At 46.0% G+C, this 72,089-nt stretch overlaps 3 protein-coding genes across 3 annotated transcripts; all 3 read left to right on the top strand.

Annotated features, from left to right (window-relative positions):
• Positions 1-5,974: 5,974 nt before the first annotated feature.
• Positions 5,975-25,121, top strand: LOC138259558 (uncharacterized). Its single transcript, XM_069207381.1, has 3 exons — positions 5,975-5,991; positions 20,846-23,448; positions 24,544-25,121. Exons 1-3 carry the CDS (start codon positions 5,975-5,977, stop codon positions 25,119-25,121), a joined length of 3,198 nt encoding a protein of 1,065 aa, XP_069063482.1.
• Positions 25,122-25,198: 77 nt separating this feature from the next.
• On the top strand, positions 25,199-26,032 carry LOC138259557 (uncharacterized). Its single transcript, XM_069207380.1, has one exon. It carries the CDS (start codon positions 25,199-25,201, stop codon positions 26,030-26,032), a length of 834 nt encoding a protein of 277 aa, XP_069063481.1.
• Positions 26,033-37,758: 11,726 nt separating this feature from the next.
• On the top strand, positions 37,759-40,632 carry LOC138259555 (mucin-22-like). The gene has a single exon (XM_069207379.1). It carries the CDS (start codon positions 37,759-37,761, stop codon positions 40,630-40,632), a length of 2,874 nt encoding a protein of 957 aa, XP_069063480.1.
• Positions 40,633-72,089: the final 31,457 nt, after the last annotated feature.

Below are 72,089 nucleotides of genomic sequence, written 5' to 3'. Positions count from 1 at the left end.
CTGGACCTCGTGCCAGAGTGCCCCGTTGTCCTTCAAGCGACCCTGACCACAACCTGCATCTGGACCAGAGAGGCATCTTTGCGTACAGCCCTTGGATTAACAACTCGCCCTGCACCCTGCTGCCTTGCGCCTTGCAACGAGGAACCAGCTGTGTCCAAGGGTCCCTCACCCCTTGCTACCTTGACACCACAAGGGGACCCCAAGGCATCACCTTTAAACCTGCCCCTGAGGACCTTTTCCAAGTGGTTCCTTGCAGTGGCTGTGCATCAGCTCCAAGAGTCTTTCCAATGCTGCTGCCGCTGGAACCGGGAGCCACCCGAACTTCTCCTGCTGGCACAGCATGCCCACCGACGACTGTGACTAACTTGCCAAAGCTGAACTTGGTAAAGCAACTGTATGATTTTATATGCATTTTTAAGTGACTGCCTATTGATTCCTATAGTGCATAATTATGCACAAAAAGACTCCATTTATTAAAACTTGAAAAATTCATAACTTAAAAAGTACTTATTCAATTTTGATAAAGTTGGTTTTAATAATTATATAAAAATCGGAAGTATTTTTATAAATTGGTCTCGAGTTATTCCTTTGAGTGTGTGAGTCGCATGATTGATACTGTGAGTACAACAAATGCTTTGCACTTTTCCAAGATTAGCCTAACTGCTCACCCAAGCTACTTAAAAAATTATTGCATTAGGTGATCTAGTTTTTGCCCCTGGAAACGAGCGTGTGGTTGCCTAGACCCCCTACACAGTGTGTCTATTTTGTACACTACATAGAGGGCCAGCCTCCTACACCTTTGTCCTCATTTAATAATCTTTGCCTAATTCAGTTTTGAATGGACACACTTATAGCTCTTAAATCATTGACCTTCCACTGTTCCTACCCAAATATATTTAATCACATTTTCACCTGCTCAGATTCTTTATTTAAACACTTAATATACCCAATTCACACAATAAACGTAATCAGACTCATATTCTTTTTAAAGAGTGACTGCGGTGAATGTGGCTATACATTTTCTAAGCTGAGTTTTGGCAATTGAGAGTGTTCCAAGAACTTAGTGACTGTTTATGGGGTGGGGTGGGTGGGGGACAATTCATTTTTTAGAAAATATGGCATTTTGAAGGCCAATGATGTGAAGCATATATACTTTCCTCAGTCCGATGGTTTGGTGGAGCGTGTCAATCACATTTTGAATGAGGGTGCTCAGTTAGCAATCTCTGCTGGTAAGGATGTTCATGACTATGTAAGGCAGCAGATCTACAGTGGCTACAACACTCCACATTCCACTGCAGGTGAAACACTCTTTGGTTTAGTAAAGTGAGGCTAGCACCAGAGTGGTTATTTGAAAAGACTGGTGTTATCGGTTGTCATTCCAGTAATGATGAAGTTAGGGATAATGTTCTTGACAAACAAGAAAAAGCGAAGAGCTATTTTGACAATAGGAATAGTGTCAAGGATGTTAATGTGGAAGAAGGTGTTTGGGTACTAATTAACAGGAAAGATAGGAAGGAAAGAAACTACTTTGATAGACACATTCAACTTGTGGATTCCATGAGGGATTTGGTGTTGCTGAGTGTTGACAGGTGGAGGTCTCAGAGGGATTTAAGTGTTGGGTCTATATTGGCTTTTTGTCACTATGCTTCATCTATATGTTTATTGTATTTCTTTTACTCCTTTTGTCCGCACACTGCCTTTCTTTCCAGCTCTAAGCTTGATACTTTGAGCCTGGAATCTGTAACATTGATTGTGCCTTGATGGTGTCTTTGTTCAAAGGATTAAATCCCAATCAGTGTTTTCCTTGTTGGAGTGGTGCCTTGAATTCAGCTAGCACATTGAAGTTATATCAATCTTTTGAAATTAATTAAGCCATTCAATACATTTTCTATCCGCTCCCGATACATCGAAAAATTGGAAATACGAAAAGTGATTTATACATGTCCCTGCCTTGTCCAGAGTACATTCAGCTGTTTACTCCTGTAATCTTACTTCTGTAGAAATGGAAATCCTGGACAATTAAGTAATTTAGAATCTAGTTACACAGATATTATCTGAAACATGTTGCATCCAAAAAGACTCATCAGTCGTTTATGTTGCATCCAAAAAGACTCATCAGACCACAAACCTCAGCTGCGCATGTGCATACGAGCATGAATCCAGTTACAACATCAGCTTTATTTTCATGCAGCCCAGAAGATGTAATAAAGAAGTAAAGGTTTAGCATATGTTACAGAGCAAGTTTTCTTAATAAAATTGACATACTAAGATATAAATTATTCAACATCATGTGCTACTCGCATAGTGTGGAAAAGTTATGTTCTTTGCTTGTAGCATTGTTCTTCCTGAGATGAGATAATATGTACTAGTTGAAAAATGGGCTTCAGTGCTCAATGTTGATGCCTTGTAACCTGTAAAAATTGTTTTCAACTGTGGATACTGGTGACCAGAAGCGAGAGAAGATGAAGCAATCCTGGGTGCAGAGAACGAAAAGAGATGCTTCTGGAGCGTAAATCAAAGTTTATTGGCTGCGCACTAAACCACCCCATAATCTTGTGCAATAGAAGTTTAGATAGTTACTTTCTAGGATACCAATATAACAATGTTTAGGTGATGTAAGTTCAGTTCCTAGCAGCCTTCAGATTCTTTCTTTCTCAACTAGTGAAGTGTTGTGTCCTTAGCTGTCTGCCTCTGTCAGTTCAGAGACACTAAGGCCAAACATTACTGAGCTGTTCCCCATTCATGTCATTGCCCAATAAAGAAGACCAGAAGATGCTCCAATGATGAAGACGTCGCTGCTTGCTGATCCAGTAAGGAGCGGTATAACCAAATGTGCATTTGTCTTTTTTGCAGGTTTTTCTGTTTTCTCTCTTTAGAAAACCAAACTGCTTTTCGGTTAGCACCATAGTCAGATGTTTTCCAAATTAATGTTTGTCTTCTTTTCCTTCTGCATGAAGCCTAAACGTGTTTATCGAATTAGAGTGATAGTCAGGGATGCCACAATGTAAATTTGACTGTTAAATAAATTTGATTCAGCTGAGATAGCTAAGGGGGCCGGGGATGCGGGAGCACCGCCAACAGGCTGGCGGTGCCCCACAGGGCATTGTGACCGCGGCGGTTTGGCCGCGGTCAGACAAGGAAAACCGGCGGTCTCCCGGCGGTTTTCCGCTGCCCTGGGAATCCCCCATGGCGGCGCAGCTTGCTGCGCCGCCATGGGGATTCCGACCCCCTCACCGCCATCCTGTTCCTGGCGGTTCCGACCGCCAGGAACAGGATGGCGGTGAGGGGTGTCGTGGGGCCCCTGGGGGCCCCTGCAGTGCCCATGCCAATGGCATGGGCACTGCAGGGGCCCCCGTAAGAGGGCCCCACTTTGTATTTCAGTGTCTGCTTTGCAGACACTGAAATACGCGACGGGTGCCACTGCACCCGTCGCACATACCCACTCCGCCGGCTCCATTCGGAGCCGGCTTCCTCGTGGGGAGGGGTTTCCCGCTGGGCTGGTGGGCGGCCCTCTGGCGGTCGCCCGCCAGCCCAGCGGGAAAGCCAGAATGGCCTCCGCGGTCTTTCTACCACGGAGCGGCCATTTGGCGGCTCCCTCCAGGCGGGCGGCTCCCGCCGCCCGCCGGGCTCAGAATGAGCCCCTAACTGTATTATGTTTCAGTTTTACATCTGTTATTGTTGTTATTTTGCATTGTGGTTCCTGAGTGTTTGATGATAACTGCTTTAGCTAGATTGAGATTTTTCAGACGTTTCAGTCAGCCACTGTTGTTTCTGTAGATGTAGATTTATCACTTGATCTTGCGCTTGATATACGTGAACTTAGCATTGTTAATCTAAAGGGCAATAACTGTTTGAACTTTACTAAACTGATGTGGTGATTCATGACCACATTGGGCATGCTGCGTATAAATGACTGACTCCAAACTAAATGTTGACGTTATTGATTTTAAATTGTTTAATGTTGACTGTTAGGAAGTTCTCCTACTCCTGTCTGGGCCCAAAGGTCAAAGTCCACCTCTAAGGATAATAGATGATTTACCCTATACGTGACACCTTATAAATAATAATAAAAAGAATATAAGGCTGGTCACGCCCACACACCCAGGACCGTGAAGCACCTTTTCAACCTGAATTCACTGCAGATATAACCTAGTGCTTGTGAATTATTGACCTTAGTGAAACTACTAAATGCAGTGTAGTACTTGGTGAAGAACAGCGCTTAGTTAACTGGTTTACGCCTAAATACAATGTAGTGCTTGAAAACTATAGTGTCAATTACTTCTAAATAAAATGCAGTGCTTACAAATTATAGCGCTTAGTGAAATTGAATAACATCTAGATAAAATGTAGTGCTTTGTGAATGATGGGAACTAGTGAACTGGATCAGTTGTAAATACTATGATGTATGTTCTCATGTGGTGTTGTTCCCTGGGAGTACTGTAGCTGTCTGAATGGAGTGAGTAGTTCCTCTGAGTACTGCATGCATGTTAATCTGTTCAATCAGTGTGTGTTCCTTGTGGTGTCAGACAACTTTGTGTTGTGTTGTACAGCTTTTGGCTCAGTTAATGCACTTTGGGGCATATTTACAAGAAAGTGGTGCAATAAAGATGATGTGCCACTTTACTTGCACCCCCCTACCGGCACCCTGGTTGCACCGTATTTACAATACGGCGCACCATGGCGGTCGTTAGCACACTAGTGCCAAGATTTTTGACGCTATTGTGGCGCTTTGCCGCACTAGCATCACAAATGTTGACGCCAGAACAGCAAAGCACAAGGAGGCTCATTGAATAGAATCGGTGCGCCATTTTAACGTCCGCTCTGAGCAGACATTAAAAATTAAGCTCAGAATGGAGCAATGAAATGTGGTAAATTTCACTGCGCCATTTTTTCTGGCCTCCCTGCGCCGGACCGCCCCCTTGCACACATTCCTGACGCAGGCATAATGTGGCGCAAGGGGTTGCAATGCAAGCATTGTGCCACTTTCTAAATGTGGCAGAAAAGCCAGCTTAGTGCCGCCTTAGAATCAAACAAATGACGCAATGGCGGCACTAAGGTGGTGCGAGGGGCTTGTACATTTGCCCGTAAGTCTGTATCTTTGGACCTTGGACACACGATTGTGATAATACGAAAGTAGTCGTGAGAGTCCTTGGGCTCAGAAAGAGGTGAGTCAAATCCGGTGGTAACACAAAATGATGGGTCCCCTGTAGAATGTGAGGAGGGACCACTGAGTCTCACATGTCTCACAGATATTCACTGGCCTTGGGCTGAATGAGCTCCCACTAAAGGGCTGTGGCCACCCTGAAGGGTAGCATCCCTCCCCCTCCCCCACCGTGCCCCAGGGGCTACAGGGGCCTGTGTTATACTCATGGACAAGTGTGGCACTGAGTACTCACATCAGTCTATTGAGGACTTGGAACATTACAGACAATTGTCCCTCCTGCTCGTCGAGGATTCCAGGTGAGTTGTGGGGATTATAAATTGCCCCTATACAGGATACACTGTATCTATGGGGGTTCTGTGCACCGGTGGGGTGTGTGTGCGCACATGGAGAAATGCAATTAGATTTGTCGATTAAAGTGACCTGATGCCGTCTTGGCACTTACCAGTGATTAGCTGCACCCTCTTGGGGCCCAGAGTAAACTTCTTCCCCAGCAGAAGTCCCAATTCTGGAGACCGGAAGTGCGGCCTGAAGCCTGCAGGGAAGGCACAGGACCTGGCATGGGGCACAGGGCCTGGCCAATCCAAAGCCGCCCAGCCCAGGTCTCCTCGCTCCGGCCCCTTCTTCGCCATTTCCTGCCTCTGGGTCCTCTCCTCTCTGGCCTTCCACTAACTCTTGACTACTGGTGGCTCATTAGTCCGTATGACTTGCACCGTATGCGCTTACTTCTTTTCCTCCAGGGGGCCTGGTGTCCCCACAGACAGGAAGAGAGACACCAGGCTCGGTTTCAAAGTTGTGGTTTTCGGTCGGTGAATGGCTGATGTCAGCAGGTACGTCAACAGCTTCGCACAACCTACATATACATGGATTTAGGATCCTCTGTGTCTTGTGGCTCGTGTGTGCTGTGCCACACATTGGGATGAACCAGCACACCACCCTGCTGGCATGCAGTGCCCCAACTGTTATTAAAAGTCCATACCACCCGACTGGCATGCAGTGCCCCAACTGATATTAAATGCCCATGCCACCCTGCTGACATGCAGTGCCCCAACTGTTATTAAAAGTCCATACCACCCTACTGGCATGTAGTGCCCCAACTGTTATTAAATGCCCATGCCACCCTGCTGACATGCAGTGCCCCAACTGTTATTAAAAGTCCATACCAGCCTGCTGGCATGCAGTGCCCCAACTGTTATTAAAAGTCAATACCACCCTGCTTGCATGAAGTGCCCCAACTGTTATTAAAAGTCCATGCCACCCTGCTGGCATGCAGCGCCCTAACTTATTAAATGTCCATGCCACCCTGCTGACACGGAGTGCCCTAACTGTTATTAAAAGCCCATGCCACCCTGCTGGCACGCAGTGCCTTAACTGTTATTTAAAGACCATATCTCCCTGCTGTCATACAGTGCCTTAACTGTTATTAAAAGTCCATGCTTCCCTGCTGACACGGAGCGCCCTAACTGTTATTAAAGTCCGTTCCACCATTCTGGCACGCAGTGCTCTAACTGTTATTAAACATCCATGCCACCCTGCTGGCATGCAGTGCCCCAACTGTTATTAAAAGCCCATGCCACCCTGCTGACATGCAGTGCCCCAACTGTTATTAAACGTCCATGCCATCCTGCTGGCATGCAGTGCCCCAACTTTTATTAAAAGCCCATGCCACCCTGCTAACATGCAGTGCCCCAACTGTTATTAAGTGCCCATGCCACCCTGCTGACATGCAGTGCCCGAACTGTTATTAAAAGCCCATAACATCCTGCTGGCATGCAGTGCCCTAACTGTATGTTAAATGCCCATGCCACCCTGCTGGCACAGAGTGCCCTAACTGGTATTAAATGTCCATGCCACCGTGCCGGCATACAGGGCCCTAACTGTTATTAAATGCCCATGCCACCCTGTCGGCATACAGGGCCCTAACTATTATTATGGCATGCACTGTTATTAAATGCCCATGCCACCCTGCTGACACGGAGTGCCCTAACTGTTATTAAAAGTCCACGCCACCCTGCCGGCATGCAGTGCCCTAACTGTTATTAAATGTCCATGCCACCCTGCTGACACGGAGTGCCCTCACTGTTATTAAAAGTTTATGCCACCCTGCCGGCATACAGTGCCCTAACTGTTATTAAATGTCCATGCCACCCTGCTGACACAGAGCGCCCTATCTGTTTTTATATGTCCATGCCACTCTGCTGGCATGCAGTGCCTTAACTGTTATTAAAAACCCACCCCACCCTGCTTGCACACAGTGCCATAACTGTTATTACACGTCCATGCCACCCTGCCAAAACACAGTGCCTTAACTGTTATTTAAAGTCCATGCCACCCTGCTGGCACGCAGCACTCTGGTATTTAAAGTCTATACCACCCTGCTGGCAGGCAGTGACCTAATAGCTATTAAAAGTCCATGCCACTCTGCCGGCACGCAGTCCCCTAACATTTATTAAAAGTCCATGCCACCCTGCTGGCAGGCAGTGCTCTAACTTTTATTAAATGCACATGCCACACTGCAGGAATACAGTGCCCTAATTGGTATTAAAAGTCCATGCCACCCTGCTGGCCCGCAGTGCCCTAACTGTTATATAAAGTCCATTCCACCCTGCTGGCATGCAGTGCCCTAACAGTTATTAAAAGTCCATGCCATCCTGCCGGCATGCAGTGCCCTAACTGGTATTAAAAGCCCATGACACCCTGCCGGCACGCAGTCCCCTAACATTTATTAAAAGTCCATGCCACCCTGCTGGCAGGCAGTGCTCTAACTTTTATTAAATGCACATGCCACACTGCAGGAATACAGTGCCCTAATTGGTATTAAAAGTCCATGCCACCCTGCTGGCCCGCAGTGCCCTAACTGTTATATAAAGTCCATTCCACCCTGCTGGCATGCAGTGCCCTAACAGTTATTAACAGTCCATGCCATCCTGCCGGCATGCAGTGCCCTAACTGGTATTAAAAGCCCATGACACCCTGATGGCACACAGTGCCCTAACAGTTATTAAAAGTACATGCCACCCTGGAGGCATGCAGTGCCTTAACTGTTTTTAAAGCCCATGCCACCCTGTCGGCACACATTGCCCAAACTGCTATTTAAAATTCATACCACCCTGCCAGCATGCAGTGCCCTAACTGTTTTTAAATGCCCATGCCACCCTGCTGACACGCAGTGCCCTAACTGTTATTTGAAGTCCATGCTACTTTGCCAGCCTGCAGTGCCTTAACTGTTATTAAATGACCATGCCACTCTGCTGAAACGCAGTGCCTTAACTATTATTAAAAGTCCATGCCACCCTGCGGGCATGCAGTGCCCCAACTGTTATTAAATGCCCATGCCACCCTGCTGACATGCAGTGCCCCAACTGTTATTAAAAGTCCATACCAGCCTGCTGGCATGCAGTGCCCCAACTGTTATTAAAAGTCCATACCACCCTGCTTGCATGAAGTGCCCAACTGTTATTAAAAGTCCATGCCACCCTGCTGGCATGCAGTGCCCTAACTTATTAAATGTCCATGCCACCCTGCTGACACGGAGTGCCCTAACTGTTATTAAAAGCCCATGCCACCCTGCTGGCACGCAGTGCCTTAACTGTTATTTAAAGACCATATCTCTCTGCTGGCATACAGTGCCTTAACTGTTATTAAAAGTCCATGCTTCCCTGCTGACACGGAGCGCCCTAACTGTTATTAAAGTCCGTTCCACCATTCTGGCACGCAGTGCCCTAACTGTTATTAAACATCCATGCCACCCTGCTGGCATGCAGTGCCCCAACTGTTATTAAAAGCCCATGCCACCCTGCTGACATGCAGTGCCCCAACTGTTATTAAACGTCCATGCCATCCTGCTGGCATGCAGTGCCCCAACTTTTATTAAAAGCCCATGCCACCCTGCTAACATGCAGTGCCCCAACTGTTATTAAGTGCCCATGCCACCCTGCTGACATGCAGTGCCCGAACTGTTATTAAAAGCCCATGCCATCCTGCTGGCATGCAGTGCCCTAACTGTATGTTAAATGCCCATGCCACCCTGCTGGCACAGAGTGCCCTAACTGGTATTAAATGTCCATGCCACCGTGCCGGCATACAGGGCCCTAACTGGTATTAAATGCCCATGCCACCCTGCCGGCATACAGGGCCCTAACTATTATTATGGCATGCACTGTTATTAAATGCCCATGCCACCCTGCTGACACGGAGTGCCCTAACTGTTATTAAAAGTCCACGCCACCCTGCCGGCATGCAGTGCCCTAACTGTTATTAAATGTCCATGCCACCCTGCTGACACGGAGTGCCCTCACTGTTATTAAAAGTTTATGCCACCCTGCCGGCATACAGTGCCCTAACTGTTATTAAATGTCCATGCCACCCTGCTGACACAGAGCGCCCTATCTGTTTTTATATGTCCATGCCACCCTGCTGACATGCAGTGCCTTAACTGTTATTAAAAACCCACCCCACCCTGCTTGCACACAGTGCCATAACTGTTATTACACGTCCATGCCACCCTGCCAAAACACAGTGCCTTAACTGTTATTTAAAGTCCATGCCACCCTGCTGGCACGCAGCACTCTGGTATTTAAAGTCTATACCACCCTGCTGGCAGGCAGTGACCTAATAGCTATTAAAAGTCCATGCCACTCTGCCGGCACGCAGTCCCCTAACATTTATTAAAAGTCCATGCCACCCTGCTGGCAGGCAGTGCTCTAACTTTTATTAAATGCACATGCCACACTGCAGGAATACAGTGCCCTAATTGGTATTAAAAGTCCATGCCACCCTGCTGGCCCGCAGTGTCCTAACTGTTATATAAAGTCCATTCCACCCTGCTGGCATGCAGTGCCCTAACAGTTATTAAAAGTCCATGCCATCCTGCCGGCATGCAGTGCCCTAACTGGTATTAAAAGCCCATGACACCCTGCTGGCACACAGTGCCCTAACAGTTATTAAAAGTACATGCCACCCTGGAGGCATGCAGTGCCTTAACTGTTTTTAAAGCCCATGCCACCCTGTCGGCACACATTGCCCAAACTTCTATTTAAAATTCATACCACCCTGCCAGCATGCAGTGCCCTAACTGTTTTTAAATGCCCATGCCACCCTGCTGACACGCAGTGCCCTAACTGTTATTTGAAGTCCATGCCACCCTGCCAGCATGCAGTGCCCTATCTGTTATTTGAAGTCCATGCTACTTTGCCAGCCTGCAGTGCCTTAACTGTTATTAAATGACCATGCCACTCTGCTGAAACGCAGTGCCTTAACTATTATTAAAAGTCCATGCCACCGTGCGGGCATGCAGTACTCTAACTGTTACGTAGTGCTGGCATGCAATGCCCTAATTGTATTACAAGCCCATGACACCGTGCTTGCATGCAGTGCTCTAACTGTTATTAAATGACCATGCCACACTGTTGGCATGCAGTGCCCTAACTGGTATTAAAAGCCCACACCACCCTGCTGGCATGCAATGCTCTAACTAGTATTAAATACCCATGCCAACCTGCTGGCATGCAGTGCCCTAACTGTTATTCAAAGTCCATGCAACCCTGCTAGCATGCATTCCCTAACTGTTATTAAAAGTCCATACCACCCTGCTATACCAGCAGGGTGGTATAGCACAGTGCCCCGTGATTAAAAACCCATACCACACTACTGGCACGCAGTGCCCTTACTGGTTTTAAAAGCCCATGCCATCCTGCTGACAAGCAGTGCCCTAGCTGTTATTAAATGTCCATGCCACACTGCTTGCCATGCAGTGCTCCGTTATTAAAAGTCCATGCCCCCCTGCTGGAATGCAGTGCCCTGTTATTAATTGCCCATGCCACACTGCTGGCATGAAGTGCTCTGTTATTAAAAGTACATGCCAACCTGCTAGCACACAGTGCCCTAAGTGATATTAAAATCCTATGCCATCCTGTTGGCATGCAGTGCCCTCATTGTTATTAAATGCCCATGCCACGCTGCTGGATGCAGTGCCCTGTTATTAAATGCCCATGCCACACTACTGGCATGAAGTGCTCTATTATTAAAAGTACATGCCAACCTGCTAGCACACAGTGCCCTAAGTGTTAATAAAATCCCATGCTATCCTGTTGGCATGCAGTGCCCTAATTGTTATTAAATGCCCATGCCACGCTGCTGGATGCAGTGCCCTGTTATTAAATGCCCATGCCACACTGCTGGCATGAAGTGCTCTGTTATTAAAAGTACATGCCAACCCGCTAGCACACAGTGCCCTAAGTGTTAAAATCCCATGCCATCCTGTTGTCATACAGTGCCCTAATTGTTATTAAATGCCCATGCCACGCTGCTGGAAACAGTGCCCTGTTATTAAAAGCTCGTGCCTTCATCCTGAAGGGATGGGGTCTTCACCATACATTCTGTCTCTAGGTACCATCGTGGTACTGAATAACCCTACTTTATGAGGCCATCCTCGGTGCTTAGTGAAAGCGATAAATGTCACACCCTGCTCACGTCTTGCATTACTACCTGTGAGTACCTGATAAAAATACTAAGGGAGGATCAGACAAGTATTGGCTAAAACTGAAAACTGCTGTTTTTGGACCATGAATGTATGTTTCATTCAAAGTGTACGCTGCTCATATTGCGGAATCACGTGTACTCATCCTCAAAGGAATGCCTGGTTTAACAGCAAAATATGTGTATTTTCAAGTTGCTGTTTGGATTCAAATGACTGCGTTTTCTAAGTATATTTAAAGCCCACATCTCGTTGATCATTCTGAGTTCGCGCGGCTGATCCTTGATCTCGGGTCCTCGGTAGAGTTGGCTCCATTCAGTAAGTTGTTTACAGACGTTTCAAGATCTGAAACACATCTGGAGGTAAGAGTAAACACGCGCACTCTGCCGTCTCCAGCGCCTTCTTCCACGAGGAACCATGGTGGTTACAACGGTTTTGCAAACTAAGCTTGCATCCATTCGCTTGGGGATTTGTTCATTCATTCCTTCTGGCAAGCAGTTCAGGCTGCTATATTGCTTCTGCTCTGTAGGGGGCGCTATTGCACTGAAAACCTCTCACATCCTTTTTGCCACAGATGGTCATAGTGAGTTCGTCCTGCCAGCTCACGCTTGTTGGAAATGTTTATCAGACGTGAGCAGTAGTGGGTGTGAAGTTTTTGCTTTCAGCAATGTCCCCTTGTTCTCTGGGAAGTCAGCAACGCAGAAGTGGGCACAAGTGCGCCATTGCCAGCTATCTTGTCCTGCAAATTGCCTGAATATATAATATGTATTTTTAATATTCTGATGGTCACTAGTATCAGAGACAGGATATCAGTTTATTGCTTGTGCACTCAGAGAGCGCTAGATTGTTTAGTGACCCTGAGAGTGACAATAAAGGTCATTTACAACGCAAACTATTGCTCCAGCGCCTCGTTAGAGGCAGGAAGCGCTATATTCATACAATTAGAATACAACTGGATGAAAGGGAACCCCCAGCCCTCTCTCAGGTTGTCAGGGGTGCGGATATTTCCCCCCCCTGAATATACTGTTTAGTTTATGAGAAGTGTACTTCAGAGCTGCCAAGTTTCCCAGTTCCATGTGGGATGTACTGCTCCGGTCCGGGTGACGTCAGATTCTGTCCGCTGGTGGAACTCTGAAGGATGTAGCTCTGCAGAGTTCCGTGGAGTGAAACTCTGCGAGTTCCGCCCGGCTGGTCCTATCCCATTACCTTTTATTTCTGGTAGAGACTTCACAGATTTGGCACCTTTCGAATATTCCCCAGGTATTACACTGGACCCAGAAACTTTTGAGCGGTACCTCTGCGCGACGCTATGTAGCGCCTCACGCCATTCCACTCCTGCAATTACATGTGGGGCCGATATAGGTGCCGCTCACGCACGCTGAGGTCACATCCATCAGATGAGGATTCTGAGCTACCTCTCGTCTCTTTCAAGGCTAACTTGCCTCCAACTACACAATGTGCAAGAGACATGTTACCTCCCAAGATGACAGGGTTCAAACCTTGCAAGGATGTTGCAAACAAATGTCTGTGATGGATCCTCATGTGTGCCTGTGGTGCCTTTGTCTGAGTCGTGACTCTAAGGACAGCAGTGACTGTCCCAAGGCCATATGCGACCACAAGGCAAAACTATCATTGCCAAGCATCGGAAGATGGCACTTCAAGACAGTCCAAGATCAAGGGTGGGCCTCGGTCCCCTTCCCAGTCCACAAGTTAGCCTCCCAATCTTCAGGTAATTTGAAAAAAAAACCTTAGAAAGGCCAAGCGGGGCTCTGCCCCTTCTTGACACTCTCGTACACCTGAGAAGGGATGAGGGCCCGGCTCTCCATCTTGCTCCTGGGTCCTGACATCGGCTGATGTCAGAACCCATGTCAGATCTTGTTTTGGTACAAACAGAGTGTCCTGGGCCATCTGTGACACTGAGGCAGATCAGAGAGTTCTGTGATGCACAGCTCAACTTCCTAATATCCCTTCTAACTCTCTGTGGGTCCCGTGGAGAAGAGAGGCCCTCCACCTTGGATACCACTGGAGGTTCACCCTTGGACTAGTTGAAATAACATTGGGTCTTTTCTGATGGCCATACAGACTCCACCTCTGGCTCGAAGACCAGCACTGGTACCGGAGTGTCGGCACTGACCCTGACTCCATTGACGCAGAGGACAAGGTGCCCATTGTGCTCTCTGACTCCAACTTGATTCCACTCTGATGTTGCCTGAGGTTGGGCCCGGTTTCTGTGGAGCCACAACCTCCCCATCTGACCTGCTTAGCCTCCCACCTCTGCCAGGCTGGTGTCATACACTGCAGTCCTTTTTTGGGATTGACTTCAATAATGACTACAATGCAGGTGATAAAACTGGCCAGACTCACCAGCAAGAAAACTGATCTGATGAGCTCCAGAATGCCAGTGTTAAACCTCCAGGTCTCCAGTGGTCTTCACACACCTCCTGATTCCGACCTCATCTCACCTCCAAGTCCTGCCCCCAAGGAAAATGCCTCCTTTGCGATAGTCAAGCTGAGGGAAGCCAAAGTTTTTAACCTCCTGCTCTCCTTCTTAGAGGCCAAAACTAATGTCCTGAGAGAAGCATCCTGTGTGGGCAAACCACTACTGAGGTCCTGCTTCAATGAGGCTCTCACCAACACCCTCTCAGGGGCTCAGGCCAAGCTTTGCTCTGGACTGCCAGTGACTCATCAAATTGCAAGAAGAAACCGAGCTGCGCAAGGTGACGCTGCCCTTTTCCCTCAGCGCTCTTCTCCTGGGAGCTTTAGTGATGCAAACTTCCACCAGTCGAACAAATCCCAACACGTTCCCAACTACTCACTCAGATGGAGCGTCCAACAGACTGGAGACCTTCGAGAAGAAGGCATTTTCTTCCACTGACTTGGCCCTCCGGTCTGTTAATGCCAGTTGCCTTCTGGGCCCCCACTCCCACACTCTTAGGTTGCTCAAATCCTCCCAGATGTATCCGTAAGACCTTTGCCCTGTTTACCTCAAGCCATACAGAGTCACTGTGATGCCCTCCACTTTACAGTGCGCTATGGCCTGGATACCATCAGGTGAGAAATTGGCTCTAGTGTTGCTATTTGTTGCGATGCCTGGTTGTGGTCAACAGGCTTTTCAGTGGTTGTCCAGTCATCCCTTATGGACATGCCCTTTGACAGGACTTTTTGGGGACAGAGTAGATTACGCCCTTCAGAGAGAACACGGCTAAAATGCACTCCTCGGGCCTGTCTGCTCAGCCACAGCAGCTGCATCAGTTCTTCTCTGCTTTTTGCATCCTTGGCAGATGAGCCCCACCCAGACAGCCTTTTCAGCCTCAGAAAGGTGCCCAACCCTTTTGTAGTTGAGCCTGTGGAATCCACTGTATCCACCTTCAAGGACAACACACCAGTCAGCCCACTGCCACTTCCCTCCTCCCAGGTCCCCACCTGCCAGACCCTTTCAGCATGCCCTTAGGGGAGCACAGCCACCAGGATGGAGGCAGGATTCAATGATGTCTACAGATGTGCTCTTGTGAAGACCTTCAAGCAGCATCCAGTTGCCTCCTTAATCCTCTTTAATGACGACGCATGATGACAAATGCATGTAGGAGGTTGGCCTGGTATGTAGTGGGTACCTTGGGTACTTACACCTTACACCAGGTCCAGTTATCCCTTGTTAGTGAATGTAGTAGTGTTCTAGCAGCTTAGGCTGATAGAGGTAGCTATAGCAGAGCAGCTTAGGCTGAACTAGGAGACATGCAAAGCTCATGCAATACCACTTATAGTTACACAGTACTTATGCACAAGTAAAGACAATACTCAGTGTTACCAAAAATAAAGGTATTTATTTGGGTGACACAGTACCAAAAATATCTTAGAGACAATATTGCTTCTGGAGGTAAGTATTACACACAATATATACACTAGACACCAAAATTAGACAAGTAAATAGTCATAGAACAATGCAAACAGTAGGAGATCCTATAGAATGCAATGAGAGAAAATAGGTCTAGGGGCAACACAAACCATATACTAACAAAGTGGGATGTGAATCTCAAATTCACCCTAGACAAGTGTAGTGTGTTCAGAATCGCTGGGAGAGTAAGAATACAGTAAAGGTAAGTAAATAACCCCACCACAGAGCCCAGATAAGCAGGAGTAAAGTACTGCAAGTTTCCTTATGACACACTACGACTCGTTGTTTGGGATTTTGCAACAGCCAACCAAGTCTGCAAAAAACAACCACTGGATTATTGGACCTGAAGACCTGCAAAGGAAGGGGACCAAGTCCAGAAGTCGAAAGAAGTTCCAGGACAGACAGGAGTCCCTGCCAACCCAGAAGAGGGTGCAAAAGAAGAGTCCCTGGTTAATCGAAGACTGCAGAAATGCACCCTAGGAAGATGCCAGCGGGTTCCTGCATGATGCAAAAGATGTCCCACGGCGTGAAGATAGTTGCAGATGAGATTTCGTATTGGAAGGCATCAACAAGCCTTGGCTACGGCAAAAGTGCATTTTTCCTCAAAATGGCACTGGATGGACCCAGTAGGGGCCTGGGGGGTCTCAACGCTGTGTGAGGAGGAAGAGGGGGCTCTCAGCACTTCAGAGAGCCCTTAGGATGCCAGCCAGCACCCCCAGAAGCCACAGGCTCTAGGTTCAAAGGAGGTGCAAAACGCAGTTGATGCAGCACAACAAAAGAAGGTCCCACGCCGCTGGAGAACAACTCAGCGAGTTGAGCATCGCAGGGTGGAGTGCTAGGGAGCTGGGTCTGGCTGTGCATGAAGGAATTTTGCATAGGGTGCACAGAGGCCTCAGAAGGTGAAGAAGACACAATACACAGGGGTACCATTGTTCTCGGGAAGGCAAGGTCTTACCTCCTCCAAATTGTGTCAGAAGGAACTTAGGACAGGCTATGTCGATGATGTCCACCCTCTGTGTCCTTAGGCGCACGCTCGTCGCTGTGAGAGGAGTCCCAGGGTACCGGTCATCACCTTGGAAGGTGCCTGCTTGGAGCATGAGAGTGATTCCATCACTTCATGGGAGATTTCATCGGTCCTTCTGGTGCAGTATGAAGACAGGGAGTCCCCAGAGCATGCACACCATGGAAACTGTTGCAGTTGCTGACTTGGAGCTGAGGTTGGTGAAGAAAAGGGTCTCTTGTAGACACTTTGTTGCAGTTACAGCGTTTCTTGGAGCAGGCTGCGGTTGATCTGAGGTCAGAGGATGCTGAAGTTGTTGCAGAGGATTCCTGAAGGAAACTTGCAAGCATAATCTGAAGAGAACCCACAGGAGAGACCCTAAATAGCCCTGAGAGGGGGATTGGCTATCTTATCAGGTATGGACCTATCAGGAGGGGTCTCTGACGTCACCTGCTGGCACTGGCCACTAAGAGCCCTCCAGAGTGCCCCCACACCTTGCAAAGCAAGATGGCTGAAGTCTGGGACACACTGGAGGAGCACTAGGCACCACCCCTGGGGTGGTGATGGACAGGGGAGTGGTCACTCCCCTTTCCTTTGTGCAGTTTCCCACCAGAGCAGGGGAGAAAGGGTCCCTGAATCGGTGTGGACTGGTTTATGCAAGGAGGGCACCATCTGTGCCCTTCAAAGCATTCCCAGAGGCTGGGGTAGGTACTCCTCCCCAGCCTGTAACACCTATTTACAAAGGGAGAGGTTGTAACACCCTGCTCTCAGAGGAAATGCTTTGTTCTGCCTTCCTGGGACTGGGATGCCCAGACTCCAGGGCAGAACCCTGTCTGTGAGGTGGCAGCAGCTGTAGCTGCAGTGCAAGCCTCAGAGAGCTGGTTTGGCAGTACTGGGGAACCATGGTGGAGCCCCCAGGATGCATGGAATTGGCTCCCCAATCCCATATTTGGAATGGGGGGACAATTCCATGATCTTAGAAATGTTACATGGCCATATTCGGAGTTACCATTGTGAAGCTACATATAGGTATTGACCTATATGTATTGCACACGTGTAATGGTGTCCACGTACCCACAAAGTCCGGGGAAATGGCCCTGAACTATGTGGGGGCACCTTTGCTAGTGCGAGGGTACCCTCACACTTAGCAACTTTGCACCTAACCTTCAGCAAGTGAAGGTTAGACATGTAGGTGACTTATAAGTTACTTAAGTGCAGTGAAAATGGCTGTGAAATAACGTGTGTTATTTCACTCAGACCCAATGACATTGGTCAAACCTGGAAGAGACACCCCGGGCCCAATGACATTGGTCATTCCTGCAAGAGACTCCCCGGGCCTAATGACATTGGTCACACCTGCAAGAGACTCCTCAGGCCCAATGACATTGGTCAAACCTGGAAGAGACACCCCGGGCCCAATGACATTGGTCACACCTGGAAGAGACTCTCCGGGCCCAATGACATTGGTCACACCTGCAAGAGACTCCTCGGGCCCAATGCATTGGTCATACCTGTAAGAGACTCCCCGGGCCCAATGACATTGGTCACACCTGGAAGAGACACCCTGGGTACAATGCAGGTCTCCTGATCTCCAGAGTTGTACATAACTGCATGACCATGCTGGGATGTGAAACACTTGTGCCGAGGTCTGTGCAGCCCTCTGCCCTGGATGTGCTGAAGGGAAAATTTCACTGGGGTAGAGGGAAGAGATTAGAAAGGTGGAGTGCGTAGTGCTTATGGAGGAGGAAATGATACAGTTAAAGATGGAGAACATAAAAAAGCACAATTTGCTGCCAGTGTCCAGTCAATGACCCATCCAACATCAGTACATCTTACAATACTGCATCTTACATCATCCCCTATAAATCCCCACTTCTTACATCACCACATCTTACATCATCCTATTTTACATCTCTACATCTTACATCATCCTATTTTACATCACCACATCTTACATCATCCTATTTTCAATCTCTACATCTTACAAAGCCCCACCTTACACCATCACCTCTTAGATTACCACATTTTACATCATCCTATTTTACATCTCTACATCTTACAAAGCGCCACCTTACATCATCACCTCTTAGATTACCACATCTTACATCACCGCATTTTACATCAGCACATCTAACATGATCGCAACTTACATCACTGCATCTTCCACTGCAGCATCTTACATCATCACATTTTACCTCCCCATTTCCTCTATCAGCACATCTAACATCATCGCATCTTATATCACCACATCTTCCATCACCCTATCTTACATCATTGTGTCTTACATCACTGCATCTTTCATCGCCCCATCTTACATCATTGTGTCTTACATCACTGCATCTTCCACTGCAGCATCTTACATCCTCACATTTTACATCATTTAATCTAACATCACCACATCTTGCATCTTTTATATTACAGACTGCACCTTCTACGTCCACATCTCAAATCCCCACATTGTACAACACTACATTATACGCTGCCATATCTCACATCGCCACATCCCACATCACCTCATCTAATGTCACCTCATCTTAAATCGCTGCATCTTACAGCACCGCATCTTACATTCCCATATCTCACATTCCACATCAATCATCTACCCATCTAATGTCGCCTCCTCTTACATTGGTGCATCCTACAGCACAGCATCTTACATCAACGCATCTTACATCACCACATGTAACTTCACCAGATCTTACTTCCCCACATCTTATAACTCCACATCTTACATCACCGCATCTTACATCAACACATGTAACTTCACCAGATCTTACTTCCCCACATCTAACAACCCCACATCTTACATCAACTCATCTTACATCACCACATTTAACTTCACCAGATCTTACTTCCCCACATCTAACAAAGCCACATCTTACATCACCGCATCTTACATCAACACATGTAACTTCACTAGATCTTACTTCCCCACATCTAACAACGCCACATCTTACATCGCTGCATCTTACATCAACACATGTAACTTCACCAGATCTTACTTTACCACATCTACACATCTTACAGTGTCACATCTCATCACCTCATCTTATATCACCACATCTTACATCCCCATTTCCTCTATCAGCACATCTAACATCATCGCATCTTATATCACCACATCTTACATCACCCCATCTTACATCATTGTGTCTTACATGACTGCATCTTACATCACCAGATGTTACACAGCCACATCTAACATCACCGCATCTTGCATCACCACAGCTTACATTGCCCAATCCCACATCACCACATCTTACATCGACACATCTAACATCACTGCATCTTGCATCACCACATCTTACATTGCCCCATCCCACATCACCACATCTTACACCGCCACTTCTAACATCACCACATCTTACATCACCACATCTTACAATGAAACATCTAACATCACCACATCTTACATCACTTCATCTTACATCGCCACATCTTACATCACTTTGTCTTACATCACCACATCACACATCAACTCATCTAACACATCTTACAATGCCATATCTAACATCACCAAATCTTAATACATCACATCTTACAATGCCACATCTAACATCACCAAATCTTAATACATCAAATCTTACAATGCCACATCTGACATCATCGCATCTCATATCACCACACATCTTACACTGCCCCATCTTATACCACCTGCATTTTACATCACCCCATCTTACATCACAGTGTCTTACATCACTGCATCTTTCATCGCCCCATCCTGCATCACCACTGCATCTTACATTGTACATCTAACATCACCACATCTTACAGCATCAAATCTTACAGTGTCACATCTCACATCACCTCATCTTATATCACCACATCTTACATCCCCATTTCCTCCATCAGCACATCTAACATCATCGCATCTTATATCACCTCATCTTACATCAGTCCATCTTATATCACTGTGTCTTACATCACTGCATCTTTCATCGCCCCATCTTACATCGCCAGATCTTACACCACCACATCTAGCATCATTGCATTTTACATCACCACATCTTACATTGCCCCATCCCATATCACCACATCTTACACCGCTACTTCTAACATCACTGCATCTTACCTCACCACATCTTACAACGAAACATCTAACATCACCACATCTTACATCACTTCATCTTACATCGCCACATCTTACATCCCCATTTCCTCCATCAGCACATCTAACATCACCGCATCTTACATCACCACATCTTACAACTAAACATCTAACATCACCACATCTTACAACTAAACATCTAACATCACCACATCTTACATCACTTCATCTTACATCGCCACATCTTACATTCCCATTTCCTCCATCAGCACATCTAACATCACCGCACCTTACATCACTTCATCTTACATCACCACATCTTACATCACCACATCTTACATCACTGAATCTTACACCGCCACTTCTAACTTCACCACATCTCACCTCACCACATCTTTCATCACCGCATCTCATATCACTGTGTCTTACATCACTGCATCTTTCATCGCCCCATCTTACATCGCCAGATCTTACACCACCACATCTAACATCACCGCATCTTACATCACCGCATCTTACATTGCCCCATCCCACATCACCACATCTTACACCGCTACTTCTAACATCACTGCGTCTTACCTCACGACATCTTACAACCAAACATCTAACATCACCACATCTTACATCACTTCATCTTACATCGCCACATCTTACATCCCCATTTCATCCATCAGCACATCTAACATCACCGCATCTTACATCACTTCATCTTACATGACCACATCTTACATCACTGCATCTTACATCACTGCATCTTACAACGCCACTTCTAACATCACCGCATCTCACCTCACCACATCTTACTCCGAAACATCTAACATCATGGCATCTTACATCACTTCATCCTACATCGCCACATCTTACATCACTGCATATTACATCACCAAATCTTTCCTTGCACAATCTTGCACCCCCACATCTCACATCACCACATCTTACATCATCAAATCTAACATTGCCACATCTTACATTGCAATCTCTTACATCACTACATCTTACATCACTGCATCTTACATCGTCACATCTAACATCACCACATCTTTCATTGCACAATCTAGCATCCCCACATCTCAGATCACCACATCTTACATCACTGCATATTACATCACCACATCTTTCATTGCACAACCTTGCACCCCCACATCTCAGATCACCACATCTTACATCCTCAAATCTAACATTGCCACATCTTACATTGCTGCATCTTACATTGCAATCTCTTACATCACTACATCTTGCATCACTGCATCTTACAACGTCACATCTAACATCACCACATCTTACAACATCGCATCTTACAATGCCACATCACCTCATCTTATATTGCATCTAACATCATTACGTCTTACATCACTGCACCTAATATTGCCACATGGAACTTCACTAGATCTTACTTCCCCACATCTACACATCTTACAGTGTCACATCTCACATCACCTCATCTTATATCACCACATTTTACACCCATTTCCTCCACCAGCACATCTAACATCATCGCATCTTATATCACCACATCTTACATCACCCTATCTTACATCACTGTGTCTTACATCACTGCATCTTTCATCATCCCATCTTATATCGCCCCATCTTACATCGCCAGATTCAACATCACTGCATCTTACATCACCACATCTTACATTGCCCCATCCCACATCTTACCTCACCACATCTTACACTGACACTTCTATTATCACCCCATCTTACCTCACCACATCCTACAATGAAACATCTAACATCACTGCATCTTACATCACTTCATCTTACATCACCGCATCGTACATCACTTCATCTTACATCACCCCATCTTACCTCACCCCATCTTACACCGCCACTTCTAACATCACCGCATCTTACCTCACCACATCTTACAACGAAACATCTAACATCACTGCATCTTACATCACTTCATCTTACATTGCCACATCTTACATCACTGAATCTTACCTCACCACATCTTACACCGCCGCTTCTAACATCACTGCATCTTACATCACCGCATCTTACCTCGCCACATCTTATCTCACCACATCTTACATCGCCACATCTAACATCACCGCATCTTTCATCACCCCATCTTATATCGCCCCATCTTACATCGCCAGATTCAACATCACTGCATCTTACATCACCACATCTTACATTGCCCCATCCCACATCACCACATCTTACCTCACCACATCTTACACTGACACTTCTATTATCACCCCATCTTACCTCACCACATCTTACAATGAAACATCTAACATCACTGCATCTTACATCAATTCATCTTACATCACCGCATCATACATCACTTCATCTTACATCACCCCATCTTACCTCACCCCATCTTACACCGCCACTTCTAACATCACCGCATCTTACCTCACCACATCTTACACGGACACTTCCAATATCACTGCATCTTACCTCACCACATCTTACACCGCCACTTCTAACATCACCGCATCTTACCTCACCACATCTTACAATGAAACATCTAACATCACTGCATCTTACATCACTTCATCTTACATTGCCACATCTTACATCACTGAATCTTACCTCACCACATCTTACACCGCCACTTCTAACATCACTGCATCTTACATCACCGCATCTTACCTCGCCACATCTTATCTCACCACATCTTACATCGCCACATCTAACATCACTGCATCTTACATTTCCCCATCCCACATCACCACATCTTACACTGACACATCTAACATCACTGCATCTTACATCACCACATCTTACATCCCCATTTCCTTCATCAGCACATCTAACATCATCGCATCTTATATCACCACATATTCCATCACCCCATCTTACATCATTGTGTCTTACATCACTGCATCTTTCATCGCCCTATCTTACATCGCCAGATGTTACACAGCCACATCTAACATCACCGCATCTTGCATCACCACAGCTTACATTGCCCCATCCCACATGACCACATCTTACACCGACACACCGACACATCTAACATCACTGCATTTTACATTACCACATCTTACACCGCCACTTCTAACATCACTGCATCTTACCTCGCCACATCTTACAACAAAACATCTAACATCACCGCATCTTACCTCACTTCATCTTACATCGCCACACCTTACATCCCCATTTCCTCCAACAGCACATCTAACATCACCTCATCTTACATCACTTCATCTTACATCGCCACATCTTACATCACTGCATCTTACATCACCACATCTTACACCGACCCTTCTAACATCACTGCATCTTACCTCACCATATCTTACACCACCACTTCTAACATCACTGCATCTTACCTCACCACATCTTACACCGAAACATCTAACATTCCTGTATCTTACATCACTTCATCTTACATCGCCACATCTTATATCACTGCATCGTACATCATAACATCTTACACCGACACTTCTAACATCACCGCATACCACATCTTACACCACCACTTCTAACATCACTGCATCTTACCTCACCACATCTTACAACGAAACATCTAACATCACTGCATCTTACATCACTTCATCTTACATTGCCACATCTTACATCACTGAATCTTACCTCACCACATCTTACACCGCCACTTCTAACATCACTGCATCTTACATCACCGCATCTTACCTCGCCACATCTTATCTCACCACATCTTACATCGCCACATCTAACATCACTGCATCTTACATTGACCCATCCCACATCACCACATCTTACACCGACACATCTAACATCACTGCATCTTACATCACCACATCTTACATCAACACTTCTAACATCACAGCATCTTACCTCACCACATCTTACATCCCCATTTCCTCCATCAGCACATCTAACATCATCGCATCTTATATCACCACATCGTCCATCACCCCATCTTACATAATTGTGTCTTAGATCACTGCATCTTTCATCGCCCCATCTTAAATCGCCAGATGTTACACAGCCACATCTAACATCACCGCATCTTGCATCACCACAGCTTACATTGCCCCATCCCACATGACCACATCTTACACCGACACATCTAACATCACTGCATTTTACATCACCACATCTTACATCACCACTTCTAACATCACTGCATCTTACCTCGCCACATCTTACAACGAAACATCTAACATCACCGCACCTTACCTCACTTCATCTTACATTGCCACATCCTACATCCCCATTTCCTCCAACAGCACATCTAACATCACCACATCTTACATCACTTCATCTTACATCGCCACATCTTACATCACTGCATCTTACATCACCACATCTTACACTGAAACATCTAACATCACCGCATCTTACATCACTTCATCTTACATCGCCACATCTTACATCACTGCATCTTACATCATCACATCTTACACCGACACTTCTAACATCACCGCATCTTACCTCACCACATCTTACACCACCACTTCTAACATCACTGCATCTTACCTCACCACATCTTACACTGAAACATCTAATAACACCGCATCCTACATCACTTCATTCATCTTACATCGTTGCATCTTACATCACCGCATCTTACATCACCACATCTTACACCGACACTTCTAACATCACTGCATCTTACCTCACCACATCTTACACCACCACTTCTAACATCACTGCATCTTACCTCACCACATCTTACAATGAAACATCTAACAACACCGCATCTTACATCACTTCATACATCTTACATCGTCACATCTTACACTGAAACATCTTACATCACTGCATCTTACATCACCACATCTTACACCGACACTTCTAACATCACTGCATCTTACCTCACCACATCTTACCTCACCACATCTTACACCGAAACATCTAACATCACCACATCTTACATCACCACATCTTACACCGACACTTCTAACATCACTGCATCTTACCTCACCACATCTTACACCACCACTTCTAACATCACTGCATCTTACCTTACCACATCTTACAATGAAACATCTAACATCACCGCATCTTACATCACTTCATCTTACACCACCACTTCTAACATCACTGCATCTTACCTCACCACATCTTACAACAAAACATCTAACATCACCGCATCTTACATCACTTCATCTTACATCGCCACATCTTACATGATTTCATATAACATCGCCACATCTTACATCACTGCATCTTACATCACCACATCTTACGCCGCCACTTCTAACATCACCGCATCTTACCTCACCACATCTTACACTGAAACATCTAACATCACCACATCTTACATCACTTCATTTTACATCACTGCATCTTACCTCACCACATCTTACATCACCGCATCTTACACTGCCACTTCTAACATCACCGCATCTTACCTCACCACATCTTACAACGAAACATCTTACATCACTGCATCTTACATCACCACATCTTACACCGACACTTCTAACATCACCGCATCTTACCTCACCACATCTTACACCGAAACATCTAACATCACTGCATCTTACCTCACCACATCTTACAACTAAACATCTAACATCACCACATCTTACATCACTTCATCTTACATCGCCACATCTTACATCCCCATTTCCTCCATCAGCACATCTAACATCACCGCATCTTACATCACTTCATCTTACATCACCACATCTTACATCACTGCATCTTACACAGCCACTTCTAACATCACCGCATCTCACCTCACCACATCTTACTCTGAAACATCTAACATCATGGCATCTTACATCACTTCATCCTACATCGCCACATCTTACATCACTGCATATTACATCACCACATCTTTCATTGCACAATCTTGCACCCCCACATCTCACATCACCATATCTTACATCATCAAATCTAACATTGCCACATCTTACATTGCTGCATCTTACATTGCAATCTCTTACATCACTACATCTTACATCACTGCATCTTACATCGTCACATCTAACATCACCACATCTTTCATTGCACAATCTAGCATCCCCACATCTCAGATCACCACATCTTACATCACTGCATATTACATCACCACATCTTTCATTGCACAACCTTGCACCCCCACATCTCAGATCACCACATCTTACATCCTCAAATCTAACATTGCCACATCTTACATTGCTGCATCTTACATTGCAATCTCTTACATCACTACATCTTGCATCACTGCATCTTACATCGTCACATCTAACATCACCACATCTTACAACATCGCATCTTACAATGCCACATCACCTCATCTTATATTGCATCTAACATCATTACGTCTTACATCACTGCACCTAATATTGCCACATGGAACTTCACTAGATCTTACTTCCCCACATCTACACATCTTACAGTGTCACATCTCACATCACCTCATCTTATATCAACACATCTTACACCCATTTCCTCCACCAGCACATCTAACATCATTGCGTCTTATATCACCACATCTTACATCACCCTATCTTACATCACTGTGTCTTACATCACTGCATCTTTCATCACCCCATCTTATATCGCCCCATCTTACATCGCCAGATTCAACATCACTGCATCTTACATCACCACATCTACCATTGCCCCATCCCACATCACCACATCTTACATTGACACTTGTAACATCACTGCATCTTACCTCACCACATCTTTTACTGACACTTCTATTATCACCCCATCTTACCTCACCACATCTTACAATGAAACATCTAACATCACTGCATCTTACATCACTTCATCTTACATCACCCCATCTTACCTCACCCCATCTTACACCGCCACTTCTAACATCACCGCATCTCACCTCACCACATCTTACAATGAAACATCTAACATCACTGCATCTTACATCACTTCATCTTACATCAACCCATCTTACCTCACCACATCTTACACCGCCACTTCTAACATCACTGCATCTTACATCACCGCATCTTACCTCGCCACATCTTATCTCACCACATCTTACATCGCCACATCTAACATCACTGCATCTTACATTTCCCCATCCCACATCACCACATCTTACACCGACACATCTAACATCACTGCATCTTACATCACCACATCTTACATCAACACTTCTAATGTCACCGCATCTTACCTCACCAGATCTTACCTCCCCATTTCCTCCATCAGCACATCTAACATCATCGCATCTTATATCACCACATCTTCCATCACCCCATCTTACATCATTGTGTCTTACATCACTGCATCTTTCATCGCCCTATCTTACATCGCCAGATGTTACACAGCCACATCTAACATCACCGCATCTTGCATCACCACAGCTTACATTGCCCCATCCCACATGACCACATCTTACACCGACACACCGACACATCTAACATCACTGCATTTTACATCACCACATCTTACACCGCCACTTCTAACATCACTGCATCTTACCTCACCACATCTTACAACGAAACATCTAACATCACCGCATCTTACCTCACTTCATCTTACATCGCCACATCTTACATCCCCATTTCCTCCAACAGCACATCTAACATCACCTCATCTTACATCACTTCATCTTACATCGCCACATCTTACATCACTGCATCTTACATCACCACATATTACACCGACCCTTCTAAAATCACTGCATCTTACCTCACCATATCTTACACCACCACTTCTAACATCACTGCATCTTACCTCACCACATCTTACACCGAAACATCTAACATCACTGCATCTTACATCACTTCATCTTACATCGCCACATCTTATATCACTGCATCGTACATCATCACATCTTACACCGACACTTCTAACATCACCGCATCTTACCTCACCACATCTTACACCACCACTTCTAACATCACTGCATCTTACCTCACCACATCTTACAACAAAACATCTAACATCACTGCATCTTACATTGCCCCATCCCACATCACCACATCTTACACCGACACATCTAACATCACTGCATCTTACATCACCACATCTTACATTAACACTTCTAACATCACTGCATCTTACCTCACCACATCTTACATCCCCATTTCCTCCATCAGCACATCTAACATCATCGCATCTTATATCACCACATCTTCCATCTCCCCAGCTTACATCATTGTGTCTTAGATCACTGCATCTTTCATCGCCCCATCTTACATCGCCAGATGTTACACAGCCACATCTAACATCACCGCATCTTGCATCACCACAGCTTACATTGCCCCATCCCACATGACCACATGTTACACCAACACATCTAACATCACTGCATTTTACATCACCACATCTTACACCGCCACTTCTAACATCACTGCATCTTACCTCGCCACATCTTACAACGAAACATCTAACATCACCCCATCTTACCTCACTTCATCTTACATCGCCACATCTTACATCCCCATTTCCTCCAACAGCACATCTAACATCAACACATCTTACATCACTTCATCTTACATCGCCACATCTTACATCACTGCATCTTACATCACCACATCTTACACCGACACTTCTAACATCACTGCATCTTACCTCACCATATCTTACACCACCACTTCTAACATCACTGCATCTTACCTCACCACATCTTACACCGAAACATCTAACATCACCGCATCTTACATCACTTCATCTTACATCGCCACATCTTACATCACTGCATCTTACATCATCACATCTTACACCGACACTTCTAACATCACCGCATCTTACCTCACCACATCTTACACCACCACTTCTAACATCACTGCATCTTACCTCACCACATCTTACACTGAAACATCTAACAACACCGCATCTTACATCACTTCATTCATCTTACATCGTCGCATCTTACATCACCGCATCCTACATCACCACATCTTACACCGACACTTCTAACATCACTGCATCTTACCTCACCACATCTTACACTACCACTTCTAACATCACTGCATCTTACCTCACCACATCTTACACTGAAACATCTAACAACACCGCCTCTTACATCACTTCATTCATCTTACATCGTCACATCTTACATCACTGCATCTTACATCACCACATCTTACATCGACACTTCTAACATCACTGCATCTTACCTCACCACATCTTACCTCACCACATCTTACACCGAAACATCTAACATCACTGCATCTTACATCACCACATCTCACACCGACACTTCTAACATCACTGCATCTTACCTCACCACATCTTACACCACCACTTCTAACATCACTGCATCTTACCTCACCACATCTTACAATGAAACATCTAACATCACCGCATCTTACATCACTGAATCTTACACCACCACTTCTAACATCACTGAATCTTACCTCACCACATCTTACAACGAAACATCTAACATCACCGCATCTTACATCACTTCATCTTACATCGCCACATCTTACAACATTTCATATAACATCGCCACATCTTACATCACTGCATCTTACATCACCACATCTTACGCCGGCACTTCTAACATCACCGCATCTTACCTCACCACATCTTACACTGAAACATCTAACATCACCACATCTTACATCAGTTCATCTTACATCACTGCATCTTACCTCACCACATCTTACATCACCGCATCTTACACTGCCACTTCTAACATCACCGCATCTTACCTCACCACATCTTACAACAAAACATCTTACATCACTGCATCTTACATTACCACATCTTACACCGACACTTCTAACATCACTGCCTCTTACCTCACCACATCTTACACCGAAACATCTAACATCACTGCATTTTACCTCACCACATCTTACACCGAAACAGCTAACATCACTGCATCTTACCTCACCACATCTTACAACTAAACATCTAACATCACCACATCTTACATCACTTCATCTTACATCGCCACATCTTACATCCCCATTTCCTCCATCAGCACATCTAACATCACCGCATCTTATATCACTTCATCTTACATCACTGCATCTTACATCGCTGCATCTTACACAGCCACTTCTAACATCACCGCATCTCACCTCACCACATCTTACTCTGAAACATCTAACATCATGGCATCTTACATCACTTCATCCTACATCGCCACATCTTACATCACTGCATATTACATCACCACATCTTACATTAACACTTCTAACATCACTGCATCTTACCTCACCACATCTTACATCCCCATTTCCTCCATCAGCACATCTAACATCATCGCATCTTATATCACCACATCTTCCATTTCCCCATCTTCCATCATTGTGTCTTAGATCACTCCATCTTTCATCGCCCCATCTTACATCGCCAGATGTTACACAGCCACATCTAACATCACCGCATCTTGCATCACCACAGCTTACATTGCCCCATCCCACATGACCACATCTTACACCAACACATCTAACATCACTGCATTTTACATCACCACATCTTACACCGCCACTTCTAACATCACTGCATCTTACCTCGCCACATCTTACAACGAAACATCTAACATCACCCCATCTTACCTCACTTCATCTTACATCGCCACATCTCACATCCCCATTTCCTCCAACAGCACATCTAACATCAACACATCTTACATCACTTCATCTTACATCGCCACATCTTACATCACTGCATCTTACATCACCACATCTTACACCGACACTTCTAACATCACTGCATCTTACCTCACCATATCTTACACCACCACTTCTAACATCACTGCATCTTACCTCACCACATCTTACACTGAAACATCTAACATCACCGCATCTTACATCACTTCATCTTACATCGCCACATCTTACATCACTGCATCTTACATCATCACATCTTACACCGACACTTCTAACATCACCGCATTTTACCTCACCACATCTTACACCACCACTTCTAACATCACTGCACCTTACCTCACCACATCTTACACTGAAACATCTAACAACACCGCATCTCACATCACTTCATTCATCTTACATCGTCGCATCTTACATCACCGCATCTTACATCACCACATCTTACACCGACACTTCTAACATCACTGCATCTTACCTCACCACATCTTACACCACCACTTCTAACATCACTGCATCTTACCTCACCACATCTTACACTGAAACATCTAACAACACCGCCTCTTACATCACTTCATTCATCTTACATCGTCACATCTTACATCACTGCATCTTACATCACCACATCTTACACCGACACTTCTAACATCACTGCATCTTACCTCACCACATCTTACCTCACCACATCTTACACCGAAACATCTAACATCACCGCATCTTACATCACCACATCTCACACCGACACTTCTAACATCACTGCATCTTACCTCACCACATCTTACACCACCACTTCTAACATCACTGCATCTTACCTCACCACATCTTACAATGAAACATCTAACATCACCGCATCTTACATCACTTCATCTTACACCACCACTTCTAACATCACTGCATCTTACCTCACCACATCTTACAACGAAACATCTAACATCACCGCATCTCACATCACTTCATCTTAAATCGCCACATCTTACAACATTTCATATAACATCGCCACATCTTACATCACTGCATCTTACATCACCACATCTCACGCCGGCACTTCTAACATCACCGCAGCTTACCTCACCACATCTTACACTGAAACATCTAACATCACCACATCTTACATCACTTCATCTTACATCACTGCATCTTACCTCACCACATCTTACATCACCGCATCTTACACTGCCACTTCTAACATCACCGCATCTTACCTCACCATATCTTACAACGAAACATCTTACATCACTGCATCTTACATCACCACATCTTACACCGACACTTCTAACATCACTGCATCTTACCTCACCACATCTTACACCGAAACATCTAACATCACTGCATCTTACCTCACCACATCTTACAACTAAACATCTAACATCACCACATCTTACATCACTTCATCTTACATCGCCACATCTTACATCCCAATTTCCTCCATCAGCACATCTAACATCACCTCATCTTACATCACCACATCTTACATCACTGCATCTTACATCGCTGCATCTTACACAGCCACTTCTAACATCACCGCATCTCACCTCACCACATCTTACTCTGAAACATCTAACATCATGGCATCTTACATTACTTCATCCTACATCGCCACATCTTACATCACTGCATATTACATCACCCCATCTTTCATTGCACAATCTTGCACCCCCACATCTCAGATCACCACATCTTACATCCTCAAATCTAACATTACCACATCTTACATTGCTGCATCTTACATTGCAATCTCTTACATCACTACATCTTACATCACTGCATCTTACATCGTCAAATCTAACATCACCACATCTTTCATTGCACAATCTAGCATCCCCACATCTCAGATCACCACATCTTACATCACTGCATATTACATCACCACATCTTTCATTGCACAATCTTGCACCCCCACATCTCAGATCACCACATCTTACATCCTCAAATCTAACATTGCCATATCTTACATTGCTGCATCTTACATTGCAATCTCTTACATCACTACATCTTGCATCACTGCATCTTACATCGTCACATCTAACATCACCACATCTTACAACATCGCATCTTACAATGCCACATCACCTCATCTTATATTGCATCTAACATCATTACGTCTTACATCACTGCACCTAATATTGCCAAATGGAACTTCACTAGATCTTACTTCCCCACATCTACACATCTTACAGTGTCACATCTCACATCACCTCATCTTATATCACCACATCTTACACCCATTTCCTCCCCCAGCACATCTAACATCATTGCATCTTATATCACCACATCTTACAGCACCCTATCTTACATCACTGTGTCTTACATCACTGCATCTTTCATCACCCCATCTTATATCGCCCCATCTTACATCGCCCCATCTTACATCGCCAGATTCAACATCACTGCATCTTACATCACCACATCTTACATTGCCCCATCCCACATCACCACATCTTACCTCACCACATCTTACAATGACACTTCTATTATCACCCCATCTTACCTCACCACATCTTACAATGAAACATCTAACATCACTGCATCTTACATCACTTCATCTTACATCACCGCATCGTACATCACTTCATTTTACATCACCCCATCTTACCTCACCCCATCTTACACCGCCACTTCTAACATCACCGCATCTTACCTCACCACATCTTACACGGACACTTCCAATATCACTGCATCTTACCTCACCACATCTTACACCGCCACTTCTAACACCACCGCATCTTACCTCACCACATCTTACAACGAAACATCTAACATCACTGCATCTTACATCACTTCATCTTACATTGCCACATCTTACATCACTGAATCTTACCTCACCACATCTTACACCGCCACTTCTAACATCACTGCATCTTACATCACCGCATCTTATCTCGCCACATCTTATCTCACCACATCTTACATCGCCACATCTAACATCACTGCATCTTACATTTCCCCATCCCACATCACCACATCTTACACCGACACATCTAACATCACTGCATCTTACATCACCACATCTTACATTAACACTTCTAACGTCACCGCATCTTACCTCACCAGATCTTAGATCCCCATTTCCTCCATTAGCACATCTAACATCATCACATCTTATATCACCACATCTTCCATCACCCCATCTTACATCATTGTGTCTTACATCACTGCATCTTTCATCGCCCTATCTTACATCGCCAGATGTTACACAGCCACATCTAACATCACTGCATCTTGCATCACCACAGCTTACATTGCCCTATCCCACATGACCACATCTTACACCGACACACCGACACATCTAACATCACGGCATTTTACATCACCACATCTTACACCGCCACTTCTAACATCACTGCATCTTACCTCGCCACATCTTACAACAAAACATCTAACATCACCCCATCTTACCTCACTTCATCTTACATCGCCACATCTTACATCCCCATTTCCTCCAAAAGCACATCTAACATCACCTCATCTTACATCACTTCATCTTACATCGCCACATCTTACATCACTGCATCTTACATCACCACATCTTACACCGACCCTTCTAACATCACTGCATCTTACCTCACCATATCTTACACCACCACTTCTAACATCACTGCATCTTACCTCACCACATCTTACACCGAAACATCTAACATCACTGCATCTTACATCACTTCATCTTAAATCGCCACATCTTATATCACTGCATCGTACATCATCACATCTTACACCGACACTTCTAACATCACCGCATCTTACCTCACCACATTTTACACCACCACTTCTAACATCACTGCATCTTACCTCACCACATCTTACAACGAAACATCTAACATCACTACATCTTACATCACTTCATCTTACATTGCCACATTTTACATCACTGAATCTTACCTCACCACATCTTACACCGCCACTTCTAACATCACTGCATCTTACATCACCGCATCTTACCTCGCCACATCTTATCTCACCACATCTTAGATCGCCACATCTAACAGCACTGCATCTTACATTGTCCCATCCCACATCACCACATCTTACACCGACACATCTAACATCACTGCATCTTACATCACCACATCTAACATCAACACTTCTAACATCACCGCATCTTACCTCACCACATCTCACATCCCCATTTCCTCCATCAGCACATCTAACATCATCGCATCGTATATCACCACATCTTCCATTTCCCCATCTTACATCATTGTGTCTTAGATCACTGCATCTTTCATCGCCCCATCTTACATCGCCAGATGTTACACAGCCACATCTAACATCACCGCATCTTGCATCACCACAGCTTACATTGCCCCATCCCACATGACCACATCTTACACCGACACATCTAACATCACTGCATTTTACATCACCACATCTTACACCGCCACTTCTAACATCACTGCATTTTACCTCGTCACATCTTACAACGAAACATCTAACATCACCGCATCTTACCTCACTTCATGTTACATCGCCACATCTTACATCCCCATTTCCTCCAACAGCACATCTAACATCACCACATCTTACATCACTTCATCTTACATCGCCACATCTTACATCACTGCATCTTACATCACCACATCTTACACCGACACTTCTAACATCACTGCATCTTACCTCACCATATCTTACACCACCACTTCTAACATCACTGCATCTTACCTCACCACATCTTACACCGAAACATCTAACATCACCGCATCTTACATCACTTCATCTTACATCGCCACATCTTACATCACTGCATCTTACATCATCACATCTTACACCGACACTTCTAACATCACTGCATCTTACCTCACCACATCTTACACCACCACTTCTAACATCACTGCATCTTACCTCACCACATCTTACACTGAAACATCTAACAACACCGCATCTTACATCACTTCATTCATCTTACATCGTTGCATCTTACATCACCGCATCTTACATCACCACATCTTACACCGACACTTCTAACATCACTGCATCTTACCTCACCACATCTTACACCACCACTTCTAACATCACTGCATCTTACCTCACCACATCTTACACTGAAACATCTAACAACACCGCATCTCACATCACTTCATTCATCTTACATCGTCGCATCTTACATCACCGCATCTTACATCACCACATCTTACACCGACACTTCTAACATCACTGCATCTTACCTCACCACATCTTACACCACCACTTCTAACATCACTGCATCTTATCTCACCACATCTTACACTGAAACATCTAACAACACCGCCTCTTACATCACTTCATTCATCTTACATCGTCACATCTTACATCACTGCATCTTACATCACCACATCTTACACCGACACTTCTAACATCACTGCATCTTACCTCACCACATCTTACCTCACCACATCTTACACCGAAACATCTAACATCACTGCATCTTACATCACCAAATCTTACACCGACACTTCTAAGATCACTGCATCTTACCTCACCACATCTTACACCACCACTTCTAACATCACTGCATCTTACCTCACCACATCTTACAATGAAACATCTAACATCACCGCATCTTACATCACTTCATCTTACACCACCACTTCTAACATCACTGCATCTTACCTCACCACATCTTACAACGAAACATCTAACATCACCGCATCTTACATCACTTCATCTTACATCGCCATATCTTACATCATTTCATATAACATCGCCACATCTTACATCACTGCATCTTACATCACCACATCTTACGCCGCCACTTCTAACATCACTGAATCTTACCTCACCACATCTTACACTGAAACATCTAACATCACCACATCTTACATCACTTCATCTTACATCACTGCATCTTACCTCACCACATCTTACATCACCGCATCTTACACTGCCACTTCTAACATCACCGCATCATACCTCACCACATCTTACAACGAAACATCTTACATCACTGCATCTTACATCACCACATCTTACACCGACACTTCTAACATCACTGCATCTTACCTCACCACATCTTACACCGAAACATCTAACATCACTGCATCTTACCTCACCACATCTTACAACTAAACATCTAACATCACCACATCTTACATCACTTCATCTTACATCACCACATCTTACATCACTGCACCTTACATCACTGCATCTTACACAGCCACTTCTAACATCACCGCATCTCACCTCACCACATCTTACTCTGAAACATCTAACATCATGGCATCTTACATCACTTCATCCTACATCGCCACATCTTACATCACTGCATATTACATCACCACATCTTTCATTGCACAATCTTGCACCCCCACATCTCGGATCACCACATCTTACATCCTCAAATCTAACATTGCCACATCTTACATTGTCACATCTTACATTGCAATCTCTTACATCACTGCATCTTACATCGTCACATCTAACATCACCACATCTTACATCACTGCGTCTTACATCACCACATCTTTCATTGCACAATCTTGCACCCCCACATCTCAGATCACCACATCTTACATCCTCAAATCTAACATTGCCACTTCTTACATTGCTGCATCTTACATTGCAATCTCTTACATCACTACATCTTGCATCACTGCATCTTACATCGTCACATCTAACATCACCACATCTTACAACATCGCATCTTACAATGCCACATCACCTCATCTTATATTGCATCTAACATCATTACATCTTACATCACTGCACCTAATATTGCCACATGGAACTTCACTAGATCTTACTTCCCCACATCTACACATCTTACAGTGTCACATCTCACATCACCTTATCTTATGTCACCACATCTTACACCCATTTCCTCCACCAGCACATCTAACATCATCGCATCTTATCTCACCACATCTTACATCACCCTATCTTACATCACTGTGTCTTACATCACTGCATCTTTCATCACCCCATCTTATATCGCCCCATCTTACATCGCCAGATTCAACATCACTGCATCTTACATCACCACATCTTACATTGCCCCATCCCACATCTCCACATCTTACATTGACACTTCTAACATGACTGCATCTTACCTCACCACATCTTACAATGAAACATCTAACATCACCGCATCTTACATCACTTCATCTTACACCACCACTTCTAACATCACTGCATCTTACCTCACCACATCTTACAACGAAACATCTAACATCACCGCATCTTACATCACTGCATCTTACATCACTTCATCTTACATCACCGCGTCGTACATCACTTCATCTTACATCACCGCATCTTACCTCACCACATCTTGCACGGACACTTCCAACATCACCGCATCTTACCTCACCACATCTTACACCGCCACTTCTAACATCACCGCATCTTACCTCACCACATCTTACAACGAAACATCTAACATCACTGCATCGTACATCACTTCATCTTACATCACCCCATCTTACCTCACCCCATCTTACACCGCCACTTCTAACATCACCGCATCTTACCTCACCACATCTTACAACGAAACATCTAACATCACTGCATCGTACATCACTTCATCTTACATCACCCCATCTTACCTCACCCCATCTTACACCGCCACTTCTAACATCACCGCATCTTACCTCACCACATCTTACACGTACACTTCCAATATCACTGCATCTTACCTCACCACATCTTACACCGCCACTTCTAACATCACCGCATCTTACCTCACCACATCTTACAACGAAACATCTAACATCACTGCATCTTACATCACTTCATCTTACATTGCCACATCTTACATCACTGAATCTTACCTCACCACATCTTACACCACCACTTCTAACATCACTGCATCTTACATCACCGCATCTTACCTTGCCACATCTTATCTCACCACATCTTACATCGCCACATCTAACATCACTGCATCTTGGATTTGCCCATCCCACATCACCACATCTTACACCGACACATCTAACATCACTGCATCTTACATCACCACATCTTACATCAACACTTCTAATGTCACCGCATCTTACATCATTGTGTCTTACATCACTGCATCTTTCATCGCCCTATCTTACATCGCCAGATGTTACACAGCCACATCTAACATCACCGCATCTTGCATCACCACAGCTTACATTGCCCCATCCCACATGACCACATCTTACACCAACACATCTAACTTCACTGCATTTTACATCACCACATCTTACACCACCACTTCTAACATCACTGCATCTTACCTCACCACATCTTACAACGAAACATCTAACATCACCGCATCTTACCTCACTTCATCTTACATCGCCACATCTTACATCCCCATTTCCTCCAACAGCACATCTAACATCACCTCATCTTACATCACTTCATCTTACATCGCCACATCTTACATCACTGCATCTTACATCACCACATCTTACACCGACCCTTCTAACATCACTGCATCTTACCTCACCATATCTTACACCACCACTTCTAACATCACTGCATCTTACCTCACCACATCTTACACCGAAACATCTAACATCACCGCATCTTACATCACTTCATCTTACATCGCCACATCTTATATCACTGCATCGTACATCATCACATCTTACACTTCTAACATCACTGCATCTTACCTCGCCACATCTTACAACGAAACATCTAACATCACCGCATCTCACCTCACCACTTCTTACACCGAAACATCTAACATCACCGCATCTTACATCACTTCATCTTACATCACTTCATCTTACCTCACCACATCTTACATCACCGCATCTTACACTGCCACTTCTAACATCACCGCATCTTACCTCACCACATCTTACAATGAAACATCTTACATCACCACATCTTACACCGACACTTCTAACATCACTGCATCTTACCTCACCACATCTTACACCAACACTTCTAACATCACTGCATTTTACCTCACCACATCTTACAACGACACTTCTAACATCACCGAATCTTACATCACCACATCTTACATCGTCACATCTTACATCACTGCATGTTACATCACCACATCTTACACCGCCACTTCTAACATCACCGCCTCTTACCTCACCACATCTTACACCGCCACTTCTAACATCACCGCATCTTACATCACCACATCTTACATCGTCACATCTTACATCACTGCATGTTACATCACCACATCTTACACCGCCACTTCTAACATCACTGCATATTACCTCACCACATCTTACACTGACACTTCTAACATCACTGCATCTTACCTCAAGACATCTTACACCAACACTTCTAACATCACCGCATCTTACATCACTGCATCTTTCATCGCCTTATCTTACATGACCAGATGTTACTCAGCCACATCTAACATCACCGCATCTTGCATCACCACATCTTACATTGCCCCATCACCACATCTTACACCGACACTTCTAACATCACTGCATCTTGCCTCATCACATCTTACACCACCACTTCTAATATCACTGCATCTTACCTCACCACATCCTACACTGAAACATCTAACAACACCGCATCTTACATCACTTCATTCATCTTACATCGTCACATCTTACATCACTGCATCTTACATCACTGCACCTAACATCGCCACATGGAACTTCACTAGATCTTACTTCCCCACAACTACACATCTTACAGTGTCACATCTCATCACCTCATCTTATATCGCCACATCTTACATCCATTTCCTCCATCAGCAGATCTAACATCATCGCATCTTATGTCACCCCATCTTACATCACTGTGTCTTATATCACTGCATCTTTCATCGCCCCATCTTACATCGCCAGATGTTACACCGCCACATCTAATATCACCGCATCTTGCATCACCACTTCTTACATTGCCCCATCCCACATCACCACATCTTACACTGTCATATCTAACATCACTGCATCTTACATCACCACATCTTACATTGCCCCATTCCACATCACCACATCTTACATCGACACATCTAACATCACTTCATCTTACCTCACCACATCTTACATCAACACATCTAACATCACTGCATCTTACATCACTTCATCTTACATTGCCACATCTTACATCACTGAATCTTACCTCACCACATATTACACCACCACTTCTAACATCACTGCATCTTACATCACTGCATCTTACCTTGCCACATCTTATCTCACCACATCTTACATCGCCACATCTAACATCACTGCATCTTGCATTTCCCCATCCCACATCACCACATCTTACACCGACACATCTAACATCACTGCATCTTACATCACCACATCTTACATCAACACTTCTAACGTCACTGCATCTTACCTCACCAGATCTTACATCCCCATTTCCTCCATCAGCACATCTAACATCATCGCATCTTATATCACCACATCTTCCATCACCCCATCTTACATCATTGTGTCTTAGATCACTGCATCTTTCATCGCCCCATCTTACATCGCCAGATGTTACACAGCCACATCTAACATCACCGCATCTTGCATCACTACAGCTTACATTGCCCCATCCCACATGACCACATCTTACACCGACACATCTAACATCACTGCATTTTACATCACCACATCTTACATCGCCACTTCTAACATCACTGCATCTTACCTCGCCACATCTTACACCGACACATCTAACATCACTGCATCTTACATCACCACATCTTCCATCACCCCATCTTACATCATTGTGTCTTACATCACTGCATCTTTCATCGCCCCATCTTACATCGCCAGATGTTACACAGCCACATCTAACATCACCGCATCTTGCATCACCACAGCTTACATTGCCCCATCCCACATCACCACATCTTACATCGACACATCTAACATCACTGCATTTTACATCACCACATCTTACACCGCCACTTCTAACATCACTGCATCTTACCTCACCAAATCTTACAACGAAACATCTAACATCACCGCATCTTACCTCACTTCATCTTACATCGCCACATCTTACATCCCCATTTCCTCCAACAGCACATCTAACATCACCTCATCTTACATCACTTCATCTTACATCGCCACATCTTACATCACTGCATCTTACATCACCACATCTTACACCGACCCTTCTAACATCACTGCATCTTACCTCACCATATCTTACACCACCACTTCTAACATCACTGCATCTTACCTCACCACATCTTAGACCGAAACATCTAACATCACCGCATCTTACATCACTTCATCTTACATCGCCACATCTTATATCACTGCATCTTACATCATCACATCTTACACCGACACTTCTAACATCACTGCATCTTACCTCACCACATCTTACAACGAAACATCTAACATCACCGCATCTCACCTCACCACTTCTTACACCGAAACATCTAACATCACCGCATCTTACATCACTTCATCTTACATCACTTCATCTTACCTCACCACATCTTACATCACCGCATCTTACACTGCCACTTCTAACATCACCGCATCTTACCTCACCACATCTTACAATGAAACATCTTACATCACCACATCTTACACCGACACTTCTAACATCACTGCATCTTACCTCACCACATCTTACACCAACACTTCTAACATCACCGCATTTTACCTCACCACATCTTACAACGACACTTCTAACATCACCGCATCTTACATCACCACATCTTACATCGTCACATCTTACATCACTGCATGTTACATCACCACATCTTACACCGCCACTTCTAACATCACCGCCTCTTACCTCACCACATCTTACACCGCCACTTCTAACATCACCGCATCTTACATCACCACATCTTACATCGTCACATCTTACATCACTGCATGTTACATCACCACATCTTACACCGCCACTTCTAACATCACTGCATATTACCTCACCACATCTTACACTGACACTTCTAACATCACTGCATCTTAGCTCAAGACATCTTACACCAACACTTCTAACATCACTGCATCTTACATCACTGCATCTTTCATCGCCTTATCTTACATGACCAGATGTTACACAGCCACATCTAACATCACCGCATCTTGCATCACCACATCTTACATTGCCCCATCCCCCGTCACCACATCTTACACCGACACTTCTAACATCACTGCATCTTACCTCATCACATCTTACACCACCACTTCTAACATCATTGCATCTTACCTCACCACATCCTACACTGAAACATCTAACAACAGCGCATCTTACATCACTTCATTCATCTTACATCGTCACATCTTACATCACTGCATCTTACATCACTGCACCTAACATCGCCACATGGAACTTCACTAGATCTTACTTCCCCACAACTACACATCTTACAGTGTCACATCTCATCACCTCATCTTATATCGCCACATCTTACATCCATTTCCTCCATCAGCACATCTAACATCATCGCATCTTATATCACCCCATCTTACATCACTGTGTCTTACATCACTGCATCTTTCATCGCCCCATCTTACATCGCCAGATGTTACACCGCCACATCTAATATCACCGCATCTTGCATCACCACTTCTTACATTGCCCCATTCCACATCACCACATCTTACACTGTCATATCTAACATCACTGCATCTTACATCACCACATCTTACATTGCCCCATTCCACATCACCACATCTTACATCGACACATCTAACATCACTTTATCTTACATCACCACATCTTACATCAACACTTCTAACGTCACTGCATCTTACCTCACCAGATCTTACATCCCCATTTCCTCCATCAGCACATCTAACATCATCGCATCTTATATCACCACATCTTCCATCACCCCATCTTACATCATTGTGTCTTAGATCACTGCATCTTTCATCGCCCCATCTTACATCGCCAGATGTTACACAGCCACATCTAACATCACCGCATCTTGCATCACTACAGCTTACATTGCCCCATCCCACATGACCACATCTTACACCGACACATCTAACATCACTGCATTTTACATCACCACATCTTACATCGCCACTTCTAACATCACTGCATCTTACCTCGCCACATCTTACACCGACACATCTAACATCACTGCATCTTACATCACCACATCTTCCATCACCCCATCTTACATCATTGTGTCTTACATCACTGCATCTTTCATCGCCCCATCTTACATCGCCAGATGTTACACAGCCACATCTAACATCACCGCATCTTGCATCACCACAGCTTACATTGCCCCATCCCACATCACCACATCTTACATCGACACATCTAACATCACTGCATTTTACATCACCACATCTTACACCGCCACTTCTAACATCACTGCATCTTACCTCACCAAATCTTACAACGAAACATCTAACATCACCGCATCTTACCTCACTTCATCTTACATCGCCACATCTTACATCCCCATTTCCTCCAACAGCACATCTAACATCACCTCATCTTACATCACTTCATCTTACATCGCCACATCTTACATCACTGCATCTTACATCACCACATCTTACACCGACCCTTCTAACATCACTGCATCTTACCTCACCATATCTTACACCACCACTTCTAACATCACTGCATCTTACCTCACCACATCTTAGACCGAAACATCTAACATCACCGCATCTTACATCACTTCATCTTACATCGCCACATCTTATATCACTGCATCTTACATCATCACATCTTACACCGACACTTCTAACATCACTGCATCTTACCTCACCACATCTTACAACGAAACATCTAACATCACCGCATCTCACCTCACCACTTCTTACACCGAAACATCTAACATCACCGCATCTTACATCACTTCATCTTACATCACTTCATCTTACCTCACCACATCTTACATCACCGCATCTTACACTGCCACTTCTAACATCACCGCATCTTACCTCACCACATCTTACAATGAAACATCTTACATCACCACATCTTACACCGACACTTCTAACATCACTGCATCTTACCTCACCACATCTTACACCAACACTTCTAACATCACCGCATTTTACCTCACCACATCTTACAACGACACTTCTAACATCACCGCATCTTACATCACCACATCTTACATCGTCACATCTTACATCACTGCATGTTACATCACCACATCTTACACCGCCACTTCTAACATCACCGCCTCTTACCTCACCACATCTTACACCGCCACTTCTAACATCACCGCATCTTACATCACCACATCTTACATCGTCACATCTTACATCACTGCATGTTACATCACCACATCTTACACCGCCACTTCTAACATCACTGCATATTACCTCACCACATCTTACACTGACACTTCTAACATCACTGCATCTTAGCTCAAGACATCTTACACCAACACTTCTAACATCACTGCATCTTACATCACTGCATCTTTCATCGCCTTATCTTACATGACCAGATGTTACACAGCCACATCTAACATCACCGCATCTTGCATCACCACATCTTACATTGCCCCATCCCCCGTCACCACATCTTACACCGACACTTCTAACATCACTGCATCTTACCTCATCACATCTTACACCACCACTTCTAACATCATTGCATCTTACCTCACCACATCCTACACTGAAACATCTAACAACAGCGCATCTTACATCACTTCATTCATCTTACATCGTCACATCTTACATCACTGCATCTTACATCACTGCACCTAACATCGCCACATGGAACTTCACTAGATCTTACTTCCCCACAACTACACATCTTACAGTGTCACATCTCATCACCTCATCTTATATCGCCACATCTTACATCCATTTCCTCCATCAGCACATCTAACATCATCGCATCTTATATCACCCCATCTTACATCACTGTGTCTTACATCACTGCATCTTTCATCGCCCCATCTTACATCGCCAGATGTTACACCGCCACATCTAATATCACCGCATCTTGCATCACCACTTCTTACATTGCCCCATTCCACATCACCACATCTTACACTGTCATATCTAACATCACTGCATCTTACATCACCACATCTTACATTGCCCCATTCCACATCACCACATCTTACATCGACACATCTAACATCACTTCATCTTACCTCACCACATCTTACATCAACACATCTAACATCACTGCATCTTACATCACCACATCTTACATTGCCCCATCCCACATCACCACATCTTACATCGACACATCTAACATCACTTCATCTTACCTCACCACATCTTACATCAACACTTCTAACATCACTCCATCTTACCTCATCGCATCTTACCTCATCACATCTTACAACGAAACAGCTAACATCACTGCATCTTACATTACTTCATCTTACACCGTCACATCTTACATCACTGCATCTTACAACATCGCATCTTACAATGCCAAATCACTTCATCTTACATTGCATCTAACATCATTACATCTTATACACCTAACATCGCCACGTGGAACATTGCTATGTCTTTCAGAGTGGAGGCCCGCTTAAGACACCTTGGAACTCTGTGAAAGTGCTTCTCAAATATGAATTTACCTTAAAAAACAGAAGACAAGAAGTGTTTAGCAAAACAGGAACGGTTTGTTTAATTAAACATTACGGTAGGGAGAGCAGTTACAGGACCGAGGTCTGAGGACTGTCTCTCAGTGTACAATCGATCTGAGTTGTGTTTTATATATTTCTTTGGGGACAATAAAACAATTACAACATTCTTTTTGAGGTGAAGGATGTGAACAGTTGTCATGGAGTCATATAAAAAGGTCCTGATAATGAATGCAGGTGGGCCTCGACCTTGCGTGGTCACGATGTGGACGGACAAGTACATGTCCAGATGTCTGGGCTGAGGTTTGCTGCGTGTTGCTGTGTGCATTGTGTTCTGATTGGCTATGTTTTCCTAACTACATGCGACATCTAACTTAATAGTGTTTTTGGGTCATGCACGCAACCCTCTGGCCATGTGTATTTTATTGGGACCAATGTCTTGGGAAGATTGTATTGTCGCTGCGCCTATCTGTGAGATTTGATCTAAGTTTCCTGTTTGCACATTTGTCTGCCGGCTACACGCCACCCCACCTGTGAGTCAGTAACCTCAGGCCTAGGTCTCAGAGCCTGTCTGACCACATACCAAAGTACTGGGGTTGATGGAGAGTTCACAACGGGGGAATCTAATAATCGTGATTCAACTTCGTTTTTATATATGAATATATTGTTATGTGCATCAACATCGACTATTCCAATATTAACAAAACCATATTATACTGGACCCACATTTTCATGCCCAGACAACAAACAGAAATCCGAGGAATGTGCATGAAACACAGCTCTCTCCATGGGATTTCGCGCTGAGACAAGGGCCATTAAGCAGATTGTTAATTGTGCTGTCACTTTCTGGGCTGCACAAACTAATCTTGTACCGTGGATAATTAGAAGGGAGCTTTGTGTTCATCGCGTGCACTGTAAGCCTGTAAGACTAATCGATTACCCTTCTGAAAGGGGAGCTGTCAAACAAGAACTTGCGCGTGCCACCTCCATAATTCAGAGAATTCTGTGTTTACGTTTAATGTGACTAAATTCACATTAACAGTCTGTCTCTGCTGAGAGCCTGCTATTACCCAATTTGTGTCTTATATTAGAAAGTTCACATTTGTGTAAACAAGGACAAGCCCCCGTCTTACCATGAGTTCCCTAAGGGCTGTGTCCCGTCCTAAAATACTGGATGGACACGCCTCTCTCAACTACTGGATGAGCATGTCTTCCTATCTAGTGCTGGACATGTCATCTTAAATACTGGATGGACACACCTGTCCAACTATTGGATGGACACGCCTTGCCAACTGGTGGATGGACACACCTTCTTAACTACTGGATGGACATGCCTTGATGAACACGCCTTCTCAACCACTGGATGGACACATCTTCACATCTACTGGATGGACAAGCCTTCTCAACTACTGGATGGACACGCCTGCCCAATAACTGGATGGACACACCCTCCCAACTACTTGATGGACACGCCTTCACAACGATTGGATGGACATGCCTTCTTAACTACTGGATGGGCACGTCTCTCCAACTATTGGATGGACACGCCTTCACAACTATTGGATGGACACGCCTTCACAACTACTGGATGGACACGCCTCTACAACTACTGGATGGACACGCCTCTAAAACTACTGGATGTACACGTCTTTCCAACTATTGGATGGACATGCCTCTACAACTACTGGATAGACACCCCCTCTCAACTATTGGATGGACACGCCTTCACAACTACTGAATGGACACACCTTGATAAACACGTCTTCTCAACTACTGCATGGACACACCATCTCAACTCCTGGATGGACACGTCTCTCCAACTACTGGATGGACACGCCTTCACAACTATTGGATGGACACGCCTTCACAACTACTGGATGGACACGCCTTCCCAACTATTGGATGGACACGCCTTCCCAACTGGTGGATGGACACACCTTCTTAACTACTGGATCGACACACCTTGATGAACACGCCTTCGTCCTGGTCTCCTGTTCCTGAGGGACCTGGAGGGACCTTTTGTGACAACCAGAATCCTATGCTCTTCATGCCACGGCCCCCTAAACATTCCTCGGGCATGTAAGACCAGATGTGGTGGGAAATCTTTCTGCTTTCCCCGACCCAGACTTTGAAATGAACTGCCCATTCAGTTATGTCTTGTTAGAGATTTCGCAATTTTAAAAGGGCTCTTAAAACTAGAGGTGGGCAAAAAATTCAGCTCCGTGGGCTGAGTGTGAGGAGTTTTGCACACTCTGTGCTCTTCTTGGAGCATGGAGTTCCAGCAAAGCTCCACCAACCCCCACCTGGCAGAGTTTTTTCTAACGGGCAGCTCACTAATGCTAAGCTGGTGAGGGCAAGCAAGAATTTGCATCCCCTAATACGATTTTCTGGGGCTAGAATGACTCCCAGTGAGATTCCTTAACACAGACAGTTGTGGCAGGTCCCAACCGTTTGCATTGAGAAAGCTGACACTTGAGTAGAAAGTATACTTGAGCGGTAGAAAGAAGCAACGAACTCTGGGCCACCGTGTGGTGCCTTTTTAGCGGATTTTACAGCATGAAAGAAGCTTCAGGCGCTAAAAATCAGTGCGAGCAGCACAATGTGCCCAATTCCACCCACTCGAGGAACTCCGCAGAGTTTGTCTGCAACTCCACTTTATTCCGTGGAGTGAAACTCCGCGAGTTCCACTCAGGCCAACTAAAAACCCACCTATCTAACTTTCATTTTTTCAAATTCTTTTTCTACTTGTTCTTTTCATTTCCCTAGCCCAGTGGTTCCTGGGTGTCTGGGGTAGGGGGTCCGCATCTGCTTAGAAAATTAAATAATATTAACAGATTAATAAAGTAAATTTAAATAATATGGCTAAATGTACAATTTAATTTTTTTAAACGTACTGTAAATGTCAAGGGATTTGAAACTGGAGCTAAAAATGAAATTAGTATCCTCAGGTTGATTTGTGGGAGCCGCGCGGGTGCATCAAACAGAATAAAGTGTGTATGATGTGTGGGTTCAGTTGAATTTAGAAAAGCTCCAGCCTTCCTATTGAATTTATTTTTGTGATTTTTTATTTATATTTGGTTGCAAATAAAATAAAATATATTATCCTTTGTGTATGTGTTTGATGAATGCTTCTTTCTGAAGTTTATATGTATTGTTTTACGGTTCAAATCATCGACAACGTTTAGGTTGGGGACCCCGGCTTCCTGTAATGACTCAGTGGGGGGGGGTCCCCAGATTCCAACAATGATTCAGTGGGCGTCCTCGGGTTCCAGTAAATGCTAAATTGGGGGTCCACAGAAGTCAAAAGGTTGGGAACCACTGACCTAGCGAATACTGGGGTTAGATGAAAGAGTGCTTTAAAAATAAATTCAAAAAATAAATCACAATTTTGCCTAACAAGGGTAGCCAGACATGGAGGTAACATGGTCAAAAGTTCCCTTTCGGCCAATGGGCAGGCCTGATAGTGAATAGCAGAGACTGGTGGCACGCATAACACTGAACACAGGGCTCGTGTACTATCGGTCTGGTGCATTTGAGCTGCAGCCCATGAACCGAGGCAATGAACCTTCTGCAGTATGTGCTCAGGAGGACAGTGAAGGCATGAAGACACAAGGACAACAGCTAGAAAGCTGCCCGGTGCATTGCTATTTAAACACCAGAAGGAGGCGCTGCTGGTGTTTTCAGCTGGATTCCCTACTGAAATTCATGGCTATGCTACTGGACAGAACTGAACGTTGTAGGTGCCAGTTCTGAGGAGTTTTGTTAGGTGTTGTCTGATTTACACGAACCTGGCAATCGGGATCCAACAGGAGTGATGTCAGGCTCCTAGCTTCCCTGAAGCAGCTGATAGCTACGCAGAGAGTACAACACTGGTGCGCAGTGGTGAGTAGGACAAGAGAGAACGAACACACTGAGGGGCATATTTACAAGCCCTTTGCGCCTCTTAGTGGTAGATGATCGCTTTGCACCACTTTGTAACCCGTTGCGTCACATTATAATGGTATAATATATGCAAGGGGGCGTTCCCCTGCAAGGAGGTCCAAAAAATGGTGCAGAAAAATTTACAAGATTGCATTGCGCCATTCTAGCGTCATTTTGTCTTATCACAGGTGAGCATGGTCCACGAATCAGGACAGATGTCCTGTCATCCTAAGTAGAAGGTTTTATGTTTTCTTGGAAGTTATACTTTTTTTATTGAGTCCTCTATTTGATTTGAGATTGATTGTTTGGCTTTTATCCTAGACTGTTTTTTGAGTTCCTTTGGTTTTCCTCAATTAGCTCTCATGTTGGCATTCACGTGTATGCCATATCTGTGATCTTCACATTCTCAGTTCCTAAAACTCATTGGGCCAGATGTAAGAAGCCCTTAGTACCACCTTGTACTACATTAGCGTCATTTTTTAATGCTTTAGGTGGCATTAGGTTGGCAAACATGCTGCACCATATTTACAAAGTGGCACAATGCACACATTGCGCCACTTTGTAAACCCTTGTGCCACATTATGCCTGCATCAGGCATAATGTATTCAAGGGGGTGTTCCGGTGGTAGGAGGCCCAGCAAAATGGCGCAGTGGAATCCATGAGATTTCACTGCGCCTAACGCAGGCTTTAAAATGACGCTCTCATTGCTTTCAATGGGCCTCCAGTCACTTTGCAGCATTAGCATCAATATGTTTGGCGCTAATGCTGCAAAGTGCCAAACTAGTGTAAAAATTTATGACACTAGTTCCATAACGTCCGCCATATCATAAATATGGTGCACACGTGGTGGCATTAGGGGGGCGCAATGGAACGCAAGAAAAGTGGCGCATCATGACATCATGAACCACTTTTCAAACATTTGCCCCTTTCTCTTTATATGAACAATCTGAATGGCTCTCGCTAGCATCTCCTGGGAATCTTGCAGTCCATCTTCGATGCACCTCCATGCCCCAGAAACCTCTCTCTTCAAACGAGAGGCTCATCTCCTTCAATGGGGAGGGATACCAGGAGGTCAGCATCAGAAATATTGAACTTTCCATTTCTTCTCACTCCCACGTCTCTGTACTGTCAACCAGCATTCCTCGTGGACCAGGAACTGGCCTTGCACTAGGAAACCAGGAACCCTTTCTGGACAATGCGCAGTCAAAGACCAGTTATACCCAGGACCAGTTATACCCAGGACTGGTTCACGAGCACAGGGCTTGGTGGTGTCAGGGGATTCTATCTTCTTGGGTAACAGCTAAAATCTGAGACACAATTCTTGTTTGAGTAGGAAAGGAGGGTCAGAGGACAGGTGCCCAGTCTCTTGGGCACAACCTGTCATAGGCCCTGCACTTTTGCTTCAAACCCTCATTAAGACTTTTCAATCTTTTTTCAGTATTTCGGAATCTCTTTTGTGTTCTGTGGACTTTTTAGTTCGATATTCAGGCAGTTAAGGTGTTTTTTCAAGTTTAATGTGGTTACTGGTTTATCACCAAACCATACGAACAAAAAACCCAGCACTGTTAGCAAATACATATTAAACTTTAAAAGGAGCCATATATGAGAGGCGCATTCAAATATCTACAACATTCTAACAAAGTGAAAGTGGAAATTTAAAAAGCCAAATATGGTTCTTTCAAAACAGTTTATATCACAGTAAATTACATGTATACAATGCACGGTACTGAGCGCGCTGCTTTGTAAACTCACAAATCCATTGTTAGTTTTGTGGGTCAATATTTATTTTGTTTTTTAGTAAGGTATTTGTCAAACATGCTTCACAGATCTTACTCTAGGTTTTTGTTCAGGCTCGTCACCTAGGATGCATGCTGTCTTCTAGTTCTCCAGACCAGCCTGAGGCAGTGCTTAATTTGAGCTGGTGGTTTCCGGTGCTCGGCACCAGCACTTAAACAACAACGCCGGGACTTATGACAGCCAGCCACATGGTGGCGCTGCTTGTCTAATTTCGTAATGAACACAACAACTGTTGTTTGATAATGATATATACATTAAAAATGACTAATACTTGCCACCCAAAGCTCTAAGAATAGATTGGTTGGCTGCTATCAGTCATTTTTAATGTATACAAATTCTGAATTGTCATTAGTAGTGCTGACAGAGGCAATGGATGGTGCCAGCTGCAGTGATCTCCTGAAAAGGACACAACACTTATGTTTTTTACAAATTAAGTACTGGCCTGAAGTGGTCAATACTTGAAGAAGTTCACGTTTGACCTTGCTGGCCACCAACCACGGAGACCCAAGAGCCCATAGTGCTGCAGGCAGCATGTTTTGGTCAATAAATAGCGAGACTGTGGACCTTACTCACAAAGGTAAACTTTCACTTTTAATGTAAGTTTACTATTTTTTTGCTATTCACAACTACGGGCCTGATTCACAAAGGTAAACTTAGACTTTTGCTCTAAATTTAGACCAAAAGTCTACGTTTACGACTTTTTCACAAAGGGCATTTACAAGTAGTATCTTTACGTCCGCCCTCGGGCAGATGTATGCCCTAAGTGCAGACATAAAGATAGTACCAGCGGTGGCCGCCGCAAATCTCAAGGGGAGGGGCAGGTGGGCTTGGGGTGGGGGGTGGAGGGAATGGGGGGCAGTGGCAATACATAATAATTTAAAAAATCAATAATAGTAATAAAACAGGTACCTTTCCCGATGCCGCTGGCCGCCTTGCACTCCTCTTCTGATGGTGTCCAGCATTCCCTGGGACACCAGCACAGGCTTCCCACGCAATCCTGTTGCTGCTCTCATCCTATACCTAGCATGAGAGCAGCGCCCGGATTGGTTTGAGCGGCTTGGGCTTCCGCTCCGACACTGCGTTGGAGTCTGTGCAGTTTCTTCCAACCAGGCTGTGGACACAGCCGAGTTGGAGAAACTTCAGTGTGAATGTCAGTTTGGCCAGCCTAAGACGGCCGACTGAACTTACATACTCACTTAGGACACTGACTCCACTGCCCTCATTCTCCCTCCCATGGACCAGCCCCACCCCTCCCTTCACATGCTGCCTCAGCTGACTCTGCAGCTGAAAAATAAAATGAAATATCGTTTTTTTGTTCAGTTTCTGGCTCTTAGCCACAGGGGCGACCGCCGACACTGGATAGTACTCGCAAATGCCCTTTGTGAATTCCCAGTCGTAAGCTTAGGGCCTTATATACAAGCTCCCGTGCACCACGGGAGCTTCACTCTTTTGACGCTCCTGTGGCGCCCGCTGCCGAGCCATAGCTAGAAGGCCACATGAACGCCCCCTGCGTGGCTTTCCATAGCCTTGTAGATATGAAATGTGGCAACGCAGCACAAGCCATTGTGTTGCCTCATACTGCGATAGGAAGTCATGCCATGGGCGTTGCGGTGGGTGTTCCCATATAACATCCATGGCATGTGACACCTTCCCAGATTGACAACCAGGTGTAAACCTGGGAATGCGTCAAAAGCCTTCACCGCTCCAGTGGAGGCGCAAGGAGGAGAAAAAACACCACAACTCCCCACACGTTGTAAGAGGAAAACTCCTCCAATGATTGTTTTTGTGCAGGAACGTGTCCCTTCCAGCAAAAAAAGCAAACATTCCTCCAACGCAAGCACCCTTGCACCATGGTGCACCATGGTGCAAGGGTGCCTGCGTAGGTGCACGGCAGCCAGCTGTGCACCAGCGCAGGGGGAAAGGAGAGGAATGCGCGGTACCTCACAGATACGGCGCATGCCTGTCCTTTTCTTCAGGTGCAGGGCAGCACAGCAAGAATCCCTGCGGCGTTGTCCTGCCCCAAAACTTCGTCAATGAGGCCCTTAGAGGTTTGGTCTAAATTTAGACCAAAAGTCTAAGTTTACCTTTGTGAATTGGGCCCTGCAAGTGTGGTTTTAGGACAGTCTCTGTAGTTGCGAAGATGCTCCACATAAAACTACACACAGAGTTTGTGAATAGCAGCAAAAGGGTAAACTTACAACAAAACCTTTGTGAATCAGGCCCTGTGAGTCCACCTAATGAGGAACTTATACCAGGCCCGGGTGAAGTATTCGTTCTGACAGTGTGATCTTGAGATACTTTTGACATTTCGCAGTCCACTTGTTATACAAACTTCCTAAACTTACTTTATTTCGCAAACGTTGCTCAAAGTCGAGTCCATTTTGGTACAAATCTTACTTCAGGAGCAAGGGAACAACGCAAAGGAACAAAACACGAGCAGCTGCTGTTTGCAGTGTTTGTGCTTCTTGCATTATTTTTTTGGAGTGAAATGAGTCTTAAAGTCCAAAGTCGTCATGAGTAGCTATTTATACACTAACTATAGTGCTGTCAGATTTGCATTTCATATACTTTCGTGTAATTTTTCTGAAATTGTGCTTGATAATGTAAAATAGACTTATGGAGATCTCGCACATCCCTAATATACACGAAATGCTTTTAAGGAAAAGTGTCAACTTCGAGACCTTTGACCTAACTTCCCGTTGTACCAAGAATGGGCTTCTGAGTGCTAACTCTGCGTTACCCCAGACAGCCCGAAGGGGGCGCTCCAGTCTGTAAAAAGACTTCTTACCTGCCTCGAATTCTCGGTCCAAGGAAAAAGGGGAAACATTTTTTCAGCTCAAGGGCCCGCCCTTTGGGATTGTCGCTCCGATAATCAGTAATCTTTTGAATTCTTCTTATAATTAAAAATGCCTTTTTTTGCTTGAAAATACCTTTTCATCCAAGGAATTCTTCCCAAGTGTTTCATGTTGCATTTTAGATTCTAAGGGGCATAAATCCTATTAATGGCGTGTATTGTGTGAATACATGCAATACATTTGAGATAAAGGCTTTGACTCTGTTCTTTGAACTCACATTCTCTCTCGTCTCCCACAGGCTACAGTGACCCCCCTGGAGTCACTGTAGGACATGGGTGAACATACAAAGCAACAGATACAGTGGAAGAGAGATACACGAATCAGAATGACAGCACACGGGCCAGTGACGTGTCCACTTCTGAGACACAGTAAATGCCTCTGCAGCCTTTGTTGGCGCTGACAACCTGCTTTCAAGAGGGTCCCGTGGGCAGACAGACTATGACATAATATAACACATATTTGTAAAGCACACAATCACCTCTTGGGCTTCTTGGCACTAAATAACAGATGTTTATTGTTTCCCAATTCAATGGTGCTATAAGGGTGAGCACAGGAATTCAAAGTTGTCGAGCGTCAAGCCACGAGGGGTACCCCAAAAGTAACAGTCTCCCCTGACCGCAGCAGAGAAGTTAGGGACATATTTGCAAGATAGTGGAGCAGGGCAGCAGGTGACCTTGTTGTGCTGGGCTGCGCCATAGGGAAAGGGCAGAAACGCACCGTATTCATGAAATATGGTGCATTCTATCCTCTCCCCCTGCACTGGTGCTTTTTTGGCTGCCTAGCACCAACGCAGGCAGCCTTGCACCATGGTGCAAGGGTGCCTGCTTTGCAGAGAGGATTGTTTTTGTGCGAGAAGTGGACCTTCCTGCACAAAAACAATCCATGGAGGCGTTTTCCTCTTTGTATGTGTGATGCAGAATGCTGCCTACTTGGAAAGAGGAAAAAATAAAGACAAATAAAGATATTTGTCCTCGTTACGCCTCCCCTGGGAGGAGCAGTGCTTAATTTGTGCTTGTTGTTTCCGGTGCTGGGCACCGGCACTTATTTTTGAGGGCCGGTGTTTAGTCTTCTGCCTCAAGCATTTGCTGCGAGCAAAAGACTCATTTGGGAAAGACGGAGGAAGAGAAAACCGAAAAAGCGTCACAAAGAGAGAAAGTAGAAAGCTGCAAGAGTGAGCTGAAGGGGCAGGGAGTGGCTGTAAATGGATTGAAGAGGCCCGAGATGGCTTCTGGATTGAAGAGGCCCGAGATGGCTTCTGGATTACGCTGCCTCAGTATTCCATGTTCGCTCATTTAATTGCAGCAGCCGCGTGTTCAAGAGGAGGGCTTTGGGCACCGGCACCTTTTTGTTTACAAATTAAGCACTGGGGAGGGGTATGGTTTTGATGCATTCCCAGGTTTAAATAGCATTGTAAATCTGGGAATGTGTCAAAACCCAGGGGTGTTGTGTGAGAAAAGCTACTGCAACGCCAATTGAACGCTCCCTGATGCAGAGTAAGGCAACGCAGTGACGTGCGCTGCCTTGCCTTACTCCATACCTACGAGGCCATGAAAAGTGACACAAAATGGCTTTACGTGGCCTCATAGATATGGGTCAGCGCTCTGCACCACCAGAGAGTCAAAAAAAGTGGCCAGGGTGAAAATATGCCCCTTCGTGCCAAAGGGCCAGCCTGCAAAAGATGCATTCTGGAGCGCTTCATTCTGTACCTTCGTAACTTGAGAAGGGCGACTTCTACCATGACAAAGTACCACTGGTGTAAAATCACAGAGGAAGAGAGAATCTAGGGAACTTCCGTCTTCCATCACGGATATACCCCCTGCGAGATTCATAAGAGATATTTCTGCAGAGTCGGGATCGTTCAGCCACCAAGTGTCCTATGAGAATCTGCAATGAACTTCCCAGATTCACCGCACCAAAGAAATGCCCAGAATCCACCACTGCTGACCCACATTCACTGTGTAACCAAGTCCAAAGCTCAGAGAGATGGCTCTGCTGCACGTCAGAGCTACAAGCTGATAAGATGCCATCTTCAAATCCCCAAAAATTGGAGTCGATAGGATTTGGTGAAAGGTTGATGTATCTTCTACACGACGGCGGATGGCCAAAGGTGCCAAGAGGTACAGGAGACAATCCGTGCACTGGAAGCAATAGCGTAACAAAGGCCCCTCAGCCCCCGCGGTATGGGTGGGGTGGGGGGGCGAGCTCCCGGGGGCTCCTCAGCACACTACACTGTGTATGGGATGCAAGCCCCTGACTGGGTCCAGGAGGAAGGGAAGGGCCCCTCCAGGGACTTTGCAACCGCCCCCCCCCCCCTCAAGTTTCGTTAAGCCCCTGACCGGAAGGTCCTTTCGGAGGCCAGGCATCAACAACATGAAGGGTTGCAGAAAAGGTAGAATTTTAAGAAGTGCAGAGATCTAACAGAGAGATGTCAGCGATGGCGTTTCAAAGATAAATATTCCAGAAAGTATTGAGTACAGTCGTGCGTTTCTGCACCTTTCCAGTGCGTGATATATCTGGGGAACAAACCAGAGCTGCTTCTCGGGGCTTGCGTCCTTTTTGCGGCGTCATCAGCAAATGTGGCCCAGTTTTACAAACCCAGAACCATCTCGGAAGCACAGGGTCAACCAATTTACAAACTGCAGTCAGGGACTCGGGCAGACTGTTATCCACGTCCCTTCCATGACCTAATTGTAGATGGTCCACTTGGGACAACGAGCCATCCTGTGAAACTATAGGATTAAATATAAAATATTAGTGAGTTCCTGAGTGCCTTCACCGCAGGGATAAACACACACACGAAATCCACACTGAACATTTAAAATCGATTTATTGTTATTAATAGTTATTGCCCTGATCGTGTTCATGTTTCATGAATAGATATTACTGCAAAATAAAAATAATGTTTGTGATTAAAAACAGAGCTTACACAGCATACTGAAAATAATTGCAACATTTTAGGTGATGTTTAGATGGTGTTCATTAAATCAAAGCACTGAGTGATGAAAGTGGCACCTAATAAACCCCATCCCTTTCCAGCTGAATGTGCCTGAGCTCTGCACCTAATAAACCCCATCCCTTCCAGCTGAATGTGCCCGAGCTCTGCACCTAATAAACCCCATCCCTTTCCAGCTGAATGTGCCCGAGCTCTGCACCTAATAAACCCCATCCCTTTCCAGCTGAATGTGCCTGAGCTCTGCACCTAATAAACCCCATCCCTTTCCAGCTGAATGTGCCTGAGCTCTGCACCTAATAAACCCCATCCATTTCCAGCTGAATGTGCCCGAGCTCTGCACCTAATAAACCCCATCCCTTTCCAGCTGAATGTGCCCGAGCTCTGCACCTAATAAACCCCATCCCTTTCCAGCTGAATGTGCCTGAGCTCTGGTGGCTGCGGCTCCTGTGCGCTCAGAAGGTGGTATTTCGGCTCCTTGTGCTGTTGTCATCTGCGAAGAGCACAGACCAGTTGTGCCACTCTGTGGCCTTCCGCTCAGGGACATCTTAAGGATTTTGGGGACCCTGGGCCAAATGTATTTTGGGGGCCCCTGTTCGGAACAGCTTTGAATTTGTTATCCTGTTTACGCTCTCTCTCGCCCTCTTTTGCCAAGTCGCTGACAGGTGCGCGCTCGTCTAAACTCTAAGGGCCGGCACCCAGTGCAGCGCCACTCCCTTGCACCCCTTAGCGCCCCCCTAAAGCGCTGTGTGCGCTGCATCTAAGATATGGCGCATCATGGCAGTAGCTAGGGAAGCCAGTGTCAACATTTTTGTCGCTAGTTCGGAAATTTGCAGGATTAACGTAAAAAATGTTGACGCTAATCCTGCAAAGCCCATTGAGGCCCATTGTAAACAAGGTGTTCCTCCTTTTAACGCCTGCTCTGAGCAGGCGTTAAACGTACCAAAAAAAATGACGTAAAGAAATCTCTTCGATTTCTTTGAGCCCTTTTTTCGGCCCCCCTATTGGGGGAACGCTCCCTTTGCATACATTATACCTGTATGATGCTAATGTGCCACGTGGAGGAACTAGGGGCTCTTAAATCTGGCCCTAAATGTGTTTACAGCTAATATTTAAGGTTAGTAACGTGTTTTCAATATTGTAACACAGCAGCAGCTCACTAATATTACTGCACATAATCTCTGCGACACCCCCCCTTCCTCATATGTGAGGTCCTGTTTTGAACCAAAGGAAACTTTTTCTATGAATGTTGCATGAAACATAAACACATTTGTCTGCAAAATGTCTGTAATTAACTCACAGGCATCACCCAGATTAAAAATAAATGAAAGGAAAATGTTACTTGAAAAAGTCTGTCTGAGAATTATTGAAGGTCAGTAGGCCAGGATTCTGTGCAGAACAGAGCTGGCTCTATCAGGGGCCCTGGACGGCTGGAGCCCTGGGCCAGTGCTGGCTCTATCAGGGGCCCTAAACGGCTGGAGCCCTGTGCCAGTGCTGGCTCTATCAGGGGCCCTGAAAGTCTGGGGCCCTCGGACAGTGCTGGCTCTATCTGGGGCTTTAAAGGTTGGGGCCCTGTGCCAGTGCAAGGCTGGGGCCCTGTGCCGGTGCTGGCTCTGTCAGGGGCCCTGAACGGCTGGAGCCCTGTGCCAGTGCTGGCTCTATCAGGGGCCCTGGAATGTTGGGGCCCTGGGCCAGTGCTGGCTCTATCAGGGGCTTTAAAGGCTGGGGCCCTGTGCCAGTGCTGGCTCTATCAGGGGCCCTGAATGGCTGGAGCCCTGTGCCAGAGCTGGCTGGCCCCTGAAAGGCTGGGGCCCTGTGCCAGTGTGGCTCTATCAGGGCCCCTGAACGGCTGGAGCCCTGTGCCAGAGCTGGCTCTATCAGGGGCCCTGAACGACTGGGGCTCTGTGCCAGTGCTGGCTCTATCAGGGCCCCTGAACGGCTGGAGCCCTGTGCCAGTGCTGCCTCTATCAGGGGCTTTAAAGGCTGGGGCCCTGTGCCAGTGCTGGCTCGATCAGTGGCCCTGAAAGGTTGGGGCCCTGTGCCAGTGCAAGGCTGGGGCCCTGTGCCAGTGCTGGCTCTATCAGGGGCCCTGAAAGGCTGGAGCCCTGTGCCAGTGCTGGCTCTATCAGGGGCCCTGAAAGGCTGGAGCCCTGTGCCAGTGCTGGCTCTATCAGGGGCCCTGAAAGGTTGGGGCCCTGGGACAGTGCTGGCTCTATCAGGGGCTTTAAAGGCTGGGGCCCTGTGCCAGTGCTGGCTCAATCAGTGGCCCTGAAAGGTTGGGGCCCTGTGCCAGTGCAAGGCTGGGGCCCTGTGCCAGTGCTGGCTCTATCAGGGGCCCTGAACGGCTGGGGCCCTGTGCCAGTGCTGGCTCTATCAGGGCCCCTGAATGGCTGGGCCCCTGTGCCAGTGCTGGCTCTATCAGGGGCTTTAAAGGCGGGGCCCTGTGCCAGAGCTGGCTCTATCAGTGGCCCTGAAAGGCTGGGGCCCTGTGCCAGTGCAAGGCTGGGGCCCTGTGCCAGTGCAAGGCTGGGGCCCTGTGCCAGTGCTGGCTCTATCAGTGCCCCTGAAAGGCTGGGGCCCTGTGCCAGAGCTGGCTCTATCAGTGCCCCTGAAAGGCTGGGGCCCTGTGCCAGAGCTGGCTCTATCAGTGGCCCTGAAAGGCTGGGGCCCTGTGCCAGTGCAAGGCTGGGGCCCTGTGCCAGTGCTGGCTCTATCAGTGGACCTGAACGGCTGGGGCCCTCGGACAGTGCTGGCTCTATCAGGGGCCCTGGACGGCTGGAGCCCTGTGCCAGTGCTGGCTCTATCAGGGGCCCTGAAAGGCTGGGGCCCTCGGACAGTGCTGGCTCTATCAGGGGCCCTGGACGTCTGGGGCCCTGTGCCAGTGCTGGCTCTATCAGGGTCCCTGAAAGGCTGGGGCCCTCGGACAGTGCTGGCTCTATCAGGGGCCCTGGACGGCTGGAGCCCTGTGCCAGTGCTGGCTATATCAGGGGCCCTGAAAGGCTGGGGCCCTGTGCCAGTGCTGGCTCTATCAGGGTCCCTGAAAGGCTGGGGCCCTCGGATAGTGCTGGCTCTATCAGGGGCCCTGGATGGCTGGAGCCCTGTGCCAGTGCTGGCTCTATCAGGGGCCCTGAAAGGCTGAGGCCCTCGGACAGTGCTGGCTCTATCAGGGTCCCTGGACGGCTGGGGCACTGTGCCAGTGCTGGCTCTATGAGGGGCCCTGAAAGGCTGGGGCCTTGTGCCAGTGCAAGGCTGGGGCCCTGTGCCAGTGCTGGCTCTATCAGGGTCCCTGAAAGGCTGGGGCCCTCGGACAGTGCTGGCTCTATCAGGGGCCCTGGACGGCTGGGGCCCTGTGCCAGTGCTGGCTCTATCAGGGGCCCTGAAAGGCTGGGGCCCTGTGCCAGTGCTGGCTCTATCAGGGGCCCTGGACGGCTGGAGCCCTGTGCCAGTGCTGGCTCTATCAGGGGCCCTGGACGGCTGGGGCCCTGTGACAGTGCTGGCTCTATCAGGGGCCCTGAAAGGCTGGGGCCCTCGGACAGTGCTGGCTCTATCAGGGGCCCTGGACGGCTGGGGCCCTGTGCCAGTGCTGGCTCTATCAGGGTCCCTGAAAGGCTGGGGCCCTCGGACAGTGCTGGCTCTATCAGGGGCCCTGGACGGCTGGAGCCCTGTGCCAGTGCTGGCTCTATCAGGGGCCCTGAAAGGCTGGGGCCTTGTCCCAGTGCAAGGCTGGGGCCCTGTGCCAGTGCTGGCTCTATCAGGGTCCCTGAAAGGCTGGGGCCCTCAGACAGTGCTGGCTCTATCAGGGGCCCTGGACGGCTGGAGCCCTCTGCCAGTGCTGGCTCTATCAGGGGCCCTGAAAGGCTGAGGCCCTCGGACAGTGCTGGCTCTATCAGGGACCCTGGACGGCTGGGGCCCTGTGCCAGTGCTGGCTCTATCAGGGTCCCTGAAAGGCTGGGGCCCTCGGACAGTGCTGGCTCTATCAGGGGCCCTGGACGGCTGGGGCCCTGTGCCAGTGCTGGCTCTATCAGGGGCCCTGAAAGGCTGGGGCCCTCGGACAGTGCTGGCTCTATCAGGGGCCCTGGACGGCTGGAGCCCTGTGCCAGTGCTGGCTCTATCAGGGGCTCTGGACGGCTGGGGCCCTGTGCCAGTGCTGGCTCTATCAGGGGCTCTGGACGGCTGGGGCCCTGTGCCAGTGCTGGCTCTATCAGGGGCCCTGAAAGGCTGGGGCCAAGGGCCAGAGCCCACTTTGCTCTTTCCTTAAAACGCCTCTGCTTCAGCTAAGATGCCTGTTGCATGCAGCTCACTCATAGCTCACAGGCAGAGCTGAAGGTGTCTCCACCAGACTCCAGCACCTATTCCTGTTGTTATGAAAAGGTCCAAGCTCGTGAGTACTGATGCACAATGGAAGAATTACCGTAGACATTCTATTGCACATTCACTAAAATCTGCTGCATGTTACAATTCAAACTGGTACATGATATATCGATGCACTATCCACCTATAATAAAGTAAAATGTTACATGTAAACATGCAGTTAATACTATATTAAGCACACATTTATAAAAGAGAAATGTACATATGAATACATGTAAAAATGTGCATATGAATACATGTAAAAAAGGGCATGTGAATACATGTACAAATGTGCATATGAATACATGTAAAAAAGGGCATATGAATACATGTAAAATGTGCATATGAATACATGTAAAAAGGGTATATGAATACATGTAAAAATGTGCATGTGAATACACGTAAAAATGCATCTGAATACATGTGAAAAGGGCATATGAATACATGTAAAAATTTGCATATAAATACATGTAAAATGTGCATATGAATACATGTAAAAAAGGGCATGTGAATACATGTACAAATGTGCATATGAATGCATGTAAAAAAGGGCATATGAATACATGTAAAATGTGCATATGAATACATGTAAAAAAGGGTATATGAATACATGTAAAAATGTGCATGTGAATACACGTAAAAAGGCATCTGAATACATGTGAAAAAGGGCATATGAATACATGTAAAAATTTGCATATAAATACATGTAAAATGTGCATATGAATACATGTAAAAAAGGGCATGTGAATACATGTAAATATGAAATGCAGTGAGAGACGTTAAAGTACCAAACTGCAAAGTGTGCAACAGAGGGGTCTCTGGGAGAAGAGGTTCCTGATGCACCTTTTTATTTTCTGGGTTCACCAGCAGCCAGTGTCTGCCCTCAGTCCCCATCACTAAACAGGGGGGGGGGTACTCCACAGGCCCAGGTAGGATTGCTTAAGCAGCGCCCGACCTTTGTCCGGTATCAGGGGACACATACAAGCATTAGGTTTTACCAGGAGCACTCCCACACCGGGTAGAACTGAGAGTCGTGCCAGTGGTATCTCCTGAGAAGGTGCCACCCCACCTGACTTGGAACCAGGGGCCAGATGTAGGAAGAAATGGGTTTGCGACTCGCAAATTGTGAGTCTGAGCGACTCGCAATTTGCAACTCACAAATCCATAAGCCGGATGGTGTCCCTGACACCATCTGTGAATCGCAAGGGGGTCGCAAAGACCCACGTCATTAATATCAATGAGGTGGGTCGCAATTTGCTACCCCCTTGCGATTCCCTGCACTCACAGGGATGGTGGCCTGCTGGAGACAGCAGACCACCATGTCTGTGACTGCTTTTTTAATAAAGCAGTTTTTTTTTTTTGTATTGCAGCCCGTGTTCCTTAAAGGAAAACAAGTTGCAATACACTCGAGAAAATGAAACCATTTGGTTTCATTTTTTCAGAGCCATTAACAAAGGGGAAGGGGTCCCATGGGGACCCCTTCCTTTTGCGAATGGATTAGCACGCACTTCACATGGGTGCTAACTGCGAATTGCTTTGCGACCGCGTTCGCAGTCACAAAGCAATTCTGCATCGCGATGCGAATTGCAAATAGGAAGGGGAACACCCCTTCCTATTTGCGAGTCCCATTCCCATTTTGCGAGTCGGTAACCAAGTTCCAAAATGGGAATGTGCATCGCGATGCGCGATTTGCATGGCGCAAACAGCTAAATTCGCTGTTTGCGCAATGCAAAACGTTTCGTACATCTGACCCCAGGTCTTTAATCTGCACCTCGCTCTGGAGGTTTGTGTGTGCGGCTCTTTCTTTCAATATACTACAACTCCGGAAACCTACCTGAGTCCCCTTTCACCAGTGCTTTAAATGGGCTGGTACTGTCCGGTACTGAGTACCTGCACTTTTTAATTTTAAGAGGGAGAGTACCGGCACATCTCAAGAAAAACGTACTACTTTTAAGTGGAGAGTACCAGCACTTCTCAGACACAAGCAGGTACTCTGGCACGGAGCACCTGCTCTTTAATTTTTCCAGTTCAAGCACTGCCTTTCACTACCCTTATATGTAAAGCGCATTCGTACTTGATACATACATGTCATTTGGTGACATGCCACTTGGTCACAGCTGATGCACTTGTGGAGTGTTGCACTTTGTTATGTTAAGTGTATTTGTAAAGCGCACGATCACCGCAGGGGTATCCTGGCTCTGACCTATGACAACTGCTGGTGTCTGACTGACTAGCAACACTGAAAAGATGCTTATCTCTTTCTTCTGGAACACAGGACATTGAGGGCAGGTTAAGATTTCGGCGGACAGGAAATACGTCACCGTTGTGAGGGAGTAACTCGTCCTCCAATCAGGCCCGAGTCCTTTTCACCAGCTGAAGTGCGTATGCCTTTGGCTGCCAATCAGGGCCAGTGGTTGAATATTGTCACCAGCAGGTTCTCCTCCTTCTGAGGACCCTGTGTGTGTGTGATGGGCCCCCTTGAAGGATTCCGGGGCCCCTGTAGGGTTGGGGCCACAGCAGGGGCTGCATGTGGATTCTTGACCCACCCTGTCTGAACTCCGGGTTCCGCTCAAAGGTACAGCTGCTGTTGAAGATGAAAGCTCCCTGATCCTTTGCCTGGGATGGGCAAGGAACAGTGTTACCGGAACCAGTGCAGTGTAAGCGAATAACTCTCACAATGCACTACAAATGTCTGCATTAAACCGTGAATTACAAGCTTGTGTACTAAACCGTGTATTACAACCTGATGCATTACATAGTGCATCAGAAGCGTTTGTATTAAACAGTACATTACAAATGTTTGTATTGCCCAGTACATGACAACTTCATACATTACATAGTGCATTACAAGTGCATGCATTAAAGGTGCTTTGGAGGTGTGTACATCATACATTACTCGTTATTTCATGAAAACGAGAGAACATATTAATTTGATTGGAAGTTGATTTGAGGACCTCCTTGTTGCTAGAGTAACTGGAGCCTGGCTGGCAGCTTTTGGGGAAGCTCAGGGTACTGTAAATTCAGGGGGTGCAGAGAAGATTGTATCCTATGACACTGAGGGGAACCTGCAGACGTCCGAGCTTGTATATGTAGGATTTGGTCACAGGATTTATTTACAGGATGAAAGTATATATTTTTGGTTTTCTTTGACAAATCTAAAGTCATCTTTCAGTAGTTTTTTTCCCACAAGACCTATAAATTTTTTTCAGTTTTGTAGCACAAACGGACCCTAAGGTATTGAGGCGCTTTACGTGAGCACCAGAGATGTCACACAAGGACGCATTCATTTTTTGTAGGGAGTGGAGATGACGTAATTTGCCCAGAAATAGAGGATGTTGAGCCAAGGTCGAGATTTGAAAATGGTTCCTCAACTTCAAACTCGAACTGCCTCCCCCCCGCACACAACATGGAGCCCCCCACCTCCGGACTCACTAAGGCCAGGTGCTGTTCTGAGGGTGGGGGCCTGGAGCTTGCCCCTCTCCCCCCCCCCCCCGCACCACGGGCGCTGCGGGGGCCTTAGTAACGCTGGTGAAGTGAGAGTTTGTACAGAGAACTGGGAACCATAAGGCTGAATGTTTGCATGTCTGCAGTGCTTCGAAGCCTGTGCCTGGGAGGGCGCTGCACGCGCCATTTAATTACTTGGATAGGACATCTTTGTATCACTGAAAGACAAGGATTTAAGGCGCACACTGTGCATCTTAAGATGGCAAGAAACCAGTTCTTGCAAATAAAGCAGATGAACAAGGAACTGAATCCAAAAAATAGCTCAGTTTGAGTAGATGCAGCCACGGTGGTTAATTTGAGCTGATGGTTACAGGCAGGGGTGCACCGGCAATTATTTTTCTCCATCAGGCAATTACTGTGAGCAAAAGACACATATGGGACAGACAGAGGAAGAGAAAGATGGAAAAGCATCAGAGAAGGGAAGGCTTAGGTTTTTGACGCACTCCCAGGTTTACGAAATCTTATAAATCTAGGAACGTGTCAAATGTCATGGGTGTTACGTGGGAACACTCGCCCTAACTTCCATGTCACGTCTCCCCATCCCAGTATGAGGCAATGTAGCGACTTGGGCAAAAGTAGTGAACTTACTCAAAAGTGTAAGTTACTCAAAGGTGTAAGTGGCCTTTGTGACTGGGAGCGCGGTTGTGCATGTACTGTGTTTGTGCGTCTAGCATCACTGCTCAGTGGGTTCTTGCGCCAGAGGAGATAGAACCCTGGACACGTCTAGTGGCCTCACAGGCTGTGTACTGCTCAGCTCAGATGAAATGAAAGGTTGTAGAAGCAAGCACTAATAGCAAGAGACTTGTTTGTTACATTCATTTGAAACATTGTTCAGCTGAGGAGAAGCTCGACCTACTTACTGAATACCAAAGGTATCTGCTCTTATCCTGCATAAACCTTTTCTTGACAGTTTACGGTGTGGAAGGTGTGGGGGGGGGGGCGATGTAACAGCCTCCAACTTCAACCAAGAAAAACTAGGGAGTCTGAAGATTTCCTAGGAACCTGTGTTTGTCTCCTGACATATGTTGCCAAAAACCATGCAGTCTGGTGAGATCTAATGAATCTGCATGTGTCTTGTATGTATATATTGGAATGTATATAGTGTGAGCTGGAGGGGCACTATTGTATTATTTAGCAGCATGAGGGCCTGCAGCACTTCCCTACGTGAGCAGCACGCTATGCCATGTAGGATGTGTAATTGAACAATTGATGTGATCCTGTGTGGTAAGTGTTTCCATGTCATGCGTGATAACCACGAGGTGCGAGTACCATGTGATAGTTGCATCACGTAGGAGTGTAGTGTAGGAGGCTGGCCTGGCTTGTAGTGAGTACCAAGGGGTACTTACACCTTGCACCAGGCCCAGGTATCCCTTATTAGTGTATAGGGTATCTAGCAGCTTAGGCTGATAGAAAAGGTAGCTTAGCAGAGCAGCTTAGGCTGAACTAGGAGATGAGTGAAGCTCCTACAGTACCACTAGTGTCACTTGCACAATATCATAAGAAAACACAATACACAGATATACTAAAAATAAAGGTACTTTATTTTTATGACAATATGCCAAAGTATCTCAGTGAGTACCCTCAGTATGAGGATAGCAAATATACACAAGATATATGTACACAATACCAAAATATGCAGTAATAGCAATAGAAAACAGTGCAAACAATGTATAGTCACAATAGAATGCAATGGGGGCACATAGGGATAGGGGCAACACAAACCATATACTCTAGAAGTGGAATGCGAACCACAAATGGACCCCAAACCTATGTGACCTCGTAGAGGGTCGCTGGGACTGTAAGAAAACAGTGAGGGTTAGAAAAATAGCTCACCCCAAGACCCTGAAAAGTGGGTGCAAAGTGCACCTAAGTTCCCCTAAGAGCACAGAAGTCATGATAGGGGAATTCTGCAAGAAACAGCAACACCAGCAATGCAACAACGATGGATTTCCTGACGAGGGTACCTGTGGAACATGGGGACCAAGTCCAAGAGTCACAATCAAGTCGGGAGTGGGCAGATGCCCAGGAAATGCCAGCTGTGGGTGCAAAGAAGCTGCCACCGGCTGGTAGAAGCTGTGGATTCTGCAAGAACGACAAGGGCTAGAAACTTCCCCTTTGGAGGATGGATGTCCCACGTCGTGAAGAGTCGTGCAGAAGTGTTTCCGTGCAGAAAGACCACAAACAAGCCTTGCTAGCTGCAAGGGTTGCGGTTAGGGTTTTTGGATGCTGCTGTGGCCCAGGAGGGGCCAGGATGTCGCCAATTGCGTGAGGAGACAGAGGGGGCGCCCAGCAAGACAAGGAGCCCACTCAGAAGCAAGCAGCACCCGCAGAAGGGCCGGAACAGGCACTACGAAGTGGAGTGAACCGGAGCTCACCCAAAGTCACGAAAGAGGGTCCCACAACGCCGGAGGACAACTCAGGAGGTCGTGCACTGCAGGTTAGAGTGCCGGGGACCCAGGCTTGGCTGTGCACAAAGGAAATCCTGGAAGAGTGCACAGGAGCCGGAGTAGCTGCAAAACACGCGGTTCCCAGCAATGCAGTCTAGCGTGGGGAGGCAAGGACTTACCTCCACCAAACTTAGACTGAAGAGTCACTGGACTGTGGGAGTCACTTGGACAGAGTTGCTGAGTTCAAGGGACCTCGCTCGTCGTGCTGAGAGGAGACCTAGAGGACCGGTGAAGCAGTTCTTTGGTGCCTGTGGTTGCAGGGGGAAGATTCCGTCGACCCACGGGAGATTTCTTCGGAGCTTCTAGTGCAGAGAGGAGGCAGACTACCCCCACAGCATGCACCACCAGGAAAACAATCGAGAAGGCGGCAGGATCAGCGTTACAAGGTCGCAGTAGTCGTCCTTGCTACTTTGTTGCAGTTTTGCAGGCTTCCAGCGTGGTCAGCAATCGATTCCTTGGCAGAAGGTGAAGAGAGAGATGCAGAGGAACTTTGATGAGCTCTTGCATTCGTTATCTAAAGAATTCGCCAAAGCAGAGACCCTAAATAGCCAGAAAAGGAGGTTTGGCTACCTAGGAGAGAGGATAGGCTAGCAACACCTGACGGAGCCTATCAGAAGGAGTCTCTGACGTCACCTGCTGGCCCTGGCCACTCAGAGCAGTCAAGTGTGCCAGCAGCACCTCTGTTTCCAAGATGGCAGAGGTCTGGAGCACACTGGAGGAGCTCTGGGCACCTCCCAGGGGAGGTGCAGGTCAGGGGAGTGGTCACTCCCCTTTCCTTTGTCCAGTTTTGCGCCAGAGCAGGGCTGAGGGATCCCTGAACCGGTGTAGACTGGCTTATGCAGAGATGGGCACCATCTATGCCCATCAAAGCATTTCCAGAGGCTGGGGGAGGCTACTCCTCCCCAGCCCTGACACCTTATTCCAAAGGGAGAGGGTGTAACACCCTCTCTCTGAGGAAGTCCTTTGTTCTGCCTTCCTGGGCCAAGCCTGGCTGGACCCCAGGAGGGCAGAAACCTGTCTGAGGGGTTGGCAGCAGCAGCAGCTGCAGTGAAACCCCGGGAAAGGCAGTTTGGCAGTACCCGGGTCTGTGCTAGAGACCCGGAGGATCATGGGATTGTCACACCAATGCCAGGATGGCATTGGGGGGGCAATTCCATGATCATAGACATGTTACATGGCCATATTCGGAGTTACCATTGTGAAGCTATACATAGGTAGTGACCTATGTATAGTGCACGCGTGTAATGGTGCCCCGCACTCACAAAGTCCGGGGAATTGGCCCTGAACAATGTGGGGGCACCTTGGCTAGTGCCAGGGTGCCCACACACTAAGTAACTTAGCACCCAACATTTACTAGGTAAAGGTTACTTATAAGTTACTTAAGTGCAGTGTAAATGTCTGTGAAATAACGTGGACGTTATTTCACGCAGGCTGCAGTGGCAGGCCTGTGTAAGAATTGTCAGAGCTCCCTATGGGTGGCAAAAGAAATGCTGCAGCCTATAGGGATCTCCTGGAACCCCAATACCCTGGGTACTTCAGTACCATATACTAGGGAATTATAAGGGTGTTCCAGTATGCCAATGTAAATTGGTAATATTGGTCACTAGCCTGTTAGTGACAATTTGGAAAGAAATGAGAGAGCATAACCACTGAGGTTCTGGATAGCAGAGCCTCAGTGAGACAGTTAGTCATAACACAGGTAACACATACAGGGCACACTTATGAGCACTGGGGCCCTGGCTGGCAGGGTCCCAGTGACACATACAACTAAAACAACATATATACAGTGAAATATGGGGGTAACATGCCAGGCAAGATGGTACTTTCCTACACAACCCCCCCCCTCAAACGAAGGACAATAAGACTAGCCATGACCTGATGAGTCTTCATTGTCTAAGTGGAAATATCTGGAGAGTCCATCTGCATTGGAGTGGGTACTCCCAGGTCTATGTTCCACTGTATAGTCCATCCCCTGTAGAGATATGGACCACCTCAATAATTTAGGGTTTTCACCTTTCATTTGTTTTAGCCAAAGTAGAGGTTTGTGGTCTGTCTGAACAATGAAGTGAGTGCCAAACAGGTATGGCCTCAACTTCTTCAGTGCCCAGACCACAGCAAAGGCCTCCCTCTCTATGGCAGACCAATGCTTTTCTCTAGGGGTCAACCTCCTGCTGATAAAAGCAACAGGGTTGATCCTGGCCCTCAGAATTAAGTTGTGATAAGACTGCCCCTACCCCTAATTCAGATGCATCAGTTTGGACAATGAATTTTTTGGAGTAACAGGGGCTTTTCAGGACAGGTGCAGAGCACATGGCCTGCTTCAGCTCCTCAAAAGATTTCTGACAGCTAGCTGTCCACAATACCTTTTTAGGCATTTTCTTAGATGTGAGGTCATTAAGAGGGGCTGCAATGGTGCCATAGTTCTTTATGAACCTCCTGTAATACCCAGTGAGGCCTAAGAAGGCTCTTACCTGGGTCTGAGTTGTAGGGGGAACCCAATCTATAATAGTTTGGATTTTCCCCTGAAGTGGTGCAATCTGTTCACCACCTACCAGGTGTCCCAGATAAACCACTTTGCCCTGCCCTATCTGGCACTTTAAAGCCTTGATAGTGAGGCCTGCCTTTTGCAGGGCCTCTAAAACTTTCCATAGGTGGACCAGGTGATCATCCCAGGTGGAGCTAAAGACAGCTATATCATCTAGATATGCTGCGCTAAAAGCCTCCAACCCTTGCAGGACTGTATTCACCAACCTTTGAAAAGTGGCAGGTGCATTTTTCAACCCAAAAGGCATTACTGTGAATTTGTAGTGCCCTCCAATGGTTGAAAATGCAGTTTTTGCTTTTGCATCCTCTGATAACTTGATCTGCCAATACCCTGCAGTCAAATCAAAGGTGCTTAGATACTTGGCAGATGCCAGTGTATCTATGAGCTCATCTGCCCTGGGTTTAGGGTGAGCATCAGTTTTGGTTACTTGGTTGAGACCTCTATAGTCTACACAAATCCGCATTTCTTTCTTTCCATCTTTGGAATGAGGTTTTGGTACAAGTACCACAGGAGAGGCCCATGGACTTTCAGAGTGCTCAACCACTCCCAGTTCAAGCATTTTCTGCACCTCTTGTTTTATGCAGTCTCTGACATGGTCAGGCTGCCTATAGATCTTACTTTTGACAGGCAAGCTGTCTCCAGTATCTATAGTGTGCTCACACCAAGAAGTGGTGCCTGGCACAGTAGAAAAGAGTTCAGAAAACTGACCTAGGAGATTTATGCAGTGGTCTTTCTGCTCAGCAGTAAGACAATCTGCCAGTACTACACCTTCCACTAGAGCATCTTGTTCTGTGGAAGAGAAGAGATCAGGGAGAGGGTCACTCTCTTCTTCCTGTCCCTCATCTGTTGCCATGAGCAGGGTGAGATCAGCCCTGTCATAGTAGGGTTTTAGGCGATTGACATGGAGCACCCTAAGGGGACTCCTGGCAGTGCCTAAGTCAACTAAGTAGGTGACTTCACCCTTTTTCTCAACAATAATGTGGGGTCCACTCCATTTGTCTTGGAGTGCTCTTGGGGCCACAGGCTCCAAGACCCACACTTTCTGCCCTGGTTGGTACTGAACCAAAACAGCCTTCTGGTCATGCCATTGCTTTTGGAGCTCTTGGCTGGCCTGAAGGTTTTTACTGGCCTTTTTCATGTACTCAGCCATTCTAGATCTTAGGCCAAGCACATAGTCCACTATGTCTTGCTTAGGAGGTTTTAAAGGTTGTCCCCAACTCTCCTTCACAAGTGTTAGAGGACCTCTTACAGGGTGTCCAAATAGGAGTTCAAAGGGGCTGAAGCCCACTCCTTTTTGGGGTACCTCCCTGTAAGCAAAAAGGAGGCAAGGTAACAGGATATCCCATC

The sequence above is a fragment of the Pleurodeles waltl genome, chromosome 9 (assembly GCF_031143425.1).
Source record: "Pleurodeles waltl isolate 20211129_DDA chromosome 9, aPleWal1.hap1.20221129, whole genome shotgun sequence".
Classification (NCBI taxonomy): Eukaryota; Metazoa; Chordata; class Amphibia; order Caudata; family Salamandridae; genus Pleurodeles; species Pleurodeles waltl.
This window is presented reverse-complemented; position numbering and strand designations above follow the sequence as displayed.

Coding starts and splice junctions, on each gene's coding strand:
- LOC138259558 (XM_069207381.1), top strand. Junction 23,449..24,543: donor CCTATCTTACATCGCCAGAT/GTTACACAGCCA, acceptor GCATCACCACAG/CTTACATTGCCCCATCCCAC.
- LOC138259557 (XM_069207380.1), top strand. CDS start 25,199: ATGAAACATCTAACAACACCGCATCTTACATCACTTCATACATCTTAC.
- LOC138259555 (XM_069207379.1), top strand. CDS start 37,759: ATGTCACCACATCTTACACCCATTTCCTCCACCAGCACATCTAACATC.